The sequence below is a fragment of the Populus nigra genome, chromosome 3 (assembly GCF_951802175.1).
Source record: "Populus nigra chromosome 3, ddPopNigr1.1, whole genome shotgun sequence".
In the NCBI taxonomy this organism is placed as follows: domain Eukaryota; kingdom Viridiplantae; phylum Streptophyta; class Magnoliopsida; order Malpighiales; family Salicaceae; genus Populus; species Populus nigra.
The window spans coordinates 8,065,885-8,137,973 of NC_084854.1; the positions used below are offsets into that span (position 1 = coordinate 8,065,885).

Below are 72,089 nucleotides of genomic sequence, written 5' to 3' on the forward strand. Positions count from 1 at the left end.
AAATGAGCTGGGTTAGACCTGTTTCAACCCAGCCCAAATGGTTGGGTCAGGTCCATCCCAATATATTTAATAATAATAAAATGATATAATAATATTAAAATAAATTCAAATTTTTCAAAGGGCATTTTAAAAATATTTGTGGGTCTCTCTCATGTTTTTTCAATAATTTTGCATAGTATTGGGTTAAAAACATACACTGTAAGATACAAACCTGGTTTTCTCCGAAACTAAAAAAAAATAAAAAAATATGAAAATTTAAAAATAAACTTTCATTTCAGAAAAAAATGTGTTTGGTTTTCATGCATAAGGCCAAATCCTAAAAGTTTTTCTTGCATATTTTCTAGAGAGAGATAAAATCATTTTTATCATGTTTTTAAAAATGCAAAATGGATATTGTAATTAGTTTATGATTATCCATTAGGATTTGGCTAAAATATAAAAAATCATATTATAATTATTTTGTCATTCGAAACACTAGGTCTTAGTTATATCTAAGAAATAAATAAGTTTAAGCCTTAAAACGGTTAGAATTTAACCCAATAAGGTAAAAACTTTTTTTTTGAAGGGAAATCTGTCTTGTACCTTAAATAAGACCAATAGACAAAAATATGACTTAGAATAATAATCAAACAATAATGCAACTTACCTTAGATAAGGTGTACTAGGGGTGATGCACCTTCATCTTGCACAACTAGTCCCTTACCTGGACTCTCGCAGACCATTAGGTTTCTTAGTTAACATAACACTAGGTGGCGACTCCTAAACTTCATGCATAAGTCATATTTTATGATTAAACTTAACTCCCCCTCTTTTTACTAATCTCATGAGGTAGATCTACCATATGATGTCATACATGTCACGACAGGATGACGACTCTACTAAGAACGCCTTGTCTAGTTGGACTTTGCTTGTTTGATTGTTTGCCTATTTGTTTCGGTCTGTTTAATTTTATCATATTTAACATGCATTTTTACATACAACTCATGCATAGATACGTCGGGTATGGATTAATGCCTTCATGCATTTTAACTTTTACGAATAAACCAAATTCTAGGTTAGGTTGGGAGTAGCGGTTTGCCTCATAACTTTCAGTCGGAGTTCAACCTTATGAAACGTCCAACTATAAGTTGAGCATTTACTTGGTAATGACAGTCACGTTGCCCCAACCATTCCTTGTAAACACCTATACTACCTACATGAAAAGTGATCACTAGACAGATCATAGACCCTTTTTTATACCAGGTAAAAAGCTTACTTCTCATGTAATGGCTTAGAACCTTTCTTTAGGGTATGGACTCCCTAACAATTCATTTTGTATCAAGGCGGACATGATCAATAATCCTAAACTCCGTGGTATTCGGGGTAAAACATTACACTTCATACGTATTTTGGATATTAAATTTTGTTTTTTTTTCAGACACTAGAATGGTTAGGTTCTACCCCAATAAGATAAGAACCTCCTTATTGAGGAGGGATTTTCTTGACTCTTTAGACGGACCAACAATTAGAAAACACAACCAAGACTTCAGATTTTATCAGATAACAAAACAATGCAGAAACAATGCAGCTTACCTTAGGTAAGGCGTAGTTGGGATGCTAATACCTTCCATTTACACAGTCAGTCTCCATACCCGATCTTTGAGACTAGTTAGGGTTCCTAGTGACCACAATACCAAGTGGCGACTCCCATTCAAATTTTCCACTGATAAGAGACGAACTCCTTGTCTCTCCATATTTGCTAGATAGACCATTCCATTTTACCTGAGAGTGTTGGACAATCGCCATGACGCCGCACACGTGCAACAATATGGATTCATCAAGTTGTTATTACACCCTACAACTTGGACAAGTAAAAAATATAATACGTAAGTATGGTTTGGTACTTGAGGTGTGGATGTAGGCTTGTCAAGCCACGTTAAAAATCGAGTTTGTAAATTCTCTCCTTTGCCTATTTATTTTAAGCACTTAATTATATTATTGGTTGTTGTATTTCTTGTATTTATTTGAATTAATTTGCATTAATTATTAATATCAGTGATACACATAACTCACTCTCCTTCTTAGATGTTATTGTTTTTTTAATCCTAGAACATCAATTAGTATTAGAACTTGTTCTCATTTATAAAGTTCGCTCAAACTTTGAGTAAAATGACAAACACTAGTTATTTCTCCAAAATATAGGTTCATCCATATCTAGATTACCTTTATTTGATGGTAATGATTATGCTTATTGAAAAGTTAGAATAATTATTTATCTTCAATCCATTGACTATGATTTATGGTTATCCATAGAGAATGGTCCTCATAGACCATTTAAAATTAAAGATGGTTTTGAAATTCCTAAAGTTAGAAGTTAATATAATAACAATAACAACAACAACAACAACAACAACAACAATAATAAGTTGCTTTCAATGGATGTTAAAGCCATGACCACTCTATATTGCGTATTAAATAGAAGTGGATTTAATATAATCATATCATGTAAAAATACTAAAGACATTTAGCATGCCTTAGAGGTACCTCACAAAGGAACTAACCAAGTTAAGAATCTAAAGTCGATACGTTAGTTCATCAATATGAATTATTCAAAATGCATCATAGTGAGTCCATAACTAGTATGTTTACTAGAATGACTTTAGTAACTAATAATTTGGATGCTTATTGGTAAGACTTATACTAATGTTGAAATTATGGTCAAGATTTTTAGGTCTCTACTGAAGAATTGGGAAGCAAAGGTAATGCCTATTCGAAAAGCCAATAATCTCACCAAACTTCCATTGAAAGAGCTCATCAGTTATTTGATGACACATAAAATTACAATGGAGAAACAAGAATAAGAAGAAAAGCTAAAGAAGAATTTTGCATTCAAAACCATTCATCATGATGAAGACATTAGAGAGGGCATTTCTCTAATTACAAAGCAATTCTAAAATTTTTTAAGGAAGAAGCATGATAATAGAAGATTCTCAAACTTCAATAAGGATGGAAACAAAGAAGAATCAAGCAAGAAAGTCCTTATATGTTACAAGTATAATAAATTAGAAGACATCAAGGTAGATTGTCTGCTTCTTCAAAACAAGAAGAAGAATCATCATCATAAAATAGCATTGAAAGCCATATGGAGTCATGATTTGGACTCCAGTTCAAGTGATGAAGAAGAGCATGTTGCAAACATGTGCTTCATGGTAATTAAAAACAAAAATAAGATACAATCTATGGATAATGAATCTAACCCTACCTATGATGAATTGAATGATGCATTTGAATCTTTATATGATGAATTTAAAAAGTTAGGTTCAAAATATAATACATTGAAAAAGAATTGCGCATACTTACTTGTTAAAAAAAACGTTAGAAAAGAAAGCTTGCATTGAAATTGATGATATTGATAGGGTGAATCAACTTGAGAATGAAAACAAGTCCTTAAGAGAAAAGGTAGACAAGTTACACAACCTTAACGAAATTCACACAAGGCTCTAAAACTCTAGAAACCGTGTTTTCTAGCTAAATATGTGTTTTAACAAAAGACGTTTAAGTTACCAACCTAAAAAGAATTTAAAAGTATTTTAAAAAGTATTTTGTTAAAACCAAACAATCCTATGATCTTAATCATAAATGCAATTATTGTATATCTATATGTTATATAATTTATGTGTGTCCTATTAAGAAATACAAAGTTTGTAATATGACTTGGGTTCCCAAAGGAACCACCTCTAACAACAAAAGACCCAAGAAGATATAGGAACCTAAGAACTTGTCTTGATCTTTATGTGGAGGTTTTTGGATAGTGCTAGCAAGAATTTCTAGCATAATTAATGCTCAACATTATAATGCTATAACTAGTTTAATGAGATATTTGAAATGTATTACGCATCATGTTTTCTACCAAAGATATCCTTTTATACTTCAAGGTAATAACAATACTAATTAGAAGGTCAGTGATTTATTATTTATCCCAAGGTATACATTCACTTTGAATACAGAAACTATCAATTATTGCTAAATCTACTATAAAAAAAGAGTTGATAACTCTAGCCTCATAAGCCAATTATTGATATTAAAAATATTATGATTTGTATTATAAATATTATTATTTTTATTATAATGAATATTGCTAATATAATAATTAATAAGTTTTAAAAAATTATTATTTGTTATAGGTTTTTTTTGTTTTTTTTTTCTTTTTTTTTTTCATTGTGGATTGCACTGTGCAAAACCATAGTGAAAAGCGAATGCCTTTAAGTTTTTTTTTTGCTTTTTTCTTTTTTATTAATATTTTTTAGTTTGATTTAGTTCGTTAATATTAATTTTTTTCTATTTAGTTATCATAATTTCATGAAACGGATCCCAGATTTGACAAATTAACCTGATTTTGTCGGTTAACCCAGTTGATTCAAAAAAAAATTATTTTTCTTAATTAGTTTTTTTTATTTCAATTACATCTTTTAATATCGATTTGATTGAGAATTAAATTTCATAATTTGTTTTATTAATTTTTCATTAGATTACCGTGATCTCATGAGCGGATTTTACTATACCCCTCCTCGCAAAGCGCTAGTGCTTTGCTTTGTTTTTTTTTCTTTGTTTCTCCCTTTTCAATTGATCTTTTTTTTGTTTAATTTCATTCTTTAATATTAAATATTTTTTCTATTTAGTTATCATACTTTCATGACATGACTTTGCAGCCAGATCCAAGGCTCTTGAGTCTGGTGTTGCAGTCAAACTCAAGGCTCTTAAGCTTGGCATTACAGTTAGATCCATCTAAACTTGGGTCATGCAAGTTTAATATTATTATTAATGTTAAAAATATTATTATTTGTATTATAAATATTATTATTATTATTATTATAATAAATATTGCTAATATTATTATTATGATTATTATTGTTATTGTTATTCTTAATATTGTTATTATTTTTATTATTATTAAATTTTTTAAAAATATTATTACTATTGAAGAAAAATCACAAATTTAATTTGAATGGATTTAAAACTATAAGAACTTAAGTCAGACGAGTTTATTATTATTATTAGAGGAACCAAACCCTAGAAACTTGGGTCTGGTTGGGACACCATACCCAAGTTTATAATCATTAATATTATTCTTATTGTTATTATTATTGTTATCATTATCATTAATAATTTTTTTAAAAAATATTATTACTATCGAAGAAATACCATAAATTTAATTTCATGGGATAAAAAACTATAAGAACTCAGGTCAAACAAATTTAATATTATTATTAATATTAAAAATTTTATTATTTGTATTATAAATATTACTATTGATATTATAATTAATATTATAAATATTATTCTTGAATCAGGCGTTGTAGCCAGACTCAAAACTCTTGGGTATAGCTCTACAGATAGACTCAACGCTCTTGGATATTAGTATTTTTTATATATTTTTTATGTAAAAAAAAATAGACTGCGGTGTAGTATGGGCCACCCCCACTAATATTAGCTACAATTACTCGAAAATTATAATGATGATTACTATTATTTAGAATTTCTTCATTAAAGAAAATTAATTACTATCTCAAATTAATCAGAATTTTATGATTTTATTATTATTATTATTATTTGTATATATACATTTAAAAAAAATTGTTCACGAATTCCTATCAAAATTCTCAAAATTTCATATTTGCGATCGCAAATTAAATTTAATTTCTTAAAAATAATTTGAAAGAGAGATAACTTTCTGCTGCAGAATGTCTCTGTGATGTAAAATTTGCAAATGATTAAGTTCTTGAATAATGCCGGCATTGTGGACGCATAGATACACACAATTTATCAAGTGATAATGGGCGTTCTTGAATTTTGCTGGTTTCTCAGAGCCCTTTTTTGTTTCACGGAGGCAACACGCATAGTCTCATAACTATAATTAAATTGAACACAACAATTATTCGGGTTAATGCCGAAGATAAACAGCATCACTCTTACACAATTCTTCTCGGCACTGCTTGCTAAATGCGAGCATCATAGGAGGTGCTTTAGCAAGCAAAGGTGAGCCTGTTAATAGATTCAAGCCCTGATAACATAAATTAGGGTAAAGTCCAGAACATGAACAAGGGACCATGGGAGATAGCGAAGAGCAATGTAAATAGTCAATCTACTAGAATTTACAAACCTTAGCCCAGATAATTTAACTCGACTCGACGAAAGTCGTAGGTTAAAATACGCTCTGAAGGGCCACCAGAGCATATCAAAACAAGTTTTCATGAAAATCTAATTTCTCACTCTGTAAAACTAGCAGCATGATACTAAACTCAAGTGCTTTACTTTAATTCATGTATTAAAATCCTAGTTTTTATATTTATAGCTCGTGATTGAGCAGGAAAACAACGCCATTGCAAGAAGCTGGAATTAAACGCAACAACGTCCACTTTATTGTCTATTTTTATCAGCAACGTCAGTTGATCAGTTCATACATGTCAAGCTTTCAAAAATAGAAGTAAGCTTTCTGCAAGCAGCAAAAACCAGCTCATACTACACTATGAAACATGCTATCATTAGTATAACTAGTTAGCAGTCAGCCAGCTTCCCAGTTCCAAGGGATCCTAACAGTTAGCTCTCAAGTTCTTTTCATATATTGATTCATAAAATTGTACTTGGACAAGAAAAAATTACATGTAAATATTTGGGAAAACTGATTCCTAACCTTGACATCAAAATCCTGTAAAGCAATATCAAAATCTTATGGAGATTTCTAATCCCTCGACTCTAAAACTTGTTGGGCATCTAAGCACCAAAGACTATACAAATTAATGCACCCTGACTGTCAACCATGGCTCACTTCTTCAGTGTTCCATGAAATTTCATGTAAGCAAACCACTTTAACAGCAACCTTACAATCCATTGGCTTAACCCCCCACCCCCCAAGTCGAACAGAACAAACCATGATTGAATTTTGAAATGGTGTCCGCCCACTACATCTCACCACATTATTTTCTAAATCATTAATTTAATTAGGGTTTAGGTCCCAGCAAAGTATCTACATGTAGAACAAATCAAATTATAGGCCACATATTCTAAAAATGCACAGGAAAGGGACAACATCAACATAGCATGCATGCTTGCATAAGCCAGTATAGTCGTTAAAGATCGGTGGCAACTATTTGGAAACAGGAAACTTGTCCCCATTTCAGCAACCACAATATCTTGACAGATAAAAGCGCATCCTTTCTTTGAAATTTAATTAGTAATGCTAACCATAGACTAGGCAACATTGGCTCGCGTCATAAACTCATTCTACAATCCTTGGTCTTACTTGAAAAAGGCATACGAATTCACCAAAATGACTGCTTCCATCTTCCTAAGGGGCCAAGTCAAGCATTACACCCCTGCCTAAATCGATAAAGTTGATCTAATGAGGGCACTATCCTCACATAATTCTCTTCACCTATTTTCAATTAGTAATTTTACTGCACGCAATCATTTTGTAGTATCAAAATAGCATGATTCAAGCAGCCATTGAACAAATTGAGAGAGAGAGGAGAAGACAATAGAGAAACAACACAACCATTATCAACCTCAAAAACCAGAAATTCAAGTCTATTTCCTTATCATATGTTCAAAACTTAACCATTGCTACTTAACTAATCAGGCTAATAACTAGTAATTCATAATGCCATAACTGTACAGTTTTACCAAATCCATCAAAACATCCATCGGAGATAATAACATTTTAAAGAAAACCCACATTGCCAAAACCTTTAAAAAAGATAAAGGGTGCTCAAATTAAGAACTAGAAGTGGGCTTGAAAGTGTAAGGCTGAGGAAGGGACAACGGACCTCTCCTGATTTCCTTATCTTCCAACAACCTCTGCGCTGTCTTGTTCCTGCAATACAGCCTGTCAAAATGCTTCACCTATTTATATATAAAAAAAACAGCAGTAATATTGAAATTAGTATTAATAATAACAGTAATGAGATTTTATCATTTTAATCAAAGATTACCCAAGCAGGTCTGCAGTTCTTCTCAAACTCAACCCTTGATTTTTTACATTCAGCTGGATATTGAAGCCCCACAGACCCGATTTCTGTGGGTTTCTTGTCTGACTCTTTCTCCAAACATGCGAAAAAAGCATCTCGCGCCTGATATTATAAATATAAATAAATAAAGAATCGATATTTGTTGTTTCGTTTACTAAGAGAAGCATTGTTTTCTTGATCTTCTTTATTAAAAAAAAAAAAAAAGAAGGAGAAAGAAGCAAGAGAAAGGACCTTGTAGCAAGCTTGTCTTGACTGGGAGAGGACATCCGTATGGATTTTGTCAATATTTCTTGATGCATAGGTTTCCATAGCCATGGCAGCAGCGGCAGCAGCGGCAGCAGCAGCTGGTTTGGTTTATTTGTTTAGTCGAAGTACTAATCTGTTTGTTGAGAAAGAATCAAAGGACTGCCCCATAAATTGACAGAGTCATTTAAGCTCAATCTAGTGAGCTGGGCTTAGTTAATGGGCTGCATATCCTTATTGGTATGGGCTTCTGGCTCTATACTCAATAATCAAGCTTTTATAGCCTTATGCTATGTTGGGCCCTGTTGAATGAAATTATTTTCTTTTTCTTTCCTTACTTTTTTTTAAAAAAAATTAGAATGAAATAGTGTTACTCAAAACTTAAAACTTAAAAAATATAAAAAAACTAGGATGACTTGATGGATATCGTGGCCAATTTATATATAAAAAAATAATGAAAGTTTTTCAAAAATCAGAATTGATAAAAAATAAACAATTATTATGTCTTTTGAAAATAGTAAACCATGCTATGTTTATAAGAATATAAGAGCATTCAAATTCATTTTTTAGGTAATGCTTGTGCTCATAAATTATTATTATTATTATGTTGTAATAATCATAATAATAATAATAATAATAATAATAATAATAATAATAATAATAAAGGAGTTGGAACTCAAAAAAATTTAAAATGAAAAGGAACACTATATTAATTAGATTAGTTGAACTACATATTATTGGATACTCATAATTATTTAACTTATAGTGCACGTGGAAGGCGGTGATCGTACTAATTAAAAAGACGTTTTGTATTCTCCCTCCTCTTCAATATGGCCTATGAAATAGCCCTGCAGTCTGCAGCTCATCTACGACATCAATGCATTGTTATTATCTCAGTGATCCGTGGACTTCTAGATGATATTTGTTGGGTTTTAAATAAAATAAAAATTAAATTAATTCAGTCAGAACCATAGCTTTAGGACCAGTTAACCTTTAGACCGGTCCGGGTTTTATCCATAAATACGTTGAATTCTTTTTTTTCTCTCTTGAAACTTATCTTCATATTAAATTCTTCATTCAATTCTAAAAAGAGTATGATTTAATTGGTTAGATCTTAAATTTACTTCTTAAAAATCACTAATTTAAGTCTCACAAATCTCAGGACCACTGGAGATTTATATAGTTGTTAACTCCATGGCCCGTGGGATTAGTTGAAGTACGCACAAGCTAACTCGAACACCCACATCAATAATAATAAAAAGAAATTATTCATTCCAAAGTTAAGTATGTTTTTCAATTTGGTTGATATCAACTATTTCAAACCATAGTTAAGTGTATTTTTCTATCCGATCAAAGATCGGCGTTCCTTTTTAGAAATTAGGGAATTCAACAAGAACGTATGATTTCATACTCGTCCTTCTTTTAATGGAGGCACCTTTCAATTCGGAGACAAATCTTCAATGAATATCCACATGATTTATGTTTTCATGACCTAATTCTTATTAAATAAAATTAGCATATTATAGAGAATTAAATATTTTAAATTTATCAAACAATTTTAATTAAGTAAATATTAGAAAAATTATTTATATATAATGTTACTTTAGATATATATTGACAAAAAATCTAAATATAATAGATTGTTTATATATTTATAAGTGGAGGTGTTGTTGTCCAAAAACTCATGAAAAACAAATTTAGACAAGTGAGAAAAAAATATTTAGTTTATAAACATCTAATATATTTAGAATACAACAAATTTCAATCATAATAATAATAAAAAAAAACCTATATATAAAGAACACTAAATATATATTAAACTCGTAATCGATATCAAAACAATGTCTTTATATACATACTAATCACATAATATATCTTTATATAAATTAAAACAAAACCAAAAAAATGTACTTATAAAGAACTTTAAAATTGATCAAGCTTTGTTGTTGTTAAGAAATAATCAATTTTTAAAAAAAATTTATTGTTTATCATTTGGTGCAAAAAAGTTGTCTTCAAAGTTTAGGTGCACTTCTAAACAATGTTCAACAAACCAATAAAGTATTACTCAATTATCCTTCTATAATGATTGAGCTTAAGCTCTATAAAAAAAAAAAGAAGGAAATTTAGAGAGGAAACAAAGATTTAAAACCGAAAAAGAAATGCTAGTAAAAAAAAATGTCAAATTCTATCAAAACATCGCATAATTAACCAACCTCACTCTTCTTCGGCCTTGTTTATTGAGAATTTTAGGTAATAGAATTTAATGGACTTCCCCAACAAACATCTTTAATTACCCATAATAAAATCAGTATTAAACTTGAATTTTTTTTATTTAAATCATGTGATTTTTTAGCTAAAAAATATATTCAAGTATTGTTGAAAGAGTTCTAAAAAAACTTATCAAATTCTTTCATTCATGGACCAGACAAATCAATGGGTTAAAAGAAATAACTTTTTATGGATCAGCCATAAGTCCAAATTTTAGTTAAGAAAAAATAATCTTTTGTAGCGTAGAATATTATTTTATAATAAACCAAACTCATGTCACGTCCAAGTACACGAGCTAAGTCGAGCTAGGCTGACACACTTGTATATGTTAGTTTTAAACTCGAAACTTATTTTGTTTAAAACCTCTTCTTTTTAAAAGCTTGAGTGTTATTTGAGCTCAATTTAATTTTTTAACTTCCCACTTTATAAAGGCCTAAAATTTTTTGCTTCTTTCCTATATGAGAGAGAGTTCTTCTAGTGGGTTTTGGATTTCAATAAATTATATCGATCAATAGTTTTTTAATATTAATTTTTTATTTATCCATGATTATTTTGCATCATGTTAATGTTCTATGTTAAAGAATTTAAGTTGGAGATTAATTTTTAACAAAATCTTAACTCTAGGAGGGAATTTTATTTTTAATTTGATCTAAATTAACAATGTCCTTTAATAAATTTTCAAACAGGTACATCAGATCGAAAGATTCTCTACATACCTTTATACCCAAATACGTGAGTTATTTTTATTCCTTCTGCCTACACCTATGCCTCCATAGAACAACGTAACAGTCCCTTATTATACTTGCCTCCATTTGGATAAATGAAGCTAGAGTTGACCTCTATGAATGTACGTACGTGGATATAATTTTTATCTCTAATTGTGTACGATCATTAATTTTTAAGCCATCTTCATATGTTCAATTAATCTAATTAATTACACAGAATACTTCTGACCATAGACTACGTGATTTGCACACTTTTTAATTACAAAATGTTCAATTCCAATATTTTTCCTCTTGGAATTTAGCATCTAATCTCTGTTAAAGAATAATATAAATTATATTCTGAGATCTTATTTAATAACTTAAGTTACTGGGTTGAGATAGTTCTTTGACATGGTATCAGAGCCTTGATGACCAAGCGGTCACGAGTTCGAATCTCACCATCCCTGTTTATTTGATAAAAATCAAGTACAAGATAATATAAACTTGTACAAGTTTCAAGCCCTTACAATGATTTACATATGAACTAATTGTTTGGTAGCTTGCCCAGCACAAAAGAGTTTGTTATACACAACACATTGAATATACTATTTATCACAACAAATGTGTAGTTTTACTAAAATTCATCCTGTAAACTTATCTTTGTATTATAACTTTCAAAGAACAAATTAATACTATAGCTATAAGAACAAAAGATATAAAGAATTATATAAATATAGAAGCGTAAGTCAAAAGCTTGACTCTTCGTTCTTTTCAGACCGTGTAAATGCATTTACTTTCTCGACAGAGGGAGCTGTAATGGATTTTCTTAGACCTTGACTTGACAAATTTATCCAGTTGATCAACCCGTAATCAAAGGAGGACCACAGAGGGCTCGACGACACAAAAGGTATCAGCATAAAATACTTTTTCAGGTCGGCAGAAAAGGCCAACATTCATTTTTCTGATCTTATTTGTTAGAATAAGCGAATATATATGCTTGTGAACCCTCTCAAGGGAAAGCATAAAAAGTATGAGATGCGTAGAGTCATGCCCTAGGAACTCCTATTTATTGGAGAAAAGGAAAATTCATCCCCCAAATGCTCTTGTTCTTTTGTTATATAGATGTCTGTTTTCTATCATAAAAAATCCTATTAAAACCAAAAAATATAGGCATACAAGCCATTCACATACTAGAATAAATAGAGTTTTTTAAAAAAAAACTATTAGACCTGGGATCAATAAATATTTTAAATCTTATTAATCAAGGAATTTCACTATAGTTAGGTTGACGCCATTCAAGAATCCTCAAGGAATTCCAATTCTTGTTATATATTTGTTCCAACTCTCCACTCTCTTCATTTGTGGTTGCTAAAGGGTGTGTTTGTTTTCTAAAAAGTGATTTCTGAAAAATTATTTTTCAAATTTTCCTATATTTGTTTGATATTAGAAAAGTTGGTCAATGAAAAACACTTTCCGGTCAACGAAAAATACTTTCCAGTCAAAGAAAAATTTGGTTTGATTTCCAGGAAAATATTTTTCTTTTATTTTGGGAGGAAAATACTTTCTGGAAGTTGTGAAAATTTTAGAAATGTCATATTATTTGCTGATTATATCAAATTTGGTCCTCAAACTTTTGATTTCTATATATATTTTGTTTTGAATATTTGTTTTTCAATTTCATCCCTTAGAATTTAATTTTTATATTAACTTTGGTCCTCATTTTTATAATTGTTATTTTTTTTTCTTATCATTTTTTAATTGAAATTTTTTATCTATCAAATTTGGTCCTTATTCTTTTGATTGTTACTTATTTTATTTGAAATAATTTATGAAATGTTAATTATTATTATTTTAATTTCTTCATCTTTCAATTTTTTTTATTTTTTAAATTTGATCTCTGTTATTTTGATTATTCTTTATTTTATTTGAGATAATTTATGAAATTATATATTTTTTCAATTTCATTCTCATTCAACTTTTTAATTTGTAAGATTTGTTCCTCATTATTTTAATAAACTTGAAAAAAATAAAACATTAATAAGTTATTTCCCAGTTTATTTTTCATAACATAACTAAACACTGGAAAGTGTTTTCCAACTTATTTTCCATTATACTACCAAATATTGCAAAATAATTCACATTTCCGGAATTCACTTTCCAAAAGAAAACTACTTTCCAGCAAACAAACAAGGTCTAAATGCCATATAAGGACCATTAAACCAATCATAAATAATTATCTATTTGTCGTTTAAATATTGCAAGTTTGATAATAAGTTAATAACACATATTAAAAGTAAAACAAACATTTTTGCATCATGTTTTGTCTACTCTCTTATCAACTAAATAGAAAATAGGAATATTCATTTTATCTTATATATCATTACCAAATATAACTCATCTTTGTCTCATATTCTATATCAATTATTTTTTCTCATCTATTCTAAAAAAATAACCAAAGGATACCTACTTGTCCTCTTTTTCAACCAATCATCTATTAACATGAAAGCAAAATCTTATATCAATAAAAATTTATTTTGCGCGGAAAAAAAAACACTGTAGAGATTAATGTGGATACACAATAAAAACTATTCATTGCTATAATAAAAAGATCTTTTTACCTTTTTAGGAAAAAATAAAACGCTATTAATCACGGGTATTTTGGTCTTGTTACGTGACTAATTAGTCATTAATGATTTGCATGGGGTATATATATTTTTTTCAAGTTAAAGGAACAAAAATAACTTATTTTCTCTCCGGATCAAAATTTTATATGCTATTAATTTAGCGTATTTTAGTCTTCTAATTTTTTTTAAATACAGTTAAAAGATAAAATTGCCCTTGAAATGCCAAAAAATTAAACCATTTGTAAATGGGCGTTTTAGTATTTTCCTAGAGATTTTCTTTGTTATTTCCTGAACTATGGAGGGTAAATTAGTTATTTTAGATGAATTATTAAAATTTTAATTGAAAAGGTTAGTTGGCACGTGATAATCATGCACCAGTGCATAGGAGGCACCCACGCCTTTTAGGAGGCGCGAGCACCATCTCCTGGTGGCCAAACCTGTCCTTATGTTATGTCATTGAAAGCACCATCACGTCCTCTTTCTCTTGGTGTATTATATATAGTAGCGGTACGATGGTTTGTCACCGGTGATCCTTTTTTATCTTCTTTTTCTCTCCTCAATTAAAAAATACAGTTTGGTCCTCTTTCTTTATGATATTTTGATTTCAATCTTTATTCTTTTGATTTTAAATTTTTGTTCTCGATCCTTTTATAAAAATTTATTTGTTTTCAATTTAATCTTTAAATTCCAATTTGTCATATATTGTTTTTTCCATTTTAGTTTTTATTCTTTTTATTTTGAAAATTTTTTCCTTGGTATTTTTATAAAAGTTTATTGGTTTTCAATTTTATCCTTCAATCAATATTTATGATCTATTAATTTTTTAAAATTTGATCTCCATTCTTTTGATTTTTTTTCTTTTTTTTATGTTATTTCTTTTTAATTTAACCCTCCACTAACAAACTTTAGGTTGCCCATTAATTTATTTTTTATTATGATTTTCACTCGTTTTCTTTTAATTGCAATTTTTTTATCTTGTATTCTTTTGTGTAATTGATTTTTTAAAAACAATTTCATCCTCTAGTGTTTGATTTGATGGGGATTGAACTTCGTAATTTCTCTATATATGGTGCTTCCGGTCTAATGACTCAGGTCACGAGTTTGAAAAATTAATATAAGTCAACATCATTTTTTTTGCTTATTTTATTTTTAAATTTCATTGTTCAACATTGATTTTTTTTTTCAAAAAAGATTGATTTTGTGGTTTTCTTTGATTTCTTTTCCAACGGGTTATCCAAATGTGATGACTTGGACCACAGGTTTTGCGGGTTAACCCGAGGTTGGCTTGCCCTTTATTATCTAGGTTAGATGTCAATCACGCTACCTTAAGTTGACTTAGACTGATTTTTTTTATCCTGTTTTTATCCAGTTTTATATTTTCAAAGATTATTTGTTTCAAGTTATTGTGATCTTTTATTTTTATAAACATTTTCTTCATTTACTATCATTGTTTATTTTTTGTATCATCTAATTAAACTAAAATCAACTTATTAAACTTGATCGAGACTATGACTCGAGTCATTTATACTTCTTATTTCTTTTAAATGCGCTTGTGATACCTAGACTATCGTTGCTTTTTATTTATTTATTTATTATAATTTTGGTTTTTATTTTGATTCCTTTTTAAATATATCTTATTAAAAAAATATATTTGATATATGTTTCAATTAACATCCCTACTCTATAATTGTTTTTATTTTACTTATTTAATCTTTTATTAATAGAGGCTTATTAAATTATTTTGTATGTATTTAATTTTTTAAGATATTACTCATATTCATGATCTATTCTTTGATGTTTTATATAGATGAACTTTATTTTTAAAAATAAAAAATATTTATTTTTAGATAATGTTTCTAATATGTGAATTCTTGCATAATTTGTTTTTTCTTTTAGTTTGTTCTGTCAATTTCATGTGTGTTTATATTTTTATTATCATTTGATTAAATAAAAAATTATTTTGTATGTATTTAATTTTTTTAAGATATTATTCATATACATGATTTTTTTTTATGTTTTATATAGATGAACTTTATTTTTAAAAATAAAAAAATATTTATTTTTAGATAATGTTTCTAATATGTGAATTCTTGCATAATTTTTTTTTCTTTTTATTTTGTCCAATTAATTTCATATGTGTTTATATTTTTATTATCATTTGATGGAATAAAAAATTAATTTGAATAAACAAATTTAGTAAACGCAGCCGAGTAAATATTCCATGTTACGAGATCAAATATCTGAATATATATGTCTCTTAATTTCTTTATTTTTACTTTTACTTATCGTTAATATCTTTTTTTCATTTATTTACATAATAGTTCTCAATTTATTTAATTAAATACTTGCATAAAATTTTTTGATTTGCACTTAGAATTTCTTTATGTAAAAAAACACATTTGAAAAGCTTGGATGTCCAATTTTTTGCTAGAAAAAAAATATACTCCCTCCAACAAAACACAAGTGATCAAATAGCTAGTGTATATGTGTGTAATGGTTCAAGTGTAAAGTAGGTTCATTGCAAATATGATTTAAAAATATTAAGAAATGTAAAGGGCCTCTTGGTTTTATTATTCATGCAAACACAAGTCATGTGGATTCATGCAATGATTTGATTTTTTTTTGTTCTTTAGTTTTTTATTTATGATTGGAAATTAGATTTCATAATTTATTTTGGTTTGTTTTTTAAAATGTTATCACAATCTCAAAAAATACTTGCAGTGGAGTGGTGCTCAATTTTGTGAAAACAAAAATGATTTTGTTGTTTGCAATATATTAAAAAATAGAGGACAAAAATTTTAAAAATAGCTTTCCTTGAAATAAAAAATATTGTGTTGGCGCTTTTTTGAGAGATTTAACCTTAATATTTTTCTAAATTTTGTTTTTTTGGTTATTTTAGTTTGGATATTATATTTTTTAGACCAAAATTGTAATTTTTGGATTGATAAATTGGTTTTTAGAGATTCTAATAGTTTTTATTATGTTTTTTTAAATGAAAATATGTTTTTAAAAAATAAATTTTTAGTTCAAAAAACCCTAAAGTTTATGACCATTTCTATAGTTCCCGGAATGTAGGCAAGACTGGAAGAAGAAATCAAAAGCTAACCTGTTTTTTTTCTAATAATTTAAATGTAATTTTTTAAAAATTATTTAATTGAAATAAATTAGTTATTTTATTTTATTAAATTCTTGTTTAGACATTATTTTAATATTGTTTAGTTTTTACTGTGTTCAGAAAGCATTTTCTTTTGTACAATTCATTGTAATCATTTAAAAAAATTCTATTTGATTGCTTTGCAGTTAGTGTCAATTTTTTTATCATATAATTAAATAAAAAATATTTTTTTAAAATAAAATTATTAAACTTTGTAGAGTTTATGATCCATGTCACGAGTTTGACAGGTTGTAATATACCAACAAACAAATTTTATGGGTGTTTTCATTTGTATTTGTTAATTTTTTTGTAGTGCTTTTTTTTGTTATTATCAATTTAAAAATATGAAAATTTGGTATTTGAATATATATAAAAGACAGTGAAATAATCAAAACATCTTTAAAAGCAAAGCTTTTAAAATTGGTGTCAATGACTTTTTTCATCATTTTACAATGATTTATTATTATTATTATTAGGTAATCTTAGTAGCAATATAACATTTAACCAAATATATATTAAAAAAATGGTCGGGGCACATATAGTGTACTCTTCAACGCCTGAGAGGTGTTTGCGCCCTTCAAGCGATGTGTACGACATCTCTCAGCGTCCGAAAAAGTTTTTCTACCATGTCAATGGAAGTGGCGTCATGTTTTCATCCTAGTGGTGTGACACGTATAAATAATGATTGTCTGGTTTGTCATTGGTTAACCTTTTTTCTTTTTTTTTTCTCTCTCTTCCCTCAAGAATCACATTTGACCCTCTTTGTTGTTGATATTTCAACTTTAATTTTTATTTTTTTTATTTCTAATTTTTATATATTTTTGACTCTTTTATAAAAATTTTATATGTTTTTCTTTCTATATCTGATTATGCTATTATAATTTTTTTTAAAAGAAGTTTTTATACTACTTTCTCGATTTTTTTTCAAAAAATGTTAATTTTAAAAAAAAAATTAACAGAATTTTTTTTTATTTGACGGTAAACATATCCTTGAAATGATTTTGCTATCAATTAAGAAATTTAATAAATTTTTTAATAGTTGATTTCAAGATTTGAAACGCAATGAATAATTCCAGTAATGAACTGTTGGGGTGAATCCAGCAATGTGATTGGCTTCCTCCACATGGATCTGATCCATAATAATTGAGAGCATACACATTCATTATTTTGGTCGTAGAAAACTAATTTCTTGGAGGACCGATGAGCAAGTCATTCCAAAACAAAACACCCCCCTCTCTCTCCCCTCCCCCAGTCTGCTCCTCCTTATTTATGGCCACGCCCCAACCTAAAAACTTCAGGAGGACAAAGGTTTCTGTCACAAATAAGTGCTTATGCCGCACTCGAGTAGAGAAAGAAAACAAAGAAGAAGAAGAACAAAGAAAGTTAAGGGTTTTCCTTGGGTGATTGAGCAAACCCTAGTTAGTTTATGGTGCAGCTAAACAATTCTCTTGGGTTTGATGTATACAAAACTTGATGTGTGCATCTGTGGTTCCAGATCTGAGTGATGACCTCATGGGGTGCTTAGATTTTGCCAGTATAATTCATTTTCTAGTTCAGAAAATTAAAGAGGGACACAAAAGAAAGACTGACAGAAGAGAGTGAGCACACACAAAAGTATATGGTATGAAGGCATTCCATTGCAGGGTGTGTGCTCACATCTCTTCTGTCAGCTTCCACTTCCAAGTGTTTCCTCGTGCACCCACTAAACCTTCCTTTTTCAGTTCTATTTTTCTTTCAAGGAAAAAAGAACTACTATCCTATCCTCTTCTTTCTTAGAGAGTGTGTGTGTTGTTATTATTATTTCAATTATAATCTCCACTTGTAACTGATCCTTCTTATCTTCTAGATGTATGTGTTTTCTCTCTCTTTCTCTGCAGCTTCCTTTTATCACAACACACGCTTGTGTCTTTCTCGCTTTCTTTATGACTGAAAGGGCAGCTGAAGAGCGCCACTGCATAAAGTATCTCAAGTGCAAGCTTGACGCATCATCCTCCCCATCCATAAAAAATCTGCTCTATATGACATCTCTCTCTTTTCTTTCAGGCAATGAAATTATTTTATAATTGCTGGTAACTAGAATTGTAGAAACGGAATGATTTTTTTGGCGGGTTCATTTCATACATCAGATGGTTATATTTTTTTTTTTTTGAAGAATTTTCCCTGTCAAATTTCATCCACTTGTGTGAGCTTGTATTCTTATATAAACCAACAACAACAAAAAAAAACTATTGATGGTGCTCGAAAGCGTGGCTTTTTATGGTGGTCCTCTTTTTGGAAGGAGAGGACGATTTGTGCTCTTTGAAGTACGCTTCTTTACTGTTCAAAATTTAACGGAAAACTGTATTTTGGAATCTGAAAATGAGTTCCCAATATTATATTTCACCAGCTTTTGATTCATCAAGACTCTCCTGCTTTTCTTCCCTCTTTAATCCTTTTGTATCTCTTGGTGACCATGCAAGGTAAAGGAAGGAGTAAAGGGCATGTGTGGCTACTACTGTCTCTTAATCTGGGTCTGCTTATTTTATTTTATTTTGACAGCCTATCCAGATTTTTCTTTTTTTACTGATGTTTAACCTAACTAATTAATGCAGTTTTTGCACACTTTAAATTTTGGGTATTGTGGACTCGGGGATTTTTTTGGTGCCTAGAACTCGTACTTGCAGTAGGAGAAAAGGGACTCTCCTGAAAATAGGGTCAGCAAATAAGGGTGCCAAATATGGGAAAGTGTTTTTGTTTCCTCTTCTGGGCAGATATGCATTATTTCGCTCCCTTAAGGTAAGTAATTTATCGGAGGAAATTTTTGTTTTTTATTTTTAGGGGTTGAATGCCAAGGGGAATTTCCATGTTCAGTGGTTAGTAGTTAATTTTGCCAGCTGATTTTTCTCGATCTTTATTTGCTTCCTTTTATGGAAGATCTTTCTTATTTGCGAAGGCCTGGCTTTTATTATTTCAAGTAGTAAATCACCCTTAGTTGTTTTTAAAGCGCTTGCTGTTTGCTTGGTTATAGGGGGGCAACGGACGGCTTCTGTTTCCAGCAGTCAGGTAGCATTCCTGTTCTCTTACATGTTAGTTTTTGCTTTCTAGATGTACTTACTAGTGTTGTTTCTTCTAATTTTATGTGTGTTCTTCAGTGATGTTTTTTTTTGCTAGATTTGGAAAATAATCTCTCTAGTTTGGTTTTATTGGGATTTAGGGGTTCTTGGATTGAACATCAGTTGCTTTAAAGGAAGATGTGTGAGCCAATATAATAGGGTTTCGAAATTGTTTAGCATAATAGTTAATAGCAAGGAGGATTCGTCTTTAATCTAAATCTGTTGTGTTAATGACTTCATGAAGGCAGTTCCACTAATCTCTAAATGAAGTACTAGACAGTTTGTTATTAATAATTTTATGCTTCTTTAATGGTAGATTCATGGGTTTTTGTTCGTGGATCAAAGACTTCGTTCAGTCCTCATAACGGTCATTCTTTAACATCTGATGTTCTAATTTTGGCTGTCTGTACTTGCAGGGTTTTTTTTTTCCTGTTACAATAATCTTACAGATTTTGTTTTTCCCTTTAGTCCACCAGTGAAAGGAACTGACTTGTGTTATGTGCTCTTAAAGGTTCCTTTCTATAATATTCTTGACTATATCTTGTCCTTGAACAGAAGCTATATTGAATGACTGGACTGTATTTCCTCCTTGTGAGAAGTACTTCTATATAAAATGTGTGTAGCAGGACATGAGTTCCTGTCAAATTACGAAAAAGAAACTAAGTAGATGTGATTAGACATCCAATTATTTGTCATAATCCTATCCTACAATTTAAAAGGACAGCGTGAGAAATAATATTAAAGACTACTGTTTGGTTTTCGGCTAGCACTTGATAGAGTGAAGGACCATTTGTACAGACTTTTAGCAACTTGACTTGATGCGGTCGTAATAATGAATGTCAAGAGGGGTTTTCAGACTAGAATTTAGGTTTTACAGGTACTATATTAATGAATTTGATATCAGTTGAGTAGTTTGGTAGTTAGGCATGAAGTTTTTTCACTGCTAGAGACAACCATGAGTTTTTTTTTCTGATCATAAACTAAAATATGCTCATAATTCCTATAACCATTACCATCATCTCTATCAGTTTTAGCAGTGTAGTTCGCTATTATGCTGTTTGATCTTCTGATCTGATGCCCCTTTTCTTAAGAAAAACAAAGTTCAAGATGAAAACATTGATTTTTTATGTTAAAAGAATTATAATGGCAGACCAAATTCATGAATGCAGTAGCATGCACAATGTTGAACCAGTCTGTGCATGGCAAGTCAGGTTGTTTGTGAAAACAAGCTGCTTTGGCTGGCTCTTCCACTTAAGAACTTAATGCAAGCTATAGTTCTATTGTTAGGCATGATTCAATGATCTCTATCTTATAAACTTCCTAGGAGAAATCTTCTCAAATCAAAACTTTCTTCTGTAGTCTCATTTTATAGCATTCTAAACACAAACGAACACACAAGAGTGTACAAGCAATGTTTTGTACGATACGCTAGCTGGCATAAACGAGGAAGGAATCATCGCGAACATTTTATTGGAAAGTAAATTAAACTATGAAGATTGTGGATGCAACAATATAAAGGATTTTGTTATATACATGGAAGTTGAGGGGAAGAAAAAATGACTTCCAATGCTTGGAAATAAAGCATCTATATGACGTTAGGTTACACCATCTGAAAGAAACGTTTTTTTCTCAATACAATTTTTCAAATCATGTTGATTTCCTGTTCAAAATTGGTTTCTTATTGAGTCCTGTAGTTCATGTACAATGGGACGTTGTAATTATGCTTGTTTTATTGAGTTCATGTACTTTCCTCCTTGTTGCGGTTTTCTATATATAGTGCTGTGTCAAAGAGCTATCTATTCCACGGCTGAGATGTTTGATTTTACCAAATTTCTTGCAATCAGCACTTACTTTTTGTTCACCTCTTTTGTCATGAATTCCAAGTTGAGTAAAGGAGCAGAATCTATGTAGTTTCTATAACTTAGAGGAACTGTGTGCCGTAATTGTGCTGTTAGATATTATCCATGCAGAGTTATGTCTCATCCTTTGTTTTTCCAGTTTACCGAGTAGCTGGATTTTGAATCGCATAACAATTTCTGAAGTAAAGCACATTCATAATCAGGTTTCAGATTGATGATAGATACCTTAGCTGCATTTCATTGCATTGATTCTACATATATGTGCATTGATCATATGTACAATTAGTTGAATTTGTCGTACTTCAAGCTAAGCTATGCAGTTAACCTAAATTCTTTATAGAATTTTCACTTTATTCATGTTGACATCGGGCTCTAGCTTCCAAGTCAGGGTAGAGAAGTCTCATCAAATATATAAAAGATGTTATATACCTAGATTAGGTTTTTGTGAGTTTTTTTTCTCTATCTTTATTTACTAAGAACTCTGCAAAAGTTTGCCTCGTTAATCAAAACCCTAGACTGAGTAATTATAGTACCAAGATGCTTTAAGGATTGAGAGGTGCTATCAACTGTTTATTGGTTCATGTTCTTCCCAAGATTAGTTTTTTCGCTTTTTCTGGTTGATACTACCGATAAGATTATCAGAGATCTGGTTGTTTCAGATGTTTATGCCACTCTCAAGTCCATCTGTCCTAGGGGAGTCTGTAATTAGTCGTTTTAGGCTGTAGAAGAAGGGGCAATAGACCAAGAACACTTCTTCTCTCAAGCCCCAGACTCCAGATTGTATGTCGTTTCCAATATTGTATAAGAACAAAACTTGAATAAGATATCAGAAATGATTGTTTTGAGCTTGCTTCAACGATGCTTGGAAATTCTCAAGATTTTTTTGAATGAAGAATTTTCTTATTCAAAAGTGGCCTTGGTACAAAGCTGGCACAGAAAACTTTCAGCTAGATAGACGAAGATTCACATTTGTGGTAGTTTTATGCATAAAAACCCATATAAAACATAAAGTTAAATTGAATTCTGGATCTTGGGGGGGATGAAGACAACATCTCCTGGATTTGTGTTCAGTGCTGTATTGTACATGTTTGCATTGAGGAGAGGGTAGTGATTGACTAGGGAAGCAATGCATTTTTGTACTGCTATGCTATTATATATGGGATATATAGTCATATTGTCAAGCTGGTCTATCATGCATGTTTTCAATATATATGATCAAGATGGTTGAAGAGATGGTCATTTCTTTTGCTCTCAATTGATAGAGTATGAGGCGGGGATGTATTTTCACTAGGGAAGCGATGTTTTCAAACTTTGCTTGGTTGTTTTATATGAAATATGGAAAGAACACATCCCTTTTTACTGAACCAAGACAGTGTTTTGCCTAGAAACTGCGAAATACAGAGACTTTCGAGGGTAGTTTTTTAATCAATTTTCACTGATATTGAGCTGATTTCACTGTTGAATCAAACTAACCCCCTTTTTTTTTTTTATCTTGCAGACTATTAATTTAATTTTAGAGGAATGAAAATCCTAAAGTTTAAAAAGAATATTTTCAAATTTATTGTATCTGATATTGAGCTGATTTCATGATGGAAACCATAACATGCTGTTGTTGATCTATAGAAACCGGATTTCGAATTATCTAATTCTGTAGGCATAGATAATTTAGAGAATCAGGTGTTGTGCATAACCTTCTTCTTGCTACTTTTGTATTCCTTTTTTGCATTGATAATTTCGTGTGCTAAAAGCATGCTAATTGGAAGAAATTTTGTTGTCTTGTGCTATTTGATGCAGTTTAGTCAAGACAAAAATGGAAATTTAATTTTGTTCCTCAAGACTCCCAGCTTACTTTATGCTCTGATGCATTTGGACATTTTTGTTTGACACTGAAATAAAGGTTGAAATCATATATAGAAGATATGCTATATCAAACTTAGCACGCTAGAAACATACAGTGATTGGCTTGTGTTCATTTCTCTAGATGAAGCTCTTGTTCTTTATATCACTCCTCTTGCACTTCACTAACTTTAAGCTGCGGCTAGTTTTCGCTCAGGAATTCGATGGAAGAAGAAACTGTGAGCTTGATTTTAAATGCAGAAACACCTGCAATTGAAGAACTGTCAGATTCAAATAGCAGCACTCATCCATTTCCACCAAGCAAGCGTGCAAGGTCCGGCAGTAATATCAGCGCTTCAAGATTCAAAGGTGTTGTGCCACAGCCAAATGGTCACTGGGGTTGTCAAATATATGCCAACCACCAACGGATTTGGCTAGGAACCTTCAAATCTGAAAGGGAGGCAGCTATGGCTTATGATAGTGCAGCAATAAAGCTTCGGAGTGGCGATTCACGGAGAAATTTCCCACCAACTGACATAACTGTCGAAGAGCCAAAATTTCAAAGTTATTACAGCATTGAAGTCGTGCTTGCCATGATAAAGGATGGTACCTACCAATCCAAGTTTGCTGATTTTATAAGAACATACTCCCAAAGTTTGGAGACTGAACTCGGCCTCAAGCTTATGATGCCGCAAAGTAGTGAAGGGCTAACATGTAAGCAACTGTTTCGAAAGGAGCTAACACCAAGTGATGTTGGTAAACTAAATAGGCTTGTCATCCCTAAGAAATACGCTATTAAGTACTTCCCAAATATTTCTGAAAGCGCTCAAGAAGATGAGGCAGCTGACAAAATGGTCGATGTGATGCTAGCTTTCTATGACAAGTCAATGAGGTTGTGGAAATTTCGGTATTGTTATTGGAAAAGCAGTCAGAGTTATGTCTTCACAAGGGGTTGGAATCGATTCGTGAAGGAAAAAAAATTGAAGGCAAATGACTCCATTGTTTTCTGGTTATGCGAGAGTGGAGAGACTGTAGATTCCGCTACTCAAACATTCCAAATGATTGATGTAAGCAACTGTGAAAACAGCAGTAACATTGCAGAGTCATCCAACCAAAGCATTGCGTCCAAAGTTGAGTTGCAGCTTCTCCAAGGCCCGGGAATCGCCCGTGACAGTACAGTCAAGAAGAACGTCGAAGAAGACAGAATGATGCGAGCTGAGAAGCCAACACATGACGCTGTGAAAACAGGCTTTAAACTCTTTGGCATACAAATTCTGTAGAATGGCATGGTTTCTTAGGGTTCTCTCTTCTGCCTTTTAGTGTGGGTTGCTAAGTTTATTCTGATGGCTCAGCTTTTTATATGAGCAATTTTAATTACTAGAAATTACCTTAGTTATATCGGACTTGTAATTGGCAGCTTGGGTGGATGCTAAAATTCTCGGGCAAGATCTTAGTGAATATTGGCCAAATTATTAATGGAAGCATGCAATTATTGGTATTATAATTTACAAGCTGCAGGGAAGGGAGCAATCCTTGCAGTTCCTCTTGCATGAGATGATGTCGGGATTTAACGCCCAAGGTATTGTGTTTCTCATTTTCAGTTTCATTTTTGACAGGTGATTGCATTTGGTGGTCTTTTGGATCTGCATATCTTGGGCCAAAATGTCCCTAGCCAGTTAATGCATAGCACCATTAGGATTCACAAACACAACAAAGCGGTGCCGGGGAAAAGATGATTTTTAATTGAAAATATATTAAAATAAAATTTTTTATATTTGATATTAACATTTTAAAATTATCTAAAAATATATAAAAATATTAATTTGTTGTTTTTTCATATAAAAAATAGTTTAAAAACACTTTAAAAAACTAGTTACGATGCAAAAACAAATATTTAATTACTCTTAAACAATAATAAAAAAAAATGACGTGTTTTGCGTGAAGACAACTTTGATGATGATTTCCTAGCTAAATTGGGATATCCTAGTTTACTAGCGAGTTCTATGTAACGGATCGAATCAAAATGGCTTTGAACATAAAAAAATCCAAGCCACAAGAAATAATTTGGAATTGTTATTAAACCCTGATTAGCAGGTTAACTATGAAACCTTTCAACTCGATTTCTTGTCTAGTTCAGATTAAAATTAAATCATGTTGAAGTTGTTTTGATATATTTCATTTGACTTGATGCGTCCAAAAATAGCTTGAATAACTAGTAAAAGTGTGGTTTGGATTTAAAAATAAATCAAGCTGACATCTTTTACATATATAATATTGGGACGTCTACATATTTGATCAACCCGGCTATATGACAAACTGAAATTAATTATGAAGATAAATTCAAAATCATGAAAATATTGACTGATAAAATTAAAAAAAAAAAATGAAAATGAAAGATAAAAATAAGGGGAAATGGAAAGGAAAAAAAAAATAAAAGGTAAAAAAAGGACATGCTTCACTGTTATGGATAATGAAACATGTGGTAGGTTTTTTTTTAAGTTTTTTTTTTTGCTACAAAATAAAATTGAAAAAAAAATGAAATGAAATAAAAAGAGGGGAAATGAAAAGAAAAGGAAAAAACAAAAACAAAGGAATCAAAGTAGATCAAATTCTATTTGTATTATATCCAAGATGAATATTGTATTTAATTTGATATTTTTATCATAATATCCAGTTTAATTTCATCAAATTAGGTTATAAAAGGGTCTAATTTTTTTAAAAAATATAAATTAAAAAGAAAAAAGTTAAGATGATTCATTGTTTATATAAATAATAAAACGTCATAATTATTATACATATAACTAAAAGGAAATGCACTTTCACTATAGAAATGGCACAATTGAAATTTTCTTCAACTTTTTTTACTATATTGGTGGCAAATTTATAATTTTTTAAGTTTACTTTTTGAATTTTATTTCTTTTTTTTATTTATACTTGGCATATTTATCACTTTACACTTGGCCTATTTATCACTATTTTTTTTATCTTCATTCTTTTGTAATATTTTTTTAGTTTTTTCTTTTTTTTTCTTTGTATTTTTTTTGGAAAATAAAATATTATTTTTTATTCTTTGTAATTGGAATATTTATCACTCTACACTTTGTCTATTTATATTATTTGTTTTTCTAATCTTCATTATTTTGTAATTTTTCCTTTTTTTTCTTTACATGTTTTTTTTTAAAAAAATTATTATACAAAACTAAAAGTAAATGGTGTTTCACTATAGCAATTGCAATATTGTTCTATTTTTTCACTACGTTAAAAACTATCTTGAGATTTTACATGTCTTTATTAACACATATAATTTTTATTTTATTATTTGTAAGCATCAGTTTTTTTATTTATAAATATGTTTTTTACTTGATGTCCAAAAATATGTTAATAACACCAACAATGCATTCTTTTACGTTAGAAAAAAAAATTATTCGACTCGTAATGAGGCGAATCGAATAGAAACTTTAACATTTTTTTCATTTATTAGCATTGATAATTCTTGATTTATTTAATTAAATATATGTATAGGCTTTTAAATTTATAATTAGGATTTTTTGTAAAAAAAAAACATTAGAAAAGCCTACATATTCATTTTATACCAAAAAATAAAATTATCCAACCTGTGGCTAGTCAAATGGTTAAATTGGTCAAATGGCTAGTGTTTTATAAATGTTTTAGTATAGTAGGATAATCTTGTTATGATGCTTTTATTTATCTAGTTAGGTAGAGGTGCTGGTATGAAATCCTTTCTTTTAACACTTATAATGGTTAAATTGGTCCGATTTTACATATTGATCTAAAACTCTAACAACCTATAAGATAGTGATAATGGTTAAATTTGGTCCAATTTTACTAAAACCTTGATAACTTGTACTCTAGGCCAAGTCATATTTATAAATGATTTGAACAATTCATAGGTTCAATCAAAACCTGATTAAAAAAAAATTGATTTTTTTAATTTTATTTTTTTGTTAAAAAGTTCAGGCCTATACGTTAACTCAATGATCATTAATGATCCACATTATCGACTAAACCAATGATTTTGGAAATTTTATTGGGACATTTGTTGATTATGATATGAACAATAATAATGGTGTTTGAAGGAACTACATAAGGATTCGGGTTCTGATTGATATTAGTCTTCCTCTGAAGCGTTGGAAAAAGATTTGTAAAAGTAAAGGCTCATGATGTTTAGTCCAATTCAAGAATGAACGTCTCCCAACTTTATGTTTCATCTGTGTTTTATTAGGCCACTCTAATCAATTCTGTGATAAACTCTTCCAAGTTCAAGATGGCAAGGTCCTTAAGAAGTAGAGAGCATGGCTCAGGACAGTTACAAGGAAGCCAATAAAAAAGGACAACAACAGGTGGTTGAGGGACAGTAACAAGGTGGAGGAGAAGGGATTAACAACCATTACATCTATTATAGGCCAACAATTACAGCTGATATTAATTGCAGAGAGAGAAGGGTTAGGGTTGTTCAGGAGGAGCTATTTGGGCCATAAAAGTTAGGTCTTCATCTATTGTATGATAGAAAGAAAAGAAGAGTGGATTTAGGATATGGTAATATAAGTTCAATGCTCTTTGTAAATGAAACTATTTTTGTTGGGCCAACTTTCTCATCAATAAAAATTATGGGCACATCTGATGGACATAGAGTAATGGCGGGACCTGATGATCAGACCTGTCATAAGCCATGAATTGTTTAAGCTGAAATTATCGAGGACTTGGCAACTCTCATGCAATTCAAGCTCTTAAAGTGCTAGTGTTGTCTAGAAAGCCAGATGACTAGAGTTGATAGTAGTAGAATTGAATCTATTAGAGGGGAAATTAAGTTTGATGGGTGTTTTGTAGTTGACAAATTAAGAGGGGGTGGTTTAGCTATGTTTTGGAAAGGTCTAGGGGCTGTTACATTAATTGGATACTCTCATAACCATGTGGATTTAGAAGTGGTGGGTACAAACTCTTTTCAATAAAGATAAATGGTTTTTTATAGGTTTCCATAACGACATAGACGTAGGGAATCATGGAACCTCCTAAGAGCTCTTAGTAAAAGATCAAATTTGTCTTGAGTATGGATTAAAGATTTTAATGATTTGCTTCGGTTGGAAGATAAGAGGGGAGATAATCCTCATCCTTTGTCCTTGTTATAAGATTTTAGAGATGTTGTGAAAGACTAAAACTTGATTGATATTCCTTTGGTGGGCTATCCATTCACTTGGGAAAGGGGTAGAGGGACTCCTGCTTGCGTCCAAGAACATCTGGATAGGGCATTGTGTACTAATTCTTGGCAATCTCACTATCATAATATGGAGTTCCTTAACCTGATTGTTGGGACCTCTGATCATAATCTTATTTATTTGGTATTTCATAAATTTCTTTTCCATCATAAACACTTCAAGTTTTGTTTCGGAAATGCATGGACTAAGGAGCCAGACTTTGGAATTATGGTTGAACATGCATGGATAAAATCAACGTACTAACAAATTATTGGTAGATTTTAGCAATGGTCAGATAGTCTTACTTAATGGAGATATTGGACTATCATAATCATCTTCAAGCTTTGCATAGCCTTGGAGATGTAGCATCAATAAAGGCTTATTTTAGGTATCGAGACAAGCTTTCCCCGCTACTATCCTAAAAGGAGTTGTACTAGCATCAACGTGTGAAGGAGAATTGGCTAAGAGATAAGGATGCTAATACAAAACATTTTCACGCATCTACATCTATAATAAGAAGATGAAATAGGATTAAGAGGTTGATTAATGATGTGGTGGTGGAATTTGAAGATGAAAGGGCATGGAAAATATGGTGTTAGATTATTTTCACCAACTGTTTGGTGAAAGTCCTTACTCAAGTGACTTTGTAACAAACCATATGGCCCTGTGTGTTTTTGCAGCAATAAACTCTACTTTGTTTTCACTGTTCCAGGATAAGGAATTCAAACGCGATGTGTTTGAGATGAGAGCAGATACTTCACCAGAATCGATGGCTTAAATCCTAAGTTCTTTCAACAATTCTAGAACTTAATAAGGCCAGTTGTGTGTATTGTCTACAAGTATTGGATGGAGAGCAAGGAATTCCCAACAAAACTTACCAAGACCATGCTTGTATTGATTTCCAAGGGTGACAATCCAATTTCCATGAAGGACTTTAGGTCAATTGCTTTATGCAATGTCTTGTATAAAATTATAGTGAAGGCTTTGGCTAACAGACTAAAGGGAATTCTATCCAAAATCATCTCACCTATACAAACAACTTTTATCCCAGGGAGGTCAATTAATGATAATGTCATTATTGCCTTTGAAACCATCCACCATATGAAGCAATGTAGGAAAGGTAACAAAGGCTTAGTAGCACTAAAGATCAATATGAACAAAGCTTATAACATAATAAAATGGGATTACTTACAAGCAATTTTATTAAAGTTGGGATTTAATACTGGTTGGGTGGATCTGATTATGTTATGTTACATCAGTTTCTTATTGTGTGTGTTTGAATGGAACAAAGGTTGGGCCAATTCAGCCAAGTAGGGGTTTGTAACAAGGTGACCCACTTTCACCATACTTGTTTATTCTTTGCAGCAAGGGTTTGTCTACTTTAATTAGACGTGTCAAAGAAAACAAAGACATCTATGGGTACAAGATTTTTCGAACAACTCCTTTTGTTTCTCACCTTTTTTTTACAAATGACAGTTTTATATTTTTTAGAGCTACTACATGGGAAAGCACCATGGTTAAGCACTTACTTCAATAATATAAGATAGCTTCTAGGCAAGCAATTAATTTTGCAAAATCTGGTATCTACTTAAACATAAATGTGATGGGTGAATGCAGATCATACGTTTCGAATATTTTGAAGGTCCACAACCCTTTGAATCATAGAAAATATCTTAGATTGCCTTCCATAATTGATAAAAATAAAAGGGATGTTTTTTTTATTATATCCATGATTGATTATGGAAAACGATCCATGGTTGGTGAAACAAGATACCATCAAAAGCTAGAAAGACTTTAATGATATCTTCAGTAGTCCAAGCCATCCCCACTTATAGTATAGGAGTGTTCTTATTGCCACATGCATTATGCAAGTAGTTAGAGAGAATGATGAATAGCTTCTGGTGGGGCTATAATCGTCATACTGGACGTTGGATTAAATGACAGATGGGGTAGATTATACAAATCAAAGGATAATGGTGGATTGGGCTTCCGCAACAACAAATCCTATTGTTTTTTCCTTTGCAGTGTAGAAACTCAAATGTAAATCATGATGGGTAGAGCCCATTATTCCATTGTAAGCCCAACTTAAGTTCTATTACAAATCTAGCTTCCATATGAAACTGGCGTCCTATGTGGCAGTTCTGATGCTTCGGTCATCTTGACTTACCAACCAAACGGTCCATGGACAAAAGTGGGCCCAAGCATGTATGCTTTCTCCTTCACAGATCACACCTTTTCTATTGCTTTTTTTATTTTTTTATTAAATAATAAAATGTATTTTTAATTAAGAAATAATTATTTTTCATTGGAAAGATTTTAAAAACGCATCATCACATCAATATATGAAAGTTGAAACCATCAGATTTTTGTTAACCTTCAGATCAACACTTTAAGATTTAAATCCTCTAATTTTAGTAATTATTTTATAAAACCATCTACTTGGAATCAAAACAATGGGTTTAACAATAACCTGGTTTTAATTAACTTAATTATTTTATAATTAACGTTCCCAATTGGGCTCATTTGGGAACGTGGTTGCAGCTGCGGCTGTGTTCCCAAAAAAATTGAATTTTTTTTTGTAAAATTTAATATGGTTTATATATTTGGGATCGTTTTAATATGCTGATGTCAAAAATAATTTTTAAAAAGTGAAAAAACATCATTGACATGTATTTTAGCACGAAAAATTATTTGAAAAGCACCCACAACCATACTGGCAAACACACTATCTAAAATAAACAGCGTCGCCCGCTGTTGTCTAATCAATAACCGTGACAACAACAATGCTTTGGCAAGTTTTGTCTTCTTTAACAATGATTCAAGACTTATAATTATATTGAAAATTGTGTCGTAATTCTTTTTAGTTATACTAGACCATCAATGTATGATCAAGATGGTTGTTTGGGAACATGATTGGAATGGTATCTTTTAAAAATTTAAAAATTTTAATTATTTTAAATTTTAATATATTTACATTTAAAATAAATTTTTAAAAATAAAAATATATATTATTTTAATATATTTTACAAATAAAAAAAATATTTTTAAAAACAGCTATTGTAATATTCTCAAGCATTAAATATAATAAATTTAAAAGTCATTTATTATATGAAAAAAACAAAAGCGTCATCATCCATTACCGCCTCCAAGGGCCTCACCACTGTAATGTTTGTAAACTAATCAAAATTAATAATGATGTTATTAAAGAACTAATATTTAACCACTTACCTGGCTGAATCTAAAAGACCTCCCCCACATAGATACGAAAGAATGGAAACATTGCCATGTGCATTTCTTTATTATTATTATTATTATTAACGTAAGTATTCAGGTTAGTTTGTGAGTACTTTGACTAATTTTATAGATTCTAAAATTAATGACCATGTAAACATTTAGTAACCATTATATTAACAACTATAGAGTTCAAACTTGAAACCACAATAAAAACAAACGTTTTGATCCCAAACTCTTACCACTATGTTATCTACTAGATAGTTATCATGTGTATGTTTTTTTTTGCCTTGTATGTAGTGTTATTTTGTGTTTTTTTTTTCATCATTTATATGATTTGGAATGCAATTAAATTGGTCATTTCTTAGAAATTATTAGTAATAATTTCTAAGGAAAACTTAGTAGTTGATATGTAAAAATGTAAGGAAAAGTCTTCGCATACAAGTTCAGAATTTAGCCCAAAATGATGAGCTAGCTGAAATTTGTTCTATAATTTATTTTGTAAAACATACAAAAGGGTAGCTCTCTCAATAAATATGATTAGTAGGTGACCAAATTCACCCTGCTATTTATGAAGATAGCCAATAGGAGCAGACACAACTCGATGCATGCTGTGTGGCTCATATATATTTTGATAAGATCAATTTTGATATTAATATATATTTTATTAAAAGAGAATTTTAATAAAAATAATTTAACTTTTTTAACCGTGCCAAGAAAAAGTATATCAAAACCCACAAAAATTATTTAGATTCATATTAATTTTGAGTTTTTAGATTCAGTGGAGGTATTAAGGTTTATACGATGCATTGAAGGGTTTTTCCTTTTGAAAATATGTTGCAATTTAGGTTTTGGAGTCTGAAATACCCCTCGTCCTTGATTTTCCATCCACTTGATGCCACGTCATCTTCCATGATAGATGTCTTGTCGTTTGTTCTTTAAGCAACCAACAAAAGTCAATTTGCACGACAGTTAGGTATTCTTAATAGGATTGACATGATTCTTTTGGCCTTTTTTGTCTATTTATTTATTTGTTTTTTAATATATTTTACAATGAAATACTCTTTAAATCAAATAATTAAAATTATATTTGAAAAATTATTCGGTTTTATCATAATTTTCAATTACGGTTAGAGCTTCTTTATATTAATACTAACAATTATTTTATGAGAAATTATATATTAAATTGATTTTAAAAAAAATAAATTCATGAATATTTAAGGAGAATAAAATATTTTTTTGTTACTAATTTTTTATATATTTTTCTCACATTAATTGTTGTTTTGGTTTTTGTGTCTTCCAGTAAAATTGTGAAACACATTTTGTTTATTAAAACTTGTTATTCATATCATAAATATTTTTCCTTAAAAAAACCTTCTAATAAAAAAAACATGTTTTCATCAAAATAAAAATGAATCAATGAATAAAAAATGAGATTTTGATTGAAAAAATGTATTTTTTTCTCAATTTTGAATTTTTAAAACTTTTATGAAATACTTATTATATTTGGCTTTAGGTTTTATTAAACAAAATATGGTACTGGTTAAAAAGATATTTTTTTATCAAAATGAAAAGGAAATACATGAATAAAAAATATGATTTTTTACTACAAGAATACATTCTTTTCTTTCAAAATTTAAATCATTTTATTTATTATGAATATTTATTTTAGTTGTAGAATTCAAAAATGAAAAATAAGAAAGGTCCCGCTACAGCAAATGAGCAAACTAGCTAGTGCGTGTGACACATGAAACCTTTTTTATTCAACGGTAAGAGAATTTCCAAATCAGTTAACAATCACAATTAAATGAAAAACTAAAATACGAAGGTGTTTTTTATAGCATAAATACATTATTTATTCTCTCATAAAAATTTTACTGTAAATTTACTATTTAAAATACTTTTTTAATTTTATTCTTAAACTTTTTTTTTGCGATTGTATTTTTGTTTTTTTGTCAAATTCAAGAGTAATTGAATCAAATTTATTGACTAAAGAAGAAATTGAAAGATAAGTGACGGAAACAAAAAAAAAACATCATAATAAAGAGTGATAGTTTTCAAGTTCATATAAAAAGTTTCATTTAGTTTTCATATTTTAAAAACAATAAATATTCGGTATCTCAATATTTTCTCAATCAAATTTTGGTATAAAAATTTATTTTTATTATTTTTTAGTTCCTGATTTGAAAAAGAACAGAGAGAGGTCATTAAATGTTGGTGTAGAGAGAGAAACAATATCATTGACACTAATTTTAACCACCAAAATAATTGATCTTTGTGTCAAATTATTTCATTTGATGAGAGAAGTTTACATTAGGTGATTTTTTTTACTTTGAAAGTGTCTAGAAAAACATATTTGAACTCATGAAGATTTTTTTTTATCAAGTTTTGTGGTGGTTTTTTGGGTTTTTTAAAATCATGGATAGGTTTGTGACGGTTTCTATTGTGTTTTCTTGATGTTTTAGGTAAAACATGAGTTTTTGGATTAAAAACCCTTCTACCCCTGATGTTTCGGCCACAACAATGGCCAGATTCTAGGAAAATCAAACAATGTGTGTCTTATTTTTTTTTTATTTTTAAAACAAATTGAGGCAAATAACATGTCATCCGCTCTAAATGGAGAAAAAAAAGCCCTAGCTCTTGCGTGAACCCTAATGAAATGGGGCAGACGAGTTGGCCTGGCTTGCTAGGCCTACTAGGGTCTAACCTTTTTTTTTAATTATTTTTTATTTATATCTAGATTAATATCATTGCTCTCTTTTAATTTGTTTGATAGAATATCTTTTAAATTACTATTATTTTTTGTTGTTTTGTATGCATTTAATTTTTAAGATGTTTTTCTTATTCATCTTTATTTTTTTCAATCTCTTGTATTGATGAACTTTATTTTTTAAAATAAAAAACATTTATGTTCAAATTATATTTCTAATATGTGCAGTCTTACATAATATTTTTTTTGCCTTTTATTTTATTTAATTAATTTAATGTGTGAATATTTCTACTATTTTTGATTGAATAAAAAATTATTTTAATTAATAAATTTAACAAGCACAATTGAATAAATATCTCGTCTTGCGAGATTATATATATATATATATATATATATATATATATATATTTGTCTCTTGATTTTCATGTTTTATTTTAGTTATCGTTTATGATATTTTTTTATTTATTAACATATATAGTTCTTAATTTATTTGATTATATATATGCATAAAGTTTTTTTTATTTTCATTAGAATTTTTTTAACTACAAAAATGCATCGAAAAAACCTGTGTTTACAGTTTTTTTATTGAAAAAATAAAATAATTTTTTTATTTGATACTATTACCCTATATCATTAGAGAAGACAACACTATAAAACCATCTTGGTATTAAGTTATAATTTCATTTCAAATGAAAGGATTAAATTTACAACAGAGCTCATTTAATCATTATTATTAATATATACTAAAAAACTTTGGTATTTCACTTTAGTGATGAAATTGAAATATTTTTGTCTTTTATAGTTTGATCATCAAGATTTATTAAAAGATCTTTGTATTTCACTATAGTAATGAATAGTGAAATATTTTGGCCTTTAACAACTTGATTCTCAATAATTATTTTTTTTGCAAATTTATCTTTCAACGTTGAGTTTAATGGGCATTGGACTTCATAATTTATTTTGATTTATTTTATATAATTATTCCAGTCTTATAATTCAAGTTTGACAGGTTAATATGAATTATCTCGGCTCATTTGTTTTTTAATTGATTTTTTTGTCAATATCATTCATAGCATTGAGTTGATTAAAAGTTTGATTTCATATTTTTTTATTTATTTTTTATGAGGTTATCATTACCCAAATCACAAGTTTTACAGGTTAGTCAGATTGATTTAGAGTTTTTTTTATCATTTTTTAATTATTTTTTTTATTTCATTCTTCAACTTGAATTATTAAAAATATAAATTTATAATTTATAATTTTTTTTATAAAGTTATTTTTATCTTATAATTCGAATTTATTAAATCAACTCAAATTTATGGAAGATATTTTTGAACTGCAGCACAATCTCTCTCCTGCTCGTTTAGAGCAACTTGAGCGGGTTGGGCAACAGAAGAGAGGACAATAATTGAGAAAGTTCAGCCATTTGACATGCAGTGATCCCAATCATATAAACGCCACTTAATGCTGTACGACAACGTTTTGTTTTATGTCTTATCATATACTGTCTACAATGTTGGACGCGCTACTCTACGCGTGCCACAACATCAACGAAGATTACCATGCAAACCATAAAGCTTAATTCTTTCTAATATTTTTAAATAATATTTTTCAAAGACAAAAAATATAAATTATATTCTACCAAAAAAAAGAGAGAATGGGGATACGGTTAGCAGCGGAAAAAAATAGGGATTTCAGATCAATCATGCTCTTTCGTGTCCGTTTGGAGCAAGATGCCACCACTGTTTTGAGTTTTGAAAACAAAAATTCCTGCAAATTAAATTTTATTTTTGTATTTTTAAATTATTTGAACCACCTGCAGCGCATCCCCTTCATGGAAGAAGCACGTCATGGTCCTCGAAAACGAATGATGAAAAAGGAGAAAGAATACCGACCAACTTTCTAGTTATATGGTAACTCAGGAGTAAAACAGGAAAAAGAAAGACGGAGCAGAAGACAAAGTTAATGAAACAGAAGAGCAATCCAATCCAACTTGGAACATACATAGCCACACTAACATGAAAATGTGATCAGCGATTTAAGATTTTTGGTGAAAGAATTCACAGATCATTTGTACTCTGTGACAGCACCACATAATTCACACGCACGGAGAGGAAAAAAAGTAGATAAAATGAAGACTATTCTGTGTCTCATCACAAACAAGAACGACTACAATTCAGTCTGTCTGCAATTTGCACACCTCCACCTCCAAATCCCAATTCTCAAATTCAAGCGAGAGTTGAATTCTCTGCAGGAGATGTCCAAACAATATCCTTGAGGGCTGGTCTCAGCTCATTACTGCAGAATTGGTTATACTCCAAAGTGTCTCCATTATCTTTCTTCACCTCGACCACCAAAAACGATGGCGTGACAGCAAAAATGTCAGCTGCAATAGCTAGCTTTCCTTTCCTGCCCCTCTCCTGCCCTTGCAATCTCACTTTGGAATCACTCTTCTTGACATTGAAATTCCCTGCTTTGGCCACCTCTTCGAGTCTTGAAATCACACTGCTTGCTGGCCTTGTTGTGGCAAATCTCAGCTCCTCTTTCCCCTCCCTTGTCTTCTCCTCAAAAAGCGGTGATAAATCGAATCCCTGTGATAAAGATATTATGTGAAACGCGTTTAGTGTTTCAGGTTGCTTTGCTTTGTCTCCGTTAGCATCTTCTTCTCCATTGAAAGCCTCAAACTCCATCTCTTCTTTGCTTCTCACCGTCTTTGGCAATGATTTCTTGAACCAAGTTGAATCCATGACCTTGGAAGTCGTGATTCGAGTGCTTGGATTAGGATCAAGAAGCTTTGTGATCAGTCGTCGAGCTTCAGAGGAGAACCATTGGGGGCATTTGAAGTCACCTCTGTAAATCTTTCGATACATAGCCACAATATTATCATCTTGAAATGGCAAGAACCCAGCAAGGAGCACATAGAGAATAACACCACAAGACCAAAGATCTGCTTTAGCACCATCATACCCTTTCTTCCCAATTACTTCAGGTGCAACATAAGCTGGTGTTCCGCAAGTTGTATGCAATAACCCATCCTGCTTCAAATGCTCAGAGAAAGCACTCAGCCCAAAATCTGTAACCTTCAACTTCCCATCTTCATCAAGCAGCAAATTCTCTGGCTTCAAATCACGATGATAAACACCGCGACTATGACAAAAATCAATAGCAGATATCAACTGCTGAAAATAAACTCTAGCCACATCTTCTCTTAGCCTACCTTTAGCAATCTTGGAGAACAACTCGCCGCCTCGAACAAGTTCCATGGCGAAATAGATCTTGGACTTGCTAGCCATGACTTCATTTAATTCAACGATATGGGGGTGCCTCACCATCTTCATAACTGATATTTCTCGCTTGATTTGCTCCATCATTCCTACCTTTATCACCTTCTCTTTGCCAACTACCTTCATGGCTACACTCTTGCCACTTTGCAAATTACGCGCGTGGTAGACTTTAGCGAAGGTGCCATGGCCTAGTAACCGACCCATTTCATATTTCCCATGAAGCAAGGTCGGGTGGCCATCACTTGTTTTTTCTGCCATCGAAAGAAAACTTCACTAGAAAAAAAAAATCTTACGGATATAAAATATACAGAGAGAGATATAAGATTTTGGAAGGTGAAAACTACAAGATTTAAGAAGGAGAAAATGGCTTGAGAAAACACTATGGATCACCCGTCCTCGACGTGTTTTCGGTGGCAGTTTCTGCCGCCGATGCACTTCTTGGCACGGTAAGATAATTCAGAGTTTGTTAACAGAACCCCTCTCATCTCTCTGCATTCCCTAACAGGGCTTGTGTTTATGGAAAGAGATTTTTTAAGCTAAGGGAGTAGAGAAGCAAACGGGATTTGTTCTCTGCCTCTCTTCCTTTCTTCTTCTGAGTTCAATGTATTGAGGATGTCTTTATAGCAGTTTTTGTGGTCCTAATTTACCAATTTGTCCTCACTTGGTGGTCTCAGTCAAGAGTTCAATCTGACGGTTATAAACATGGTGAATGGGTGGCACTTGTCTGGATGACGTAACCAGTCCTGTACACGTGATATTACCATTATAGCCTTTTCCAGCCCTCTTTGCTAGGTTATTGATAATTCCAATGTGGACCCCGGTGCGTGAATTTTCTTCTTGTTTCTCATGAAAAATCATGGTTGGTGAAGAGTTATTGGTACATGCCAACAAAACTGCTGTGATGTTCAAGGAATTTAATATTTTATTTTAAATATTAATCTTAAATTTAAATCTAAATAATAAAGAAAAAGAGCAAAAATTCTCAATCACCACAAATCTCTTGGAATTCCTAGCTATGCTAGAAATGTATTAGAAGAAGCTTAAAATAATTGAATTAAAAAATTATTTTACTATATTTTTATAAAAAAATTCTCTCATTTGCAATTACTATCTCAATATATACACTCTCACTTGCAATTCCATACATACATACATATATATATATATATATATATATATATATATATATATATATATATATATATATGTTCTAACTTATTTTACAATTTATTTTTTAAAAAAATAGTTTTTATTTCAGCAACTACACTTGTAGGATTTTTATTCCACCACATCTATATATAAATATAACATCCATGCTTTCATTTTTAAGATTTGGAAGAAGAAAATTCTCTTTTCAATGAAAGAATAATATTATTTCACGAAGTAAAAATAATAAAACAAATTATGAAGTTAGAATCATAGTTTTTAGATCTGATCTGGTAGCCGGCCCGGTTCAAGGTTCGGGTTTTGGATTTTGATCAGGTTAATTTTTTTAAAAAAAATTAAAATAATATCATTTTTGTAAAAAAATAAGTCAATAAGATGCAGTTAGATTTTACTGGGTCATACCAGATTTTTTTTTCTTATTTTTTTTTTAACCTGACCTGATTTCAGCTCTGAATCTCAGGTCGACCCGCCTGGCCAGGTTGAGCCGAGACTTAAAATTATGGTTGGAACCATTTAGAGAGGAAAAGACCATTGGTGAATTACAATATACAATAATTAACTCAAAATTTTCTCATTTTCATTTGATTTTCATTAATCAAATGAAAATCTCAACATAAAATTTATATTGTCTTGCGTGAAAGAAACATGGAAATCCTAAAAAATATTGCAAAGCAGAATATGAAAAAGGTAGAAAATAATTGCAGTGAAGAGATGGCAGGTAAAGGTGGCTGTCATCATCAGTGGACCCTACCAGCCTCATTCATCCCTCTTCCCTGACCCACCCAACCCTCTTTTACTTCTGATAAATACCTCCAAATTTAAAAAGAAAAAAAAATCAATGGACGATATGGTATCTTATGTAACTAGATTTTTTTTTCGCGCAGCTTTGATGTGGGTTAATTGTTTTTAACATAAAAAACATATTTAAACAATAATAACTCAAATGAATCTAGATTAACTTGAGTAGTTAATCAGTAATTAGAGATAATTTCATTAAAAAAATAGAAAATTTAAGATTTAATAGTCTTATATCAAATGATAAGATAAAAAAATATCAGGATTAAATCAAGCTAATTTTTAAAACCCGCAACTTTAGTTATGAGACCGAGATTACCATACAAAATACTAAAACAAATTTGAACAAATTTCTTAACCATAAAAAATTAAAAAAAATTTAAATAGTAATCAAAATAATGAGAATAAAATCTGATATAAAAACTAATGAAAGAAAATAACAAAGGACTTAATCAAAAAATAAAATAAAAAAGGATAAAAAAAAAAATTAAAAGAATGAGAACTAAGATTGAATTAAAAAAATGAAATAAAATACCGAGGGAAAAAATTAACAGAAAAAACAAATTAAGAAAAGAATTAGAAAAAAGTAATTAAAATAATGAGGACTAAATCTAGAAAAAAAAGGGAAGTAAAATAAAATGTCGAAGGAAAAAATTGAAAGGAAAATAAAAACCAAGAAAATAATATATATATATATATATATATATATATATATATATATATATATATAAACAACAACCAAGAGAATGAGTATCATATTTGATATATAAATAAAATTAAATTAAATAAAAATTGATGAAATTAAAAAAGAATCCAAAACAAAGAAAGACTAGTAAAAAAAAAGAGGATCATAATTGAATTCTCTTTTCCTTTATTTTTTTAATCAAAATAATATCATTTTTACCTTTTAGTTGAATAAAAAATCAAGTGATTAGCTAGGGGAAAATCATGTCAACACCGATTGACCCCAATAACCCCAATCATTTGACCTAACCCATGACCCGAGACATGACGGGGTCAACTCACGGATCGGGTTTTAAAAGCATGATAAAAAAAATAAACACGAGAAATGATATGAAAATTCAATGAAATTAAAGAATGAGGGATGGAATTGTTAAAAAAACAATTAAGAAGAGAACTCAAAATAAAAAGAATTACAATTATAAAAATGAGGATCAAATTCAACAACAAACAAATAATTGAAATCAAATGATGAAGGATGAAATCGAAAAAAAATCCAATTAGAAAAAAAAAGATTAGAAGAAAAATAAATAGGAATCAAATTTGATTAAAAAACATAAAAAAAATTAAATGTCAATGGATGAAATTAAAAAACAACTAAATCAAATTCAATACAATTAAAGGATCAAGGACCACTTTGTAATTTTACAAGACCAACACAGAGGTGGAAGAGAGAGAAAAGAGAAGGGAGAAAAATTTCCACTAGAGCTTCACCGTACTCTTGCGGCTGACACATGTTAGCCCACCATCCTTGAAGGCAACCAGCAACTATTGAGAAATGCTGCTTGAAAGACGTGGGTGTTTCCCACTTGTTGGCCGACCATTTTTTTTAAAAAATAAGATAATTAGACTGTATAAAAAATATGAAATTTTAAAAAAACTCCTTAGACATTACAAATTTTAAAATAATTACATTGTGCAATAAAAATATATAAAAAATTAAATTATTTTTAAATGTTTCTTCAACTATTTAATTTTTTAAGGGAAATTTACTGGGATTAAATTATGTACAATCCATAATAAAACACTCAAACCTTTTAATTTTATTTCAGTTTCTGATCTTCAACTAAGATTGCAACACCAATGTCAAGTGTTTGATTCATTTAATTTGTTGTTCAAATTTTCAAATTAAGTACTTGTAAATCTGTTAAATTCATGTTTAATTATTAGATTAACATTTCAAAATCAAGATAATTACATCAATCAGATTTAAATTAAGAGTTACTTGGACATAGGTCCAAGACCACCATTTAACAAAAGATCTCAAATACAAAATAAAAAATATCCACGTTTATAAAAAATAAAAATAATTTAAAAAACATATATAAAAATAATAAAATAAACTTTATTTTTGAAACACAATCCCAAACATACTGTGTGGGGGCGAGGATGCATGGGATTTAAGAAGATAGCCGCATCCAAAAGTCCAAAACTTGACTAGAACCATCAAATTTGCATGACTAATATATTGTAGCATAGACCTGTGGACCTCCCTTTTTTTCCCTTCATTATCTTATCGAAAAATTAAACTTTATCTTCGTCTTGCCTAATCAATCTTATTAGTAAAAAAAGTGTAGAATAGTTCTTAGCAAGTTCCAAGTTGAGTCCATTAATGGCTGCCCAAAATCCATGCCGCAAAATATCTGTGTCATGTGACTCACAATTGCACACAGGCGCAGCACGCAGCAGAGAAACTGCTTGGGATTGCAAAAATGGGCGGCTGCAGATTTTAGACTTGCAGACTATTTCAACTTTCAAGGGGTTCACGGTTGGCAGTGGAGGATGCATGAGGACGGCAGACCACCAAAACAGCCCCACCTCGCTTTCGGCCGCCACAGTTTGACCAAATTGCCTTTACAAGGACATCTCCAAAGAAGAGCGAACTCTTTTTCAGGTTTTATTCTTTGATTTTGAAGCGCTCCAAGATAATATCTAAATAAAAAGTTAATATAACTTTTTTATTAAGAAAAAAAATCATTCCTTATATTTATTAAAAAAAATCAAAATCATTAAAATAGATTATTTTTAAAAAGTCCTTTCATCTCCACAACTTTTCTCAATATTTTTTTTAAAAAACTAAAAAAAATACAATTAAATTATTAAAATGATTTTTTTAATGAAGTGCTAAAAAGAAAACATATTTATACTATTAAAAAAACTATATTAACAATTTAAGTTTTTTAAAAGGATTTTTCCATTGAACAATTTAACTATATTAATATTTTAAGTATTGCTATAACCCACAAAACATCGTTATTATATGATTTAACATCATCATCATCATCTTTTTTTTTTTAATATTTTTTTTTATTTTTTCTATTGTGTATTATTATGGTTTTTCTATTTAAATAGAATAATTTTTTATTTTATTTTTTCAATTTAGTATAATTAGAGTTTTCTTAATTTTTCTATATAAAAAATTGTAATAGTTTTTTTTTATAAAAAAGGTAGAAATTTTGATGAATAAAATTGGAATATTATAAATGTCTCTCCATGATTACCATGTTATTGATCTTTGAGAGTTTTAAATTGTAATAAATTTCGTTATTCTCCTCCGCTTTTTGTCTACATGAGTTGTATCGAACATTCAATAATTTCTAATTAAGAAATCAAAATGGAAGAATAGACCTGAAAATACAGTAAAGAAACAGAGAAAGAGATGACCAAAATTAAGAAGGGAAAATGATATGCCAGTAGCATAAAAAAACTCCATTGGAGAGTCAAGGATGAAGGAAATGAAAAGAAACAGAAGTGTCTGCTGACCAGTTATTTCTGGTTATCGATTGACCCCCTCAAGGTTTTTTATTTTGACAAATTTTATTTAAAATTTGGATAAAAATAGTGTTTGGAACGTGATTTAAATGTTTTTTTTATAAAATATAAGATTGTTTTTGTATAAAATTATTTTTTAAAATATTTTTATATTGTTTTGATGTATTAATGTTAAAAATAAAATTTTTTAAATAAAAAAAATATTTTTTTAATATTTTTTTTTTAAAATATATATTATCAAATAAAAAAAACATATAAGGTCAGATTGGTGGTGATCTTAACTGGGCTCGGTGCACTTATTAAAATTGAATTATTGTACTTTTATTTTAATAATAATAAAGATATTGTTTAATATTCTACTGTTGTTTTTGTTTTTGATGGGCATCTGCGATTGCTTTTCTTTCTCTCTATTTTTTAATTAAATAAAAAAACTCATTCTTTTTCGTGTTTATGTTAGCAAGCCATAAAATAATTAAGCACAACTCTTTATTTCCTTCCTATTCTTACCATGCTTATTTTATTACATTGAGGAAATAAATTTATTTATGTGAAAGAGAGGATACGTGCATGCATGCATCTTGGTGGCTTGAGAGTTAAGACATTGAATTAACCTATTCTTTTATATAAATTTCAAGCTGTTTTTGTTCCTCATGAACTGAACCAAGGCGGCAATGACATATAGAATTAACGAGAAGAATGAAGGTATGTGGAGATTTAATTTGGAGCACACTGAAGTTGATCACGATATATAATTAAAAAATAATTAATATTGACAAAATTGTATATCTATACTAGTTTTAACCAAAAAATTTATTAAAAGAGTTTACAAGAAAAGAATTACACTACTTAAATCTAGTCTTAAATCTCGCTTGAGAACATAACATGCATGCATTAAATAAAGGCATGCTTTTTAGCCACGTGTTTTTTAGAGATTAGTTTTATAATCGTCTTCAACAATATAAAATCTACAAAACCTAGAACTTAAGTAACTTTTATAGAATCCTATTGTCACTCTAAGCCTATGTCCCCAAGTAATCCAAAACTATATGTGACAACTCTTCCCCTTGCATAGATACACACCCAAGTGGTTTAAATGCTATATAAACCATAGTTATCAGACATGTTTCAGGATCTAGGTTGCAGATTGATAGAGTCAACCTACAAGTCAACGAGTCAACCTCCTAAAGCGCCATCATTTCAAGTTAAGAAACAAAAATGACATTGTTTTAGATAAAAAAATAGGTAAAGGATATGTAGACAACTCCATATCAACCTGGATCTATCCGAACTCATTCTACCCCCTTCCTACCCTAGGTGCTTCATCAACATTACTGATTCTCCAACAAGTACCCAACATGAAAGAATACTTATGAAGGTTCTTGTGACCACAAAGAATAGTTAAAGATCTTATCTCTTTCATCAAAGTTGGCTCTTTTGTTAGCACCGTTTCATGTACCTTTCAAAATATGTAAACAACTTCATTTGAGGAGAAAACAAGAAAAATGATCTGCAAAAGAGTAAAAAAAAGCATTATTGCTCTTACAATCCTTATAAAACCCACTCTCACCATCATGAAGAACATTTTCCAAGTAGATGCTTGAGATATAATAAATTAAAGACAAAGGATAAAATAACATGATAAAACAACATGTAACTGTAATCATAGAATATGCCATCACCATCATCACCACTCTCCTTCAAGGGAAATCATTAAGTGTCTTAGGCAAGAAGAAAACCTATATAGAAGTCAAGTTCATGGTGATATAGGGTCCAAACGCATAAGTGTATTGCCTTTATCATGTAAAGGCCTATTCGCTAGACTTTGTTTTGGCTATACAAAAATGAATACCTATTAAACACACAAAAAATCTTTAAAATGCTGGTTTGGAGGCATAATAGACCACAAAAATCCCTTGTAATGGTTGAAGAAAAAAGAAATAGAGTTATGATGAATTTATGATGAATCTAAGTCTATGTTGAGGTTTTAGATAATGGCATGGACTCCCTAAAAATTACTAATAAAGACAAGGGAAAAATCTTATAGAGCTTTAGTGAAAATGATAAGGGAAAACCAACTCCTAACCTTATATAGGCCAACGACCTCATTAATCGAGCTTAATTTATCTCGATACGTGTATCATTAGTGGAGCTCATGTTAATGCTAGATGATTGGTTTGAATTTTATAAGGTAACAATCTATGACTTCCTCACACCTGTCCATGTGACAACCTCTATATTTCTATATGTGCTCTATTATAATGATTATATTAGAGAAATGAAACGACAAGAACATTATAAAGATAGAAACACATGATTAGATAACACTTGATATGAGAATTGAAAAATAGTAGATCATTGTTGGGTACCTAAATGCAAATGGCACCATCATGGCCGCACCTGAATAAGAAATAAGAATACACGAATTAAGTGCACATCACTATTGAATGTGAAATGAGGCCTTTTCATGCTCTGTGTTAAGTAAAGTCTGTGTGTTATTCACACTACATAAGCTTTGAGGCAAATGATTAGCCAATGATATACACCCCTAACCATACAACCTATGTCAAATATTATGAGGTAAGGCCAATAAAAGACTCAAGCCTAAAGAATTAATGGATCATGAAGATCATATGTGCATCTAATGACCAAATATAGATTGCATCATATCAAACTCAAGCATATCATATAACCCATTGCTCCACTAAAACCAAGATAGTTAATTCAACATTCTATAAGTCTTGTTGACCTAACAAGCACACGGCATGTGTCTTTAAATTGGACCTAAGGTGTCTTTAAAGTCCACCAAGGCAACACCTCTGGATAAAAAACTCACTAGGATCCCATATGGGCCAGACATACCCGAATACCAATCATTCAACCTTTTGTGCATCACTCTTAGGTTAAATTTTGTCCACTCACCACCAACCACAAAAAAGAACTTATAGAATCCATGCTTTTTGGTCACGTGAACCTTATAAATTGGTCTTACGATCATCATCAACAGTACATAACCCATAAAACCTAAAACTCATGCAACTTTTACAGAAGCCTATTGTCACTCCATGCCTGAATCCTGAAGTAATCCAAATTTGTAAATGACTGATACATTAACCACTATATCCCTTGCATGAACATATCCATGTGGATTCAGTGTTATATAAATTGTCTCGAGCCCCAAGGTACGCCATCTTATTTTGGTTCTTCATTTTCTTCTAAGCTATCATTTTCTCTGTAATCATCTTCTTTAAACTTTTAAACACACACAACATAACCTTTACGACTTCATTCCTTCTTTACTAGTAATAATTTCAACATCCAAAGGTCTTTTACAAGAGACTTGTTTTATAGATGTTTGTGCTATTAAGGTTTAACATTTTTAATTGGAAGACATTGATTACCATGATACATTTTTTCCCACAACTAAAATGACTACTATTTATTATTTATTACCTTTAGCAGCTGTATAAGATTGGTCTCTTTATTAGCTTGATGTTTACAATGTTTTTTTTCATGGTGATCTTCATGAAAAAGTTTATATGTCCCCACCTGTTGGTCTTCGATGACAGGGGGACAAATTACTGTGTCACATTCACAAGTCGTTGTGTGGTTTAAAACAAGCCTGACTACAATGGTTTGCCAAATTCTTTACAGCTATTTAAGCAACTGTTTTTATTCAATCTAAGACAAACTACTGTTTATTCACATGTCGCAAGGTCAAAAATTTTATAGCATTATTGATATACATTGATGATATCCTTATTATCGAGAACAATGTTGCTTTTATACTAGCTCTTAAGCAGTTTTTGAATACTCATTTTCAGATTAAAGTTTTGGGCAATTTGAAGTACTTTTCGTGTATCAAAGTTTCTCGATCTAAAACGATTATTTCCATTTCACAATGAAATTATACTTTAGAAATTCTAAAGGACTGTAGTTTTTTAGGTGTTAAGCCGATAAATTTTCCAATGAAGCAAAACTTGAAGCTCTCAGAATCAAATGATTTGCTTAAAGATCCTTTTCAATATAGACGACTTGTTGGTCGCCTAATTTACTAGACTATTACCCAACCAAACATTACCTATTCGGTTTATGTATTAAGCATATTCATGCATGCACCACGCAAACCACACATGGAACCTGCTTTACATGTGATGCGTTACTTGGAAAGCAGTTTATGACAAGGTTTATTTTTTCATACTCAGAATAATTTGTATTTACGAGCCTTTTCTGATTCAGATTGGGGTGGATGTCTGACATCGCATAGATCCACTACAGACTATTGTATTTTCTTGGGATCTGCCTTTATTTCTTGACGGACAAAGAGGCAGAAAACTTTGTCCCTCTCTTTAGCAGAAGCCGAATACAGAGCTATGACAAAGACATGTTGTGAATTGTCTTGGCTATGATTGTTGCTATTGGATTTAAAAATATTGCATCTGAAGCCAACATTGTTGTCTTGTGATAATTTAACAATTTTACACATAGCAGTAAATTTGGTTTTACATGAAAGAACTAGACATATAGCAATGAACTGCCATTTTATTCGTAATAAGATACAAGATAACCCAGTTAAAACAAAATATATTTTTTTAGTAAATCAAATCGCAAATATATTTACAAAGCTATCGGGAAATGAAACATTTTTTTTACTATGATATGCAAGTTTGCTGTTTATTACATTCGCTATTCAACGTGAGGGGTAGTGGTAAGAAATATAAGATCATTTATAGAGAATTTATCTTATTTAATATAATAGTATTTAGTTTACTTTTATACTTAAACTATTTAGAATAAAATAACATAATTCTAGCAACTCTGAAATGTCTCCTACTTCAATACAACTCAAAATAAAAATAAAAAATTTCTATTCTATTTTCTTTACACACGGGACAAGGGAAAAATAGTCCTGATAACAAATTGACAGAAATTCCATCTACTACAGAAAATAGTCATTGTCATATTTGAATTATCAGCAGCCCTTTCTCACTTAGTTTATTTTCTTTGGTTTACATTGGACCGGTAACTGGAATTGAGGCTTAGGTCCTGTTTGTTTACTGGAAAGTAGTTTTTTTTGGAAAATAAATTTCAGAAAAAGTGAATTCCGGAAAAGTATTTTTCAATGTTTGGTAGTGTAATGGAAAATAAGTTAGAAAACACTTTCTAGTGTTTGGTTATGTTATAGAAAATGAGCTGAAAAATAATTTATTAATTTTTTATTTTTTTCAAGTTTATTAAAATAATGAGGAACAAATCTTATAAATTAAAAAATTGAATAGGAATGAAATTGAAAAAAATATAATTTCATAAATTATCTCAGATAAAATAATTAATAATCAAAATAATAGAGATCAAATAAAAAATAAAAAAATTGAAAGATGAAGAAATTAAAATAATAATAATTAACATTTCATAAATTATTTCAAATAAAATAAGTAACAATTAAAAGAATGAGGACCAAATTTGATAGATAAAAAATTTCAATAAAAAAATGATAAAGAAAAAGCAAATAGGAATTATAAAAATAAGGACCAAAGTTAATATAAAAATTAAATTTTAAGAGAAGAAATTAAAAAAATAAATATTCAAAACAAAATATATATAGCAATCAAAAGTTTGAGGATCAAATTTGATATAATCAACAAATAATGACATTTCTAAATTTTTCACAACTTTCGGAAAGTGTTTTCCGCCCAAATTTTTCAGGAAAACACTTTCCTGAAAACCAAGCCAAATTTTCCTTTGACTGGAAAGTGTTTTCCGTTGACCAACTTTTCTAATGGCAAACAAATACATGAAGTTTGAAAAGTGGTTTCCCGGAAACCACTTTTCGGAAAATAAACACAGCCAAAAGGGAAAACACTTTTCTAGAAACCAAGTCAAATTTTCCTTTGACTGAAAAGTATTTTTCATTGACTACCTTTCTAAATGACAAATAAATACAGAAAAGTTTAAAAAGTACTTTCTCGAAAACTATTTTTCAAAATACAAACATGGTCTTAGTGTCGTTTTTGACATAGCAAGTAGATGGGGTTATTTCAAGTTCAGGTAAATAATATTCGACCTGAGAGGTTTTCTTCTTCTTCTTTTAATTTACTGAAATCCTTTCTAAACTTAAATTATTTGAGAATCAGAGAGGTCAAAACGAAAATGAAGTATATATACGAACTACCTGTTAGAGAACTTTAAGTTCAGGAGAGTTTTGATAACTTTTATCTCTCTCTTTTTAAAAAAAATAAAAGAATGCAATAACAAATATCCAATTAACATTCACATACAAACTATTATTATGAAAAAAAATACATGATATATATATATATATATATATATATATATATATATATATATATATATATATATATTAACGTGGGTATCCGAGTCAGCTTGCACTCATCTCGACTAATCCCACGAACCTTAAAGTTAATGACCATGTAAGCTTCCAGTGACCATCGTATTAGCAACCACAGGGCTCAAACCTGAAACTATAGGGGGAGTAATCCCTTAATCCCAAGCTTTTACTATTAGACCACCTACTAGATGGTTTCTAAGTATATATTCTTATACGCATGCATGTAAACATACATTAATGATACAAAATAAATAAAATAAGGTAAAGTCATATCAATAAATATATTAAGATAAATAAACTGAAAATAACACTGTTTAGAAACAAAAAAAAATCATAGCAAATACAAAAGGAAAAATGAAGTAAAATAAAATAAGATTCTTCAAAATATTTCAGGTTTTCTGTAATAATTCTTCAACCAATCGTTAACGTATTTGAAAATGACCACAGAATTATATTGGTTCCAGTCTTAATTTCCAGTATTGGAAGAAGACAGATTCATATATCTTCACATGGGTAAAGGATTCCCTCTTAATTTCTGGCAAGCTCGCAAGCGAATCTTTAGGGAAACAGACTATGAACTTGATTGAGATGATAACAAAATCTGATGAAGACAGACAGTCCACAGGTTTCATTTATCATGCGACAAACCATAGGCGTTTAATTAATTGTTTTGTTTTCTTATTTTTGTCTTAAATTGTTGAGACCAGTACACCTAGCATGCATGTGGCAAGTGCATCACTTGTCAATTTATACATTGGTTGTCAATTTATACATTATTGGTTGTGATATATTGATGTTAAAAATAAAAAAAAATTATTTTAATATATTTTAAATGAAAGTAATTTTGAATATTATAATACATCATAATTCTAAATACATACTAAAAAGTGTATTTTGCTTTTAAATTTTTCATAATCAGTTTCACTTGTTGTTTTAGATTAATCATACACTTTGTAGTTTTAAAAATCAAATTAAAAGCTGCTTCATTTATAAATACATTGAGATTAAATAGATCATGAAGAAACAAAAAAAAAAAAAGGATGATTTGTTCGAAAAAATTAACTAATAAGACACAACATAATCAATAATTAAAGATTGTTATTTCAATTCTCATGAATTGTTTTTTGGTAGAATCCCCTTTGATTAAAAAAACATGTAGAAGAAGAGAGTTAGATTTTATTATATATAGCATGTTTGGTATTATGATAACAGTTGTTTTTTTAAAGTAATTTTTATTCGGATATATATATATATATATATATATATATATACAAATTTAATTTTTATATTAACACATCAAAACAATTTAAAAATAATTTAAAAATTAATTTTTTTAAAACAATATTTTTATCATAAAAAAAGATCATATTCATAATGCAATAATTGTGTTTGTTGACATTGTAGTTAATGAGGCACAGTCGGTATACTACGTACATTTTCTCAAAAACAATAAATGGAGAGAAAAAAAAACATTATTTCTGCAGCATGATGGGATCCCCATATTCTCTCGGTATATAATTTTTTAATAGAGGATAAATATAATTGCATAGACAGTGCTCCCTTTCCAAGAGTTCTTTGGATTCTATGATTCATAATAATAATAATAATAATAATAATAATAATAATAATAATAATATAGTGTTAAAAATATTGATGAAAATAATTGCGAGTTGCAATATTATATACAACTTTTTTAAAATTATAAAATTGTTAGAATACATGATCTAATAAAAAAAATAGAAAGGAAAAAAAGAAAAAGATACTGGAAATACACCGAAACTTCAATGACAATACTAATAGCATTATTAGAAAAATCTCAACAAAAAAAATCTAATAATATCAAGAAATGTCACCAACAATGATCAGAGTGGACTACATGATTGACTTAAAAGTAAGTAAACTTTCTTGATATTATCAAATTCATCTTAACGTGGTTTTTTTTAACGATATCAATAATACGTGAGTTTGGTGTGTCTCTTATGAATCACAAGTATTATCTTGAGCTCTAGTGCTAATTTTTTAAATGTTTTTCTACTGTATTATTTTATTAAATTTTTATTATTTTACCATGTTAGAATCCCAAAGAACTCCCTTCGCAATAGACACTAGACGGTCACCACTAACGTGCTAGATGCCAGAGATTAAAAAAAGTAAAAAGCAACAGAGAAGTAGTTAGCTTCCAAATCGTGCGCCAAGAACCAATATTATAATTTATCAGATTGATCATATACTATATCAAATATTTTGCTAGAGTGTTTTCATAAGAGCTGAGGTCTTAAATTTCTCTCAATAATGTCTACACCACACGCTTCTCTGAAAATGTAAACAAGGCGACAAAAACTCTGAGAAAATGTTGTAGGCAGGACACATGTCTATGGTCTTATCATGGACCCCAAGAGACAGAGACATCCAAGAGAAAGCTAGCAATATATAAAATGGCCCGACTCCTGAGTCTATGAGCATTATTGCAGTCTTTTTAGCCTCTGAATTATGATTTGGATGCAACAAAAAAGACAATTAAGCATCATGCAAAGTTTCAGAGCATATAGTTCGACAATGTTGTCCTCCCTTTTGTAATTAAGCAAAGTTTAAAGTAAATGACACATCTTACTACCTAGGTTTTGGCCACCTCATGTGGGTGGGAACCTGCTAGAAAGTCGAGTTTTTGATTTTTAGATAAAAAAACTCATATCAAGAAATATTTCATAGGAAAAACCTGAGAAACACTATAAAACACTTAATAAACTGACTTATGACTTTAAAATAGCAAAAAAAATGATTAAAAATCACAAAACAACTTGAAAACCACAAAACTTCCCAAGCCATAATTTGCTTTTTCCAGCAAGATGAAAGCAAAAAAAAAAAAAAAAAAACCACCACCACAAAAACACCTTACATTGAATAGAATCCTTTAACACCAAGCTTGACCATTTTGGTTGCCGACATTGTGACAATCGATAACTTTATTTTTCTTTTATCGTTTTCCGATGGCTTTATCTCTCTTCTCTCAAATATATGGACTAAAATATAATTTTTTTTTATAAAAATAAAAATTGGCATGAAATTGGGATTAGTCATATATTTCCTTTGTATTTTACATTATAGTCCTTTGTCTTTTAATTTGATCTTTCTACCACAATTTCAGAAATAATCTCATCTAATTAGATATTAAAAAGATTCAATTGAAAGAAAAAAAAGTTTGAGGATAAAAATTGTAAAAAAAATGATGAAAATGAAAAAAAATTAACAAAAATCAACAATGATCGACCTTAATTTTTTTTTTCATTTGTCTTTTTTTTGTCACTTGACTCTCTTGTTTTTCAATTTGATCCTTTTATCTTAAGTTTGATTTGGGGTTGAGCTTGGTGATTTGTTTTGGTTAGATTGATATGAGGTCTCTTCAGTGTCAGAAAAAAAATGATGGTTGGTTGATACTTAATTTGGAAAAATCAAAGTCAAATTTGCTGATTTTTTCCCTAATTAAATCCTTCAAGGTTTATTTTTTTTCATTTGAATTTTTTTTGTCACTTGAACTTTTGTTTTTCAATCTAATCATTTTACTTTTGATTGATTTAAGGTTAGATTTGATGATTTGTTTCAATTGGATTGCTATGAGGTCCTCGAGGTGTCGAGAAACAAGTCCAACGCTCGTTTGATGCTCGATTTGTTAAAATCAAATTCAATTTTGTTAATTTTTCTCCAATTGAATCATTTTGTTACCAAATTAATGAGTTATTGTGAGATTTATAATTAACCCGCCTAACTCATGACCTATGTCATAATACCGTAATAACTCCATAGAAAATAAATAAAATAATAATAATAAAACTCAATTCTTAATCAACTCAATGTTGAAGAATAAAATTGAAAAAAATAAAAATAAAAAAGGACAAAATATAATCCGAGTAAACCAGGGTTAACTTGCTAAGCTCAGGTCAAGAAATCGGGATAACTCCATAGAAAGCAAATCAAAATAAATTATAAAGTCTAATTCCCAATCAACCTAATATTGAAGGATAAAATTAAAAAAATATTTAATTAAAAAAAAGACAAAAAAAACTTGAGTCATTCTATTTAATTTGTAAAAATCACGACTTGAGTTATAAGACCATGATAGCCCCATAGAAAATAAATAAAAAAACCAATAATAAAGTTCAATTCCCAATTAACCTAATGTTGAAGAATGAAGTTGATAAAATATCAATTAAAAAAGGATAAAAAAATGACTGGAGTCAACAAGGTTAACTCGCAAAACTCATGAACCAGGTCATAAGAACGAGATAACTCTATAGAAAGTAAATAAAAAAACTTATGAAATCCTATTTTTAATAAATAAATTTAATGTTGAAAAATAAAATTAAATAAAATATTTTTAAAATTAAAAAAAATCCTCTAACATTTTCAGGAGTAAAGTGAAAAAGAACTTAACTTTTCACTATTCATTGCCTCAGTGAAAATCCAAGCACTTTTATTCTATGTTTATGTTTGGCCTTATTGCGCTAAAGCAATTCATTCAACTGGTTATAAGAGAAGTGAAAAAAAGGTGTTTTTCTATGGAGTTATCATGGAAATGAATAGTCCGCCTAACCACAATCGCCACCTTTATATATAATATCATGTGGTTTACAATGTTATTTTCTTAAATAAATATATAAAGAACAATAATAGATTGCAAGAGAAATTGTGAGTCATCCAATAATTCATAATTAATTGCTCGGAAGATCATTAAATTAAGTCATTATATAAACAATGCACCCACCAAGATCCTGATGGATAGCTTTGATGAAACTCCTGGAACTCTTCAAAATCACTTGAATATAGAGCGATGAGAATGCTGGTTGGTGTCACGCAGCTGCCATGAAACAAGGACTCAAGTTCGTGAGGACAATTTCCAGCCTTAATAATAGTTAATATAGAATCATCTTCAAATCCTTACTTTATTATTATTATTATTATTATTAATATGGATAAATAGATCAATTTGTGTATATCTTGATTAATTTTATAAATCCTAAAACCAATAATAATATAAATCTTCAGTGATTTCAAGAAAACTCGAAGTGAAAATCATGATTATTGAATATAAAATCTGGACTGTTAGACGAAGAACAAAATGTAAGAAAACCCACCGAGAGAGGAGTGGAACGATGCCTCACCAACTGTTCAATGAAACAAAATGAAATGATTGAAATGACTCTATAATATAATATTATAGTTAATTGTTTCACTCATCGACACAGGGGAGGAGACATTCATGAACAATAATGCAATTAGGGTTACAAAATCTGCCAGCATTATGACGTGAAGAACGGAATTATAATTGGAAAAATTCTCATCTTCCACGCTTTCCTGCTGCTTATGCTAATGAATCCCATCAATAAACAAACAGAAGAAAGGAACCAAAATATTTAGCAAAAGAAAAGCACTAATCTTGTATGGTCTAATTACGCCAATATTCTATTAGCATAGTATTAGTTTTTGCCTACAAGTTTATTGATTAACCGTACGTGTCATGTGCTTGTTCCTGAACTTGGGAGTTGAAACCCTATGTTCTATATAACGGTTAACCTGCGAGAAGCTACTCTTAATTTTAAAAATATATTAAAATAATATTTTTTTAAAATTATTTTTGATATTAATACATTAAAATAATTTTAAAATACTTAAAAATATTAATTTAAAAAAAATTAATTTTTTTTAAATAATTTTAAAGTACAAAAACAAACCGCTAATATTTTTGTTACCTAGAATTTATGCATGCCTATTCAACCTACAGTTTGGGGTGACCCAAATATAGGTAGGGGAAAGTACCATTAACATGAACAATAAAATTATGATTTTGCGCTTGACTTAAAAAAATCAAATAAATTGGTTTTAATTGGTAAAATAATTTTTTCAAGCATGTAGGTTGTTTTTTTTTTGTGGATTGTTACTGATAAAGGTTTTTTTTTTCCTTTTTTTTATCTTCTCTTTTAAAATTTACGATGACCATTTAAAAAGTCCCTTTAGTTGCATATGTATTTGAGTGTGGGTACTTATTTTTTTGATTTGTATTTTTTATCCTTGGTTCTTTTGTAAGTTTTTAATTTTTTTTAATTTTATCATTCAATCTAAATTTACCTCCTCCTCCTCCTCCTCCTCCTCCTTTTTCAAATTTGGTCTTGATTCTTTTTATTTCTTAATTTTTTCTTATTTTTTTTGTAAACTTTCAATTGTTTTTAATTTCATCATTTGATAAAAAAAAATTTAATTTGTTATTTTTTAGTCCTCATTATTTTAGTGGTTTCTACTTTTAATTATTTTGTGAAATTGATTTTTTTTTAATTTAATCATTCAATCCAAAATTATCCATCTTGTATTTTTTTTCTTTTTAAATTTGACCCTTATTCTTTTAATTGCTATCATTTTTTTTTAATCATTTTGTACAATTCATTTTTTTCTTTCAATTTCATCATTTGATATTTGGTTTAATGAAAATTGAGCTTCATGATTTTTCTAATTTTGATGGTTCTAATCAAATGGCCTAGGTTATAGGTTTTATAAGCTAACATGAGTTGACATTATTTTTTTGGACTTATTTTCTTTTTCGATCTCATTAATCAACATTGATTTTTTTTTTCTTTACAAAATACGCTTCGTGGTTTTTTTTGTTTTTTTTTATCGGGTTATTCCGATCTCATGACTTGGTCCATGGGTTTTGCAGGTTAACCCAAGTGGACCTGCACTTATTTTTTGGATCCTAATTAATCTTTCTTATTTTGGATCCTTTTATGTGGTTGGAGTTTTTTTTTTTTTTCATCTTTCAATATTTGATTTTATAGGAATTGAGCTTCATGCTTTTTTTTATATATGGTGCTTCCGGTCAAATGGTCAGGGTTGCGGGTTTTATAAGCTAACAATGTTTTTTTTTTTTAAATTCGATTTCTTAATTTTCATTTCTATCGGGTTACTCGATCTTATAATTTGATTTGTAGCGTTGCGTCAACCACCAATATAAGTTTACTCATGTCATTTTTTTTTCTTTTTTTTAATTTTTTTTTACTTTTATTTTTTAATATTTGATTCATTATAGTTGAGCTTTTTAATTTGTTTCGATGTAGGTTTTATGGTTTTATCACGATCTCACATTCTAGATTACAGGTTTTACATATTAACTATAGTTGGTTTGAGTCGATATAATATACTGCAGTCCCAATATATATATTTTAAAAAACATACCATCCAATATATAACTATTTAAGTATTTTAAAAATATTGTAACTATTATGCATCAAATCTTTAACTTCATAACATATTTTTTTCTGGGCTGGAAAAAATAAACCGACCTGTAGAAAAAGTAGTGTTTTATTATAGACCGCCAGAGTTACAAATTGGCATAGTACCTGTAATTAAGTTGCTGAATGAAAGAGTTCCTAGAGACGTGAACTTTGGAGTGATCGACGAGGGACTTGTCGTAATCCTGAATGCCTAGCTAATTAGCATTCACAATGCCTTATCTTTGCTGTTAAAGATATATAGACAAGTTAATTATCAATTACTTTATTAATTATCAATTACTTTATTAATTATCAAGTCTGTCTCAACTACCAATGCTCAATAATGCAAGTGATAATAACATCTACTTACCAGCTCAATGTTGAATTATGTGTACCACAACACGATAATTAGATTTCTTATCCTTGATCTTTCTGTTCTTTTGGTTAGGGAGTGCGAACCATCAAATCTTCTTAATTGGATCCCATCAATAAAAAGAAAATATAGAATTGCTTTACTTTTATAGTTTTACTATGTATTTTAATTGTTTTTTTTAATATTTATGCAAATACCAAATTGCCCCTCAACTTTAATTATATTAGCCAAAACACCAATGTGAAAATATGAAAATAGCTTTCAATGCCATTTTTTTCTTCTTCCAAGAAAATTTGAGTTATTTTATTGTTCAATCAAGATAAAAATATACATATTTGTTCTTGTTCTATCTAGTAATGATAAATGAGCCATGCGACCTCAATATTTTTAGAAGTCTATTTTAAATTTTTTAGATGAAGAGGCAAAAACACTATTACACTATTCTAGTGAACAGTGATAGTGAGTCTGGAGCAAGTTCTTTTTAATTTTTCCATTTATTTTGTGCATAAGCTATGGTTTGTCTATTTTAATTTTAGAATATTCTGCATTTGTTTAGGTTATACACGAGTCTTACATAAATACTAGATATTTGACATGCTTTTTGTTGCGAGTTATAAATTATTTTAAAAAATATAATCTTGGTAAACAGACTATTTCAATATGATTTTTTACATACAAAAATTCAAAGAGTAAATTGAAAAGCTTATTTAGACATCTAATTAAATAAATTATTAATCATCAATGTAAATTAAAAAAAAAAGTTAACAATAACAAAAAGAGAAATTGAAAAACATTGAGAGATAAATGTAGATCAAGATATTCAATCTAAAAAATAAGATATTTACCAGTTTGTGTGTACTAAACTAGTTTATTAAAATCAATAATGGATAATACAAATAGAAACACATATGAAACTGAATGAATAATAATAAAAAAAATACTATGTAAGGCTAGATATATCAGAAATATTATTTCAAAACAAATATTTTCTTATAAAATAAAGTTTATTTGCATAAAATATAAAAAATTCATAAAAAATTAAATACAAAAAAAATATTAAAGAAAAACTTAATTAAAAAAAGATGATAACCATGAAATTGTTTTTTAATAATGTAGTATGATAAAATTCCTAACTGCATCAACTCTTAAAACTCTCATATGCAACTAAGTAAATAAAAGAAAAGAGAAAAAAAATACAACGTGAGGCCGAACATATTAGATTTATTATTTCAAAATAAATATTTTTTTTATAAAATGAAGCTTACCTGTACAAAAATTATTTTTCAAAAATTAAATACAAAACAAAACATTGTTTTTTAAAAACCCTCTATTAAAAAAATATATGGAAAACTCATGGGTTAAGCCATGAGACTGAGATAAACTGATAGAAAAGAAATTAAATATAACCACAATACCAATATTTTTTTTTAAATAATGAAGTATGATAAAATCCCTAATTGTATGAACTCTTAAAACTTGTGATCCATGTCTTTAGATCAGAAGCATGACAAACAAAAAAACCACGAAGTCCAATCACTAACAATTCAAATGCCGAAGAATGAAACCAGGGAAAAACTTTATCACACAAAAAATATAATTAAAAGACTAGAGGAAGGGTTAAATTTAAAATAAAAAAATAACAAAAGGAAAAAGAAGATAAAGAATGAGGGCTAAATTGAAAAAAAAATAAAACAACACAAATTTTTATTGAAGGATGAAATTAAAAACAATAAAACTTTAACAAAAGAGCCAAAGAAAAAAAATCATGAATCAAAATTTTTGTTGACTAAATTGAAAAAAATAACATATGACAATTGTAATTTAAGAACTAAATTGAAAACATCAAAAATATTTCTGAAAGAGCCAAGGACTAAAATACGTAATAAAAAACATAAGGAAAACAAATTAAAAAATGAAAAGAAAAGAGGATACATGTGCACTTTTTATGGAAGAGAGAGAAAAAAAGAAAGGAAAAAAAAACAACAACTAGCAATAAACTTCTCATCAGACGTCATCATGCGCGACATTCGGAGGAAGAGAGGGAGGGGGCGCTTCCATTAAAATGGCAAAACAACATATTTGGCCTTCGGGAGGTGCTGGACGCACCATCCAAAAAGTGCAAATGCCTCCTTTGCGTCAAGACATGAGGTCAACATTCATGCAACTCTTTGATTAAGAAAATAATTATTAAGAGCTAAAAGTCCATAACATCTTTCATGATTTTTGTATTAACATAAAAAACCCAGGTGTAAAGACAAAATCATCCTTGAACTCTTGCCTCATTTTTTTTTCATGAATCTAAGGGAATAAAAATCAATTCATAATTTTGTAAAAATCATGAAGGTATAAATAGCCTTGGCCAGCTGTTCAATTATTTTTTTTTTTGAGTGAGGGGTAAATAAGTATTCTCATTGTTAAAAAGTAAATGAAAAGACAAAAATAATCCCTTACAAATTTTTAATAACTAATTGACCTTTTGAAAAGATGAAATCACCCTCAAAACCAAGGCACCCTAAAATTTTCTTTAAAATATAAAAGCATAATTTAACTGCCATAATAAATAGTTTTTTGTGTTTGTGTAAACAGTAATCTCCATGATGTTTTGGTAATCTATTCTATTGTTTTGTATAATACACACACCACATTTATTGCTTTTGAGAGTGCAAAATTAAAATAGCAAATCTCAATTCCATTACGTTTGCTCACGTCATTCGCATCAGAATTCCTTTTAAGATGTCAATAAAATCAAGAACAGTGCAGCTGAGCTTTCTCTGGGAAAATCCAATTTCGAAAGTTACAAGTGCTGTAAAGAATTAGGTGCAGCTGAGCTTTCAGACCTGTTCTGCTACTGCCACGTTGTTGGCGCGTTCCTTTCAGGTGCATTATTTCTCTTCCAGAAAAAATAAAATAAAATTCATTGCACTATTTTTCTATGTCCTAACCTACTTGTCCATGGGCTCAACAGAGTTTGGAACCCCCTGTGCATGTATAGAAATTGCGAGTTGGAGCATGATAGTGTCATGTTGATAACAGGTTGCTTACTCACTTTTAAATTTGTTTTTTTTATGATTATAAGTTAGATTTTTTTTAGTGCTATTTTAGACCAAGGATTCATAAAATTAGTTGAGGTGCATATAATCTGACTTGAACATTTATATTAATAAAAATAAATAAATTATCATCTAACTAATTATAATACACAAAATCATTGATAGTTTGTGCATCTAACATTACCAAATTTAATAGTTTTATTGACATAAATTTTCATCCTTCATGAATATTGAAAGGCAAACTTGTGCCTACTTTCTTTAGTAGGGTTTGATCAAACATGACATTTCCATTTCCACTTTCACTTCCACTTCCATTTCCACGTTAAAATGTTACTTTCTTATCAGATATTATATCAGAGTGCAGATTCTGAGATAGGCGGTATTTCCACTCCATTAAATTTCTGCATAAATATGGGAAAAAAAACCGTTCTTGCACTTGAAGGATAAAGTGCAATTATCATCTAACTAAGCATAATGTACAAATCATTGATAGTTTGTGCACTACTAAATTTAACAGTTTTACCGACATAAACTTATATCGATATTTACATTCATTTTCTATTGATAAGTATTTTACCAACGAGCTCACGGACAGAAGCAGTCAGTAAAAAATTTCTAGTTTGTTGGTGAGTCTGTTAGTAATAAATTTATAGATGGATTTACAAATGGATTAAAAAATTTAAAATATCTAACAAAATATCGTATGCAATTTCCCTCATCATTCCTTCAGTATTTCCCTCGAGAAATTTTCCATATAACCCACATAATTTCGTATGCAATTTCATTGGTGTTTTTATATGTCCGTCGATATATCTGTTGGTAAATATAATATATCACTGATAGAATACCATCTATAATTTCATCGGAGAGTTAACAGTAGCAGTGACATTAGCAGTAATTCTTCTCCAACTCTCTGAAATATACCAACGGATGTGGTCCGCCGGTAACCCTGTTAGTAATATTTTAAAATAAATTTTTTTAAACAAAATATATTAAACATAAGTAGAAAAATAATTAAAATCAAATATAAAAAGAAGTTAAAATAATATAAAAATGAAATATTTATCACAAATTTAAACATTTGAACATTCAAATACAATAAATATAAAATAGAGGTGGTGTTGGAGGAGGAGAGTGGTCGTCGCTGGGACCGTGGGCCAATAACAAAAAGCATATGTACCACCCATATGTGATCTTATCTCCATTACCACTCGGGAAAGTTCTTCATAATCCATAGTGAGTCGTTCGATTATGTACTCGTTGGTCTAATATCACCTCGAACTCGGGAATTTGAGTGCTCAAAAGTGATTGTGAGCATCCAATAATCGAGACATCACAAGCCATCTGCAAGCTCTTGGACGTAGTGTTAGAGAGTCCGTGATTTCTATCAGGCTCACTAGATGATCCTGCCTCCAACCACAAATCTAAATTGAGATCTGGATGGGTCGGAAGATCATGCTTATATCTCTCCTTCAAGCAGTTGTTATATGTATCATGGAAAGAAAAAATAAATTTATCAAATTAAAGGAAATAATAACTTAATAAAAAATTGGTTGAAAACTAACATAACACAAACTGGTGAGCACGACTATCCACAAACTGCTGCACCTTTTTTTGGTGGTCATCACTCTACGCACGTGTTTCAACAAAAAATTCCATCAGGCTTGGATCACGTCTAAGAACCGTAGCCTGCAAGATAAAAATATTTTGAGTTAAATATATTTATAAAAAATAACAAATAATAAAATGAAAGTAATAATAAAAAATCTTACCATCCGTTTCGTATGTGAAACGAATGGAATGGCGCCGCCATTGTGCGTGGTAATGGAATCTTGAATATTCCACTACCAATTCTCCGTATTGGACTATGACCGTCAAGTGGAAAGTGTGGACGTCACATGCTGAATGTAGTTTGCCCATACAGCCTTTGAGATATATAGCGGTTTGAAATCCTTTCAAACCGCCATGTCATTCTAGGTTGGAAGCTCGCTTTCTCTCGCATATGTTTTTACTTTCTTTTGCGCCTCATGAAAAAATTAAATTTTAATATTTGAAATAAAAAAATTATCTTGATTTTGATCTTACTTAGTTGTAGCGTGATTTTTTCAAACCCTCTTCGCAACATTATCATTAGCTCTCTCTCATTCAAATTTTCCATTACAGTAAAAAATTATAAAAGGAAAATTTTAGTAATTTCAATAAACTAACCAAATTAACATAATAAAAAAATATTTGTAAACCTGACTCCATTGAAACAATGTATCGACCTATAATTTTTATTCAGGATGTTTGGAAACCTGACTTCATTGAAACAATGAAATTTCCATCGATGATTTAAAGGACGATGTCATTGTTCTTCCAACCTCAATATTTGTAAACTTGAAATTGCATTTGTTAAATAAAATTATTAATTATGTCATTGTGAAAGGAAATCAAACTTACATTGAAAGGTCTTCATTCCACTGGGCCTCGTACTTGTAGGTAAATGGACCTTCGATGTTGTAGCATCGCACTCGACAACCCCACATTATGAGTTAATGTTTGTGCCTTAGGTGCTTGTTCTTGGTCGGCACCTATTGACTCGTGGTCGTCAGTATTACTGGTAGAAGAACTAGCAGTGATCCTGTTCTCACGACGTGCAATAGACTTTCCCTTAGGTATCTACACAAATTAACGGAAAAAATAAATGATTTCTCTTTTCTAAAAACAATTCAGCAACACTTACCCTATACGGGAGGCTACCCAAAATTTTTAAACTTGCAAATACACAACATATATGTCATAAACCAATTGATTTTATTCAATTTCTTCCAAAAAATTAGAATAATTCAATTTCGCACAAAATTCTCTTTTTCTTAGTGGTAATATATTTAATCCTAAATTAAAAAAAAATCTAAATTAACAAAAAAATCACAATAATAATTAAAATTAATCCTACAAATTTAATTGAAAGTAAACAAAAAAATTGGAAAAATAACTAAAATTCTTCAAAATAATGAATAAATTATTTAAATAACAACTAAAATACAAAATTGAACAAAAATAATGCAAAAAAAAAACAAATAAAGAATAAAAATGAATGAAAAATTCTTACCTTTATGGCATGCTTAGTGTCATCTGAGAATAAACAAATAAATAAATAACAAAGAATTGTTAAAAAACCTGAAAAATAGAAAAATAAGATGAAAAATGAAGATAAACAACATACATTAGGATTAGAAGAGAAAATGATGCTTGATTTCGACTTGGATCGTGAATGAAAATAAGAGAATGAAGAAGAAGAGAGAAATAAAAAAAAGATGAAAGGAAAAGAATGAAGAAGATAAAGCCTTGTCTGTTGTGCTTATAGTCTTTTATATGAAGTTTTATTGATGAAATTTTTGATGGAATATTAAATATTAATATCGATATCTTAAAATTTTTGTCGATGATGCTATATATGAAGTCAAGTTTAAATGTTCAATTCGTACGAAAACTTTTAGAAACCCCTTCAAATATTATTGACTATTTTCATTCCATTGGTAAAAGAGTAAACTGTCAAAAAGAGCATTAATTACCAGAACATTGAAATTCTCATTTCATCAATTATTCTGTTGGGGAACATGTACCACAGTTAGAAAGAAAATTAATTGTCAGCGCGTTGGAATTTCTATTCTGTCAGTGATTCTGTTAGTGAAAAAAGCATTAATTATCACCGTCTTAAGAAGTGAACAATTCCTATTGCCACTGAAATATATTAACGAAAACAATTCGTTAGCATATTCGTGTGTAATTAACACAATGAACAGTGCTAGAGAGAAGGAGAACAATTCCTTCACCATTGGAATATACCAATAGAAATATTTTGTCGGTATATCCATGTGTAATTAACACCATGAACAATGTTAGGGAGAATGAGAACAGTTCCCATTGCCACTGGAATATATCGATGGACACATTTTGTTGGTATCTTTATCGGTGTAAAACAATGTTTGATGACAAATTGTATTTGTATTCCATATCTATCAATTCTGTAAATACTTTAATTCACAGTTGCGCACACAACACAATAACATCGGTTCACATCATAATAATAAAATAAATATTTCCTTGTCATTCAATAATATATTAGCATCGCTGGCATTACATTGAAGTCAATTTTATCCATAAATATTACATTAGAGTTTATGGCATTACAAATTCATGTTGTGCAAATTAATCAGAATTTCCTTCTTCTTCATTAATTGACTCGTCCTCATCTTCATTGCAATCTTCTACATTGATTTCATCACTATCATCATCTTCATTGACTTGTGTTTGTCCGTTGGAGCTCAAAACATCATTCAAATCCTTAGTGTAAACATCAACAAAAATATTATCAGTAATGTAAAAATTTGATTTTTCTTCTAAGTCATTAGATGAAGTAACTCGATATGAATCAATTAACTCACCAAATCAAAATACATCATCTCTCATAATTAATTCATCATTTCCATTCTGAATAACCTCGACATGACTCCTGGGTTTGGTTTTCACTACGGAAAACCAACCAACTCTTGAACAACCTATACAGTATGGACATGTTAGTTTTCCATGCATGTTCCATCTAGAAACCATTTCATAAACAGGAAAATCATTGATAGTCCACATCAAAGTTGCCTTCATCAGAAAATTCTAATTCCTAGATATATCATAAGTCAAAGCTCCAGATGACCACAATTGCTTCAACTCATTAATCAACAATCGAATACAAACATCTATATTCTGACCCATATTATTGTGACCGTGGATATACATATGAAATCTAGCCTCATACATATCTTCAGTGACAAGTTATAAACCGTGAGTATCACCAACCAACAAAAAAAATAAGGAGCAACAAATGACCTGGGTGGATTGAATCCATCCGTACATAACCTAAAACGCATGCTCCATGATTCCATTGAAGATCGAGGACGCACATTGTTAACGTATTTTCAGGCTTCACCATCAGAAGGGTGCACCATCACTCCATCCACCACATCATATGATTGGTGTCATGTTATAATGCTTAACAGTTTTTGGTGACATGAATAATCTCTCCACTCTAGGTGTGATTGACAAGTATCTATGTTTTCTTTGTGCGACAAGTGTAACATTCCTATTTCCTGGATCAAACAAAGCAATTATACTACCTAAATTTATAGGTAATTGTTTTTTTTACTGAATTATTTAAGGTTTACTGAAATTTCTACCAAACTTTCGGTAGAGTCTTCTCTTTACTGAGAAGGTCCAAAGTTATCGATAATTTATCTTGTACACATTTTATACTCATTCCGCAATCATAACATATTTATATTCGATCACAACCATAATCATTACTAGTCACAAGCATGGTAGCTCACATTTTCATTTTTCCTTCTCATTTAAAAACACATATAAAATGGTTGTCATACAAGGATAAGCAACATTAATATTACAAGCACAAAATAGTAAGAATCTTAAATCTCGATGATTAATATAAAGAGATACTAATACAATTCGAGTCATATAATTACTTAGGGCAAAATACATTAGCATTCATTTAATTCCTAATTAATACAAAAGGAATTAGAAATATTAATTTCCTAATTCATACAAAAGGAATTAGAAACATGAATTCCCTAATTCATATAAAAAGAATTAGAAACCTAGGACACTATTGTTTGTATGAAAGTGGAAAACATGCAATATCAAAATGTGAAAATAATTATAATAAAAGTAAAAATACAGTAGAGATGAGGGAGAGTCATAAGTATATGTATCTACATATATAATTTGACTATTCGATAGTACACAGTCATAGTTGTCCTAGAAATTCACTCTTAAATTTTTCCTTTACTACATCCAGGGCTTATCATTCCGTAACCCACTTATGGTTTCCCTTTTTATAATTATTATCTATTATTCTTAACCGGGTACACCCATCTTACAATCTTGTCCTAAATTTGGAGAGGTTACTGTCGACACTAATAATTCCTATTAGTGTCATTAGTCGCCTTTACTGGACCGACTAATCAAATCCTTGGTAATGCCGACACCAACTTACCGGTTTGTACCATTAACTATTTTCATTCCCAAATAGTCAATCAATTCTTTTCGACCTCACCTTGGAGATTTTTACGTGTTGTTGCCAAGATCTTTTGACATCATTAACTTCCTTCTTGGGAAGCTAATTAAATTATCATGGGCTTATTGATACCGCTAATATCCATTGAGATCATTAACTATTCTTAAAACGAATAGTTAATCAAGTTCAACATTTATTAAATTTCCATTAAGATCATACCGATGTTCACAATTCTTGCTAAAATCATTAGCCGCCCCTATTAAGGATCGGCTAATCAAGTTCAAAAGTGATCATTTTAGGTTTATCATATAAATCATTATTCGGAATCAAAGTCCATGAGTCTATAACCAAAATTAGATTTCAATCCACGTCCATTTCACCATATCTTTCCTTTCTTTAGTCATATTCACAAGTATTAAAGTCTAGCATAAATTTGAATTACTAAATTTATTATCAACATAGGAGAGTATAGGTATGGAACACCTACTTGCCACCGATGCTCAATTTGCGCTCCCTTGTTGTTGTACTCCCTTAGCGGTTCCTCCTGAATTCACAAGTACACCATATTAGTTCATGTCTAATTTTCATTTCGCAAATAGCAAAACAACAACAACTTTTAATATTTACATTTCATCATTTTAAATCATTATGCACATCATCAATTTCATTTTCAAATGTGGTTTACCCCCTAGCAGTGTTAAGATTCGATGTTACAAAACTTTTGGTGGGAAGGAAACCGGTCTCTTTCCCTATTGCAACAAACATTTCTCATTTTATCAATTCTTGCTGAATCTGCCAATAGGGGTGGCAGTTCGACCTTTCCTCATATATTTACTTATATCTAGAGCTCTAGATCACCAAATCGAGCGAGGTCAAATTCGTTGGAAAGCTAACATCTCATGCTATAATTTCTATGAGAGATGTTTCTCATATTTTGTCATTTTGAGGCTCGCATATCCCCTATAATTGTAGTGATGAATCTGTCCAAGATTCGTCAGCGATTCCTAAGTGATTTTTCTACTATAACTGGTTCACGCATAAAAATACATAACACACCAGAATTCTTCTTCTTCCCTTCTATTTGGCTCTTGGCCAAGCTTAGTCTAAGGGGACTAAGGATTCCTTTTTTGTATCTAGTTGATTTTTTCTTACCTCATTCACTTATTGTCCATATTCTACACATATTATAAATGTTCATCAACCTAAATTTTAGAATTCCTTTCCTTCCCCATTCCATCATCACATGGTCAGCCGCTTAAGCTTTTGAGTCAATGATTTTGATTTAATAATTTTATATGTTTTTCATGTTCAGAACATCTTATGTTAGTTTAACTAACATCATTCTATCAATTTCTGCATTTCCCCTAAATTTTCCTTCAAGAACCCTAATTTATAAAATCTAAAATTGGTGCATAATTCCTACTTAATTGTTAATTTGTTTTACACAATTAAGTCTAGTGTCCATACCTTGATAAATTTCAGAATTTTAGCTCAGTTTAGTTGAAGATTTTGGTCTCTCCTCACATGCTTGCAGCCGACCTTCCTCCCTCTTTTTCTTCAATATATGCACTTGTTTTCCTTGTTATAACCCTTTTTATTGGTTGTCCTCTCTATTTAGGGGTCCTAGGTTTGTATAGTTCTAGGTGATTTGGTTTTCCCCCCTCTCTTTTGAAGAAGCAAAATCTGCACTCTCCCCCTTTTTACTTCAAGTTTCAAGTTAGCCATAAAAAAGGAATGAATGAGGTATTTAGCCCCCATTCTTCCTAATTATACATTGGCCCCTATTCCTTCTGTTTCTTTACAAATTGAGTCATTTTCCATATGTCCTTCATATTTTCTCATTTAATTTCTTAATTATTACTTTTATTTATTATTATTTTTTTGTTTCGGGATTTTACAATAAGAGTCATTCCCCTGCTAGTTCTAGATTTATAACGAGAATGTCCACATGTTCTACACTCAGTCAACACTGTATTTTCAATGCAGTACAACATGTAGAATTTTGGACATATGTCAATTTTCTGGTATCTGGACCAAGGGTTTGATTATGGACTTAACATCTGTTTCAGCATATTCCCTTCAGGTAAAATGCTTCTCACCCATTCGACAATGCTGTTATAACTGACATCACTCAACCTATGATCTGACCTGATGGTGAACACCTGTGCAATGACTGATAATTTACTATGATTTGTGTGACCATTTCATAATTGTTCGTTGCAATCTTTTAAAAAATCAAAAAATTTGGTCGCCTCTGCATTAGGTTTTTCATTTACAATTGAACATTGACTACATGACTCTGATTCATTCTCGATTCATTCCCAATTCATCCATAACTATATTCCTATAACGATTACTTTTGTCATTTACAATTCCATCCAAGGTGCTAGCACTAGAAATTGACTTAACCATCCTTTCTACTATGTGCATACCAATATATGTATTTCTCCATGAACCTTTTTTTTGTAGAAGATACATTGTTACAATTTCTGGATCGATAATTGTTTTTCTTACATCTCTTGCATAAACATCTAATACCACATCCACTAATATTTCTCGGATTAGATAATATGTAATTAATAAAACCCTGAACCATATTACAATAATCCATCTTTCGCAACCCCTAGGGTAAATATCAATACATCTATTAACGATCATCCATTACTTATATTAAACCTATTTAAATAATGATAACAACATGTATTAATTAACTACGTTAACTAAATAAATTTTTAAAAATATTGGTTTAGCTTAATCTTATTCAATCAATTTTAATAGTTCTTTTAATTCATTATCAATTATATATCTATATAAATTCAAATTTTTATACATTCACAAAAAATTACAACTCGAAAATAAAATTAAAAAAATATAAAAACAAACTAGTTAAATAAGCCATTATTTATTTCATTATAAAATACTGAAGTCTAAAATTCGACATAAGTTTCATCAATTTACAAAAAAATACAAATTTTATGAAATCTAAAATAAACTATAACATGTACAAATCTTAAATCAACACAACAAAATTGTATGAGAAAAAAATTATGAAACAAGTAAATACCCAAACAAAATACATATACTACAAAAATATGCAAAATAATTAACGTTTAAAAATTGTGTTCAAATAAAAAAAGGGTAGATTTGATTACATATGGTGGAGAATCCTCAATAAATTTTGATTAGAACACGGATGCTGACAAATCGAGTGTTGTGGTGGTTGAATTTGTTATGGGAGGTTGATTTATGTTGAGATTAAGGTGGTGGGAGGGAGGGTGTTTGTTGCAAAAAAAAAAAAATGCATAAAGAAGAAGGATAAATGGGAGAGGGGGGAGAGGATGGTCGATCTCCATGTCATAAATTAAAAATTACCAATGACATTACCAACAAAATTATTTCGTCGGTAACTTTGTCGGTCATTCTGCCAATAAAAAGTTTCACATCACTGTATGATTTGGCCTTTTAAATCTCACTTTAATATCATTTGTAATTTCATTCGTATATACTGAGGTATTATTTTCGTTGGTATATTTAGAGACAAACTTTACCATCGTTAAAAGTTACATGTTATCATACTTTTCTGGCTTTTTTATTTCTTCTTTTCCCACTATAATTCCCTCGGTATATACCGATGAAATATTTTCGTTGGTGTTTACCAACAAATATAGCGATGGAAAAGTTTGTGGGTAAAATTCACTGTAATCTACAGATAAAAAAATACTATCGGCGTTTCCGTTTGTATTTGTCAAATTTCAGGTAGTGTAAAAACCTAAACTTTGTGATTTAGAGATAAGTTGTTAGACGCTACTAAACAAGAAAAATGAACTCTTTGTTTGGTTGACAAAGGAAATTCTCTTGCATGGTATTTCCAACTTTGCTTTTACCACAAATAATTGGCAGCTTTGATCCAACTTGCATGGTTATGCAAAAAATTTAGTTTCATGTTTTTTTAAAGAGAAAATTGATTTTAAATAAAGAGTTTTATTAGTATAAATACATACTCAATCCATATCCGGATACACACAAAAAACACACTATATAGCTTCCTTGGATTTTGGTTTTTATATTTATTCAAAAGATTTAATTAAGCTATTAAACTTTTTAAATCTTATTTTTGCAAGAAACAATAAAAAAGAGTTGTTTGTCACATTGTGCGAGTACACTTGTGGTGGATGTTAAAAATAGAGTACCTAACGCAACAAGGACATTGTACAGGGGACACCATTTAATAACCTTCAAGGACACCATTTAATATGTGATTCCACTGTGTGCTTGTTTTATTGGTTATCCAAAAATATTTTACAAATTATTTCAAGTGGATAATCAAGTATTTGTAGCAACTAAAATACTACACGATACCTATCGTATTGAAACTTTTAATGGTTTTAATTTTTTAAGATGACAACAAAAAAATTCTTGCTATTTTGGATTATGTTAAAATTGCATTAATTTAACATTATAATTGACTTTTTATCGCTGTTTTCCAATATATTTTTTTTAAATAAAAAATTTATGAAAAACAGAAAATTAAATTAAAGAGAGTGAACCAACATGCAAGAGAGAAATATGAACCAAAATAAATATAATAGTTTGAGGCCCTTTATAAAACAATTGTAAGATAAAAAGATAATGAGATGAGGATATAGGAATAAAAAGAAAGTAAAAAATAAACAAAGAAGAGGCTAGATCAAATACACATAAAAAAAAGAAAAGAAAATGACATAAAACACAAAAAGATTCACGAGAGAAGAACTAGAGATAAAAACACATCATATAGAGAAACTAGAGATAACAAAACACTTCCACCAAAACATTCATGAAGAAAACCAGGAAAAGAAAAGTAGTGAGAAAAATTCATAGAGAAATCAAAAAGAGAGAAAAAGATTAAAGAGAGTAAGAAAGAAAAAGAAAGGATAAAAAACAACATTTCTTATTGAAAAAGTTAGGCGTCAACATATTACCTTTTCCCCTTTAGGTTTTTTTCCGTTCTTTTCTTCACCTATACCAGATTCTCACATCCTTCCCCTAATCATACTCCATCTTCATCATGTTGCAGCTTTCTCTCCCCTCTAAACAACTGAAGACCCCAATCATATTGACCAAAAACAACATCCCTCTATTCTCTACCACAACCTTTAGCCACTGCGTTGCCATATCTATAAATGCTAAGTTGTAATTGTCTCTATAGTCTTTCTTCCATATCGTAACCCTCATTCTCTCTAGTCTCCACATTGTTACTCACCATCATAAAACCTAACATTACCACCATGTCTATAGTGCTCATTCCTAGTCCTAGCAACA

General features: G+C 29.8%; 3 protein-coding genes across 5 annotated transcripts; 1 reads left to right on the forward strand and 2 right to left on the reverse strand.

Moving 5' to 3' along the window:
* Window positions 1-7,533: 7,533 nt before the first annotated feature.
* Window positions 7,534-8,398, reverse strand: LOC133689170 (cytochrome c oxidase subunit 6B-like protein new16). The gene is made up of 3 exons (XM_062108950.1): window positions 8,235-8,398; window positions 7,968-8,105; window positions 7,534-7,878 (listed from the first exon to the last, which is right to left on the reverse strand). The coding sequence occupies exons 1-3, from the start codon at window positions 8,316-8,318 to the stop codon at window positions 7,750-7,752; spliced, it is 351 nt and encodes a 116-aa protein (XP_061964934.1). The 5' UTR covers window positions 8,319-8,398; the 3' UTR covers window positions 7,534-7,749.
* A 9,782-nt stretch (window positions 8,399-18,180) lies between these two features.
* On the forward strand, window positions 18,181-25,287 carry LOC133688937 (AP2/ERF and B3 domain-containing transcription factor At1g51120-like). 3 transcript variants are annotated; one of them, XM_062108594.1, is made up of 4 exons: window positions 18,181-19,506; window positions 19,588-19,771; window positions 20,004-20,038; window positions 24,001-25,287. In XM_062108594.1, exon 4 carries the CDS (start codon window positions 24,008-24,010, stop codon window positions 25,061-25,063), a length of 1,056 nt encoding a protein of 351 aa, XP_061964578.1. In that variant the 5' UTR covers window positions 18,181-19,506; window positions 19,588-19,771; window positions 20,004-20,038; window positions 24,001-24,007; the 3' UTR covers window positions 25,064-25,287. The 3 variants fall into 3 exon arrangements, with proteins under 3 accessions (XP_061964578.1, XP_061964579.1, XP_061964577.1); XM_062108595.1 differs by having other exon boundaries at window positions 18,181-19,455; XM_062108593.1 differs by having other exon boundaries at window positions 18,181-19,771; window positions 23,990-25,287.
* An 11,612-nt stretch (window positions 25,288-36,899) lies between these two features.
* LOC133689059 (CBL-interacting serine/threonine-protein kinase 6-like) lies at window positions 36,900-38,823 on the reverse strand. Its single transcript, XM_062108774.1, has one exon. The coding sequence runs from the start codon at window positions 38,477-38,479 to the stop codon at window positions 37,166-37,168; it is 1,314 nt and encodes a 437-aa protein (XP_061964758.1). The 5' UTR covers window positions 38,480-38,823; the 3' UTR covers window positions 36,900-37,165.
* Between the last annotated feature and the right edge of the window lie 33,266 nt (window positions 38,824-72,089).

Excerpts from the sequence above, each read along its gene's own strand:
- LOC133688937 (XM_062108593.1), top strand. The coding sequence starts at position 24,008 with ATGGAAGAAGAAACTGTGAGCTTGATTTTAAATGCAGAAACACCTGCA.
- LOC133689059 (XM_062108774.1), bottom strand. The coding sequence starts at position 38,479 with ATGGCAGAAAAAACAAGTGATGGCCACCCGACCTTGCTTCATGGGAAA.
- LOC133689170 (XM_062108950.1), bottom strand. The coding sequence starts at position 8,318 with ATGGCTATGGAAACCTATGCATCAAGAAATATTGACAAAATCCATACG. Across the intron at positions 8,106-8,234 it reads CAAGACAAGCTTGCTACAAG|GCGCGAGATGCTTTTTTCGC; the intron begins GTCCTTTCTCTT and ends TTATAATATCAG. Across the intron at positions 7,879-7,967 it reads AGAACTGCAGACCTGCTTGG|GTGAAGCATTTTGACAGGCT; the intron begins GTAATCTTTGAT and ends ATATATAAATAG.